The sequence below is a fragment of the Dioscorea cayenensis genome, chromosome 11 (assembly GCF_009730915.1).
Source record: "Dioscorea cayenensis subsp. rotundata cultivar TDr96_F1 chromosome 11, TDr96_F1_v2_PseudoChromosome.rev07_lg8_w22 25.fasta, whole genome shotgun sequence".
Taxonomy (NCBI): Eukaryota; Viridiplantae; Streptophyta; class Magnoliopsida; order Dioscoreales; family Dioscoreaceae; genus Dioscorea; species Dioscorea cayenensis.
In genome coordinates, this window is record NC_052481.1 from 1,198,902 (window position 1) to 1,258,462 (window position 59,561).

Here is a 59,561-nt window from a genome sequence, read left to right on the forward strand (position 1 = left end):
TTACATTTATTATTAAGTAGCGGGTCTTTTAGCAAAAACGCCACGCAAACAAAAAAAAATGTTTTACCTAGGAACTATGGGTAGCCCAATGGTAATTACTAGATCTGTCCAAGGGCTAGGCTACCTACCCAAGCCCGAAGGCCTCCCAAAAAAATAGGGAGGTTTTGGACAAATATATAAGGCCTGATGTTCATGCCTTGGACAAAAAAAGAAGCCCATTTTAAACATGGGTCGGGTTTGGTTTTCACTATTAAAAGCTCGACCCGGCCCGGCCCGAATTATAAAATATATTTATTAATTTAGTTTTGTATATACTTATATATATATATATATATAATGGTTTGAATTTCCATTAATTATTTATTAATTAGTTTTGTATATACTTATATAATATATATTTATTATTGATTGTCATTGATAATAATGGTTTGAATTTTAGTTGTTGTAATTGTATAAATATTTTCATTTGGTATTTTAATTTTTAAGTGTTTTGATAGAATAATATTTGGTTATATTCACATATTAATATTATTAAGTTTTTTTTTATAACTTATATATTATTTGATGAAAAAGCCTATATGGTCGGGCTTAGGCGGGCTTTGGGTAGAGGTCATTAAATTTGGGCGAGTTCTGGTAAAGGTTAAGGCCCAGATTTTTCAGGCCGAGCCGGGCTTGGACAAGCTTGAATTTTAGTAATTATGGATAAAGCCTGGCCCGAACCTGCCCAGCCTTGCCCACCCATGCTTTTTAATTGAGAGATCTCAAGTTCCAGCCTCTCAGATTACAATTCATTTTCTGAGTCCATTATGGGAGTTATGTGTGAAGAATGCATCTCGTTCTCCAAGCCATTATAACTAGTGCATTTTCATACTCGTTGTATCTTTTGCTTTATCGCTTGTCAACTTTGTCAAAAAAATATATATATATAAATTTTATTTTTTTACCCCGGAGATTTTTACATAAAACCCTTCAAAAATCAAAATAATAATATATTACTTGGTGTTTATTAATAAAACAACGCTAAATAAAAGTAATTTATCATCACCTATTTACAAAAACGCCGCGAAGTAAAATATATTTTCACGCCCTAATTTCTCCAAGCCAGCGAATTAACATTGCGGAGTTTATGTCAATAAAACTGCTGCTAAATAAAAAAATTTACCGCACCTTTTAAAAAAACAGCGCAAGTAAAATATATTTTCGCACTTTAATCCCTCCAAGCCCCGTGAAATAACCTAGCGGAGTTTGATGTCAATAAAAAGCCGCAAAAAAATATATTATCGTGTTTACAGAAAACACAGCTAAAATATGCCGCAAAAGCCTACTTTTGTGTAGTGAATCTAGTGATACACTTGCACCATAAAATCTCATGAGATGTAAAAACAGAGGAAGAGAAGAAATCAAAGTCACTGGGGTCAGAGTTTCTTAACCCTTTATAATGGGAGAATAAATTAAAAGATTAACAATCTAAAGAAAGAATAAATTATAATCAATAATCTAAGAAAAATTAGCATCATTAAATAAATCAAGATTAGCAATCCAAGAAAAAGAATAAATTAGTATTGTTAATCAACAAAAATAAATAAGGAGAATGATTTCACAATTATTGAAAGATTATCGCCAAAATAAAGTAGAAAAAAAATCAAGGAGATCACATGCCTAGGTTTCGGTGTATGAGATGAGCATGTTTGTCATGGGCTTGAGCACAAACGGAAATTGAATATCTAGTTATGCGGTTTCACCGGTGATATAGGATGTGAGTTGGAAATTTTGTACGTCATAATTGAGGACTCATTACCAGTGATGCGTAAAGGAGGTTTCTTAGCTGAAACGAAGCCCGTTGGCTCAATTTAGATTCCAGACATGCAAAGCAAATATCACATGCTAAAAGAAAAAAGACAAAATAATTAAATATCTGAATATTAACGAACTCGAAATCAAAATACCATTGTTATATGACTTTTACCTAACTCCATGAATCTCATGCACAAAATCTCCGGAACATATCCAAGAAAAGACACACAACTTGGAATGAAGTAAAATTAAAAAAAACAATCACTTAATTTCATAGGACACCTAATAATCTCCACTTTAACATATTGCATTATTGAATTTATTAAGATCCACAATTAAACTAATCTAATTTAATCAAATAAATATTTTATACACACATGAACTTGGTTTTATCAAGATTTGCTCTATTTTATCAAAATATATATATTTTTTTTTTTTTTTTGAGAAATGCGACAAACACCGGAACCAAGAGACGAACACGTGGGGGAGCCGCACTCACCACCGAACCGTGCCCTCATCTTACGCGTGAGATGGGGATCGAACTCGGGAGCCACGCCCGACACTCGAGAGCGAACACCCTATGTAAGGGACCGATGCCAATAGACCAAATGGTCTTTGGCTATCAAAATATTTTATCAAAATATTTTTGTGTTGATAAAAATTTTAATGATTACAATAGTTTAATTCAATTAGTTTTAGTATGAATCAGGACAGTCAAATTTCTGATCAAATTCTTATTTTCAAAATCAAAATATGATTTTTAACTATTTTAATATAATTATAAAAAAAGTTAGAAGTGACACTTCTATTAATTTTTTTATAACCAACAAAGTGATGTTGGACATATGAACATAATCACTAATGTACTTGGTTAAAATTATTTAGAAAAATTACATATATATTATCATAAAATATTATATTTACATGCATCATAACAAATAATATAAATATATATATATATCACAATTTTTTCAACTCTTTTAGGGTATAAATGAGAATAATTTGTTTTTTAAATAAGATGATTAGAAAAAGTGTTTGAATTTATAATGAAATTGGAGTTCAATATATTAATTAAATTTTGATGAGAAAATTGGTTATAAACCCCTCAAAAGTTCTATAATTGCATATTTACCCTCTGAAAAAACATAATTGTATATATACCCCGAAAAATATAGGTAATTACGGATATGCCCCTACTGTTAGATTTCTTTAATCAAACTTGATTAACTATAGTTATAACTTGGATTAAGATATACAAAAGGTCCAAAATAACCCTTGTACAACTTAAAAAAACTTTTCAAGGGTATATATGCAATGGTATAATGGTAATTTTATATATTTGTTGTTTGTTAACGGATGATTTTTCAACTAATTTGAACCCAAAGGGTATATATGCAATTATATATATTATTCAAGGGTATGTATGCAATTAACTTTTATTCAGGGGTAAATATGCAATTTCAAAATTATTTAGGGGTATGTATGCAATTAACTTTTATTCAGGGGTAAATAAACTTTGAGTAACTTGTTTACCTAATTCTAACTCCAGAAGCTTCTTTTATATGACAACCACTTTAAAATTTATACAAGTAATCTACTTCTGGTTTCAGTGATTTTAATTTTTGAAACAAAAATCCCTAATAATACAATAATATATATATATTCACACAAAAATAAAAATCAATGTATATTACAATATTTTTTTCATATACACCTTTTTAAAATTTGAGACTATTACATTCATACATATATATATATATATATATAGCATCAATTATTATAGATTAGAAATCTATAAGCATTGATGTAGACCGTTAGATTTCAATCCAAAAGTTATACACTGTATAGTGAATAGTATTATTGTGTTTATAAATAGTAGCACATTAAAAAGTTGGATGAACAGTGCTTTGATCTGAATCATTCAATTAGTTTCAGCACATCATCTGAAAAAATATGAACCGTGTCTCACTGTAGCACCATAATTGGTACTGTACTCAACTGCAGACGTAAAATCTGATTATAGAAATATATATAATCCTAGGTTTAATTAACTACCTATTCATATTCGTATATAATTATATAAATTATATATTAATTAATTTACATCTTGAGTTTTAATGGTTTATAAAAAGAATTTTATATCTTGAAATTTTATTTTTTACATGTGTAATTGTTATTACTAAAATTCATGATATTAAATGAGAGGTAAAAACCATTTAGTGAACTAATTTAACACACACACATATATATATACATGAGCGCGTCACCTATATTTATCTCTATATTTGAAATCTAGGGCATGTGCATAATGACTATTAGATGGGTCATTCCTCAAGAGATGACATCACGTTTTATATAATTTCTTACGTTTCATATTAACTGTCACATTTGAGTTTTACACAAGTATTAACACTGTCATTAAACCTCTTAAAATTTAATAAAAATTTATAATAAGACATTTTTATTCTTATTAAAGTTATCTAATCCTATTAATGAATACACATCTCTTTAAACGAGAGAAAAAGTAAAATTGGGGGAAAAAAATATTTAATACTTATATAACTTTTTAAAGATGACAAATAATTTGAAAAATATAAATTTTTTAAAATGACTATTAATATGAAACAGAAGAAATATAAAATAATTATAATATAACTCTTGCACAACTTCACAAATAGTAACTGTTAAATAATAATTTAAAGATGGTTGTAGAGATGTTTTTAGATTTTTACTTTGAAATTGAAATAACATCGCTAAATGACATAACATATACATATATGTATATAAATGAGTGATGTAATCTCATGCAGAGTGGCCTTTATATTCTCCACGTACATAAATAGATGGTGCGTACATTTCAAACCTTAAAGTACATATGAACTGACCCAATTAAATATTAAGAAAACCTCTCTCTCTCTCTCTCTACATATATTTATATAGTTATATACATTTCAAAACCTTACGTACATTTGAACTAATCCAATTAAATATAAAGAAAAGTTTTTGGTTTACCTCAGTGTACATTATTATTATTATTATTATTTTTTATAAAAAAAGTGGATAAATCACATTCATTAAAAATAAGTACTCAAACAAAAACAAACGAGAGTACAGAGAAAACCTCACCGGGAGTGAGGAACAAAATAAAAGAGAAACAACAACACAAAAAGCCAACTAGAGAGAACACCCCTAGGGGCTAACAAAACAACAACAAAACCAACAACTCTAGCCTTCACCTGAGAGCTAGCCGACTCCGCCTGAGCACCTTGCTCTCTGTCCCTAGTGGAGAGAAAAACAAGGCTCCTCTTAATCTTTCCACAGAGCTCCTCCAACTTTGTCTTCTTTGACTCAGAAGCTGCATTTATCCACATAAGCACCATATAAATAATTTTAATAATAATGCAAGTAGTCGTAGAACGTGAAGAAGAAAATATGCGTGCATTTCGCTCAATCCAAATATTCCAAGTAATGGCCCTCAGAAGAAGATCCCAGAAAGAAGACAGGGATCGCCCAATAAATCGATGCCAACTTCCCCACAAATCCTTTAAAGAGTTGGGGTTGCTGCGGAGACCAAAGAGCTGTCTAAAGAAGTTCCAAATATAAGAAGCCATTTGACATTGAGTGAACAGATGATCAGAAGTCTCCACATCTGCATGACACATCTCACAAGTGGTGGTCTGCAGGAAGTTACATCTCCTCAAGGGCAAGGTTCTGCAAAGTTAGAATCTTATCATCCCAGGCTAACCAATTAAAAAGATTAACTTTCTTTGGACAATAGCCTTTGAGAATAATAGGGGTCCATCCGCAACGGAGTTCACCATCATTCAAAAACTGATAAAAGGATTTGACAGTAAAAACGCCATTGGAAGATAAGCGCCACCGTCTAATATTACACTCAACACAAACCTGAAGGCGAAAATTAATGATCAGGTTATTCCAAAGAAGAATCACTCAATGGAAAGTTTGAAACCCGCTGATCAGGTCCCTAATAGTGCCATCCTTGTCACTTGACAATTGGAATAGATGAGGCCAAATATCAGTGGGAGCCCGACCATTAAGCCACTGATCTTGCCAGAAAAGTGTGAACACCCCACCTTTCACTGTCGAGCAAAGGTTCTTTCGGAATGCAAGTAAGGACTTGAGGATGGCACTCCAAAAGAAGGAAATCCTACCCCAATGTTTATGGTACAAATTCCAGAATGGTGTTCTACTAAAATAATTTTCACGGATAATCGCATCCCCACACCATTGACCTCCAGACACAATCTTCCACCACCATTTGCCAAGAAGAGCTTTGTTGAAGACATCTAAATTTAGGATATTCCACCCCCCTTGTTCTCTAGATCGACATAATCTCACCCAACTGACTAAGCGAATCTTAGAATGCTGAGGATTAGGGCTAGACCAGAGGAAATCTCTCTTAATTCTGTCAATGCTTTTAATCACCCAACACGATAGCTTGAATAAGGACATCCAATAGGTGGGAATAGCAATAAGGACCGAGTTTAGCATGGTTAATCTCCCTCCTAAGGATAGCAATTTAGCTTTCCACACATCTAACCGTAATATGATCTTGTTGATTAGGATATCCCAATCCTGTTTCCTAGGTCGGCCCCTAGAGATGGGAATCCCCAAATAAGTCAAAGGAAGAACCCCAGTAGAAAGCATTGAATTGTCCTAGAAAGGTAATCTTGTGGTTCTGAATTTTTTTGTGAGGTGAAAAGGCAAGTTTTATCCGAATTCACAGATAGCCCCGAAAGCCCCTCAAAGACATAAAGGATCAACTTGATGATTCTTAGGTCTTCCACCCCATCCCGAAGTCAACACTATAAGGTCATTAGTGTATTGTAAGTGGCATATCTTGATACCAGAGTCCCCCAAGCCTAACCCCATGAAGAATTCTAGAGTCAAGCGCGTGGTTAAACATGGAACTAAGGGACATCCGCCACAAGAGCAAAAAACAATGGAGAAAGAGGATCCTCTTATCTTAACCCTCTACGATATCTCATGTATCCACTTTGGACATTATTAATAAGAAATTTCGCTTTAGAAGAGCTAAGAATGGCATGAACCCAACCAATCCATCTATCACTGAAATCTTTGGCCTTTAACAGTTCTAAAAGAAAACCCAAGTCCACCATATCAAAGGCCTTAGAGAAATCTACCTTAAGGATAAGGCCGTCAAGATGGTGCTTTTGTATGTAGAAAATGAGCTCCTGGGCAGTGACAATATTATCAATAATACATCTTTCCTTAATGAAAGCCGACTGGGTTGGGTCAATCAGTTCCTCCATCTTACCACTCAGCCTATTTGCAAGAATTTTGGTGAGGATTTTGAGAGATCATTTAATCAAGCTAATTGGTCTGTAAAGTGAGGGCTCTTCTGAGCTTTGATTCTTAGCAATTAGCGCAATGTTAGACCAATTGATCTTTTCTAAATTGGCCCTTCCCCAGTAAAAGTCCTCACAAAGCGTAAAAATATCATTCTTTACAACCTCCCTAGAAATTCTAGAATAACAGCATTGGAATCCCATCTGGACCTAGTGCCTTGTCCGCACTCATACCAAAAACCGCCAACTTAATTTCCTCTTGAGTGAAGGGGAATCTAAGCTAGAAAGATTAAGATTGGCCTTGTCCATAAGGAGAGTCTGCCAATTTATTTGGGAGTCGGTACTGTTGTGCCTTACCATAGAGATTCTGATAAAATATGGTAAAAATCACCCCAATGCCCTCGGTATCATGCACTCTACAGTTGTCTCTCATCACCCAAGGAATGCAGTTTCTATTCCGACGTCCGTTCGCTACCCGAATGGAAAAAAATACTAGTATTCTCATCCCCCTCTTTGATCCATGTAACCCTTGCTCTTTGTTTCCAAAAGAAGGAGCTTGGTCTGATCCTCAGTGTACATTTTTGTTCTTGCTCTAATTCATTTTGATTTTTATAGTATCATAAATTTATTGCAACACATCACCACTAATGTACAATATTGAATATTTTGAAAATCCGAGAATAAAAAAAATAAAGTACATAAATAATTTCCAAATATTTTAAAAATATAAAAAATAATAATAAATTTAATGTGTGAAGTAAATTACATGGATAAAAAACCCACTTAATTTTTGTAAAAAGAAAGAAAAAAACACTCAAAAATGATAAATAATAAGTATAATTACTCACGGGCCACGGGGAAACAAATATGGGCCACAAATTTTAAAAAGGCCGGCCCAGTCCAGATCACGTGGATGTGTACGCCACGTCATCAGCCATACAGGGACCCACATTTGGCAGGCTGCCCATCTTTTGTGGCCAAGATTGTGCCACGTCACCATTTCTCTCTTCTGAAAAGTGCAGTAATTCCCTATCCAACCACTATCTTTGCGCCACGTCATTAGCCAATAAGGGACCCACATTTGTCGGGCTCCCATCTTTGTGGCGGAGATCGTACCACGTCACCATTCCTCACTTCTAAAAAAAGTGCAGCGTTTCTCCTATCCACCCACTATTTTGACGCCACGTGTCATCATATCCTTACCACTCTTCTCTCTCCTTCATTTCCAACCTCTAATTTTTTAAATAAAAAATTATTATAAATAAAATATTCATTTATTTATTTATTTATTTAATCGTGTCCCCAAATCCGAAGAAATTTCATGGTGGCTGAGATTTCTCTACTCCATTGATGCTTCTTGGGTGAGCTCTGGATCGTCTCTCATGGTGGTTCTTGAGCGTCGGAGGATGGGAGGAGAGTAGCGGAGAGTGGAGGTATGCGAAGTGGGATGCTCTGGTTGCGTGGTTTTCTATTTTGGATCTTTTGAAGCTCGGTTTTGGATTGGGTGAGGGTTTTTGAGTGATTTTATTGCTTTGATTTACTAGGGTTTTGTTGGTGTTTGGAGGATTCTTCTGTTGTTTGTGTTCTTATGGCTTTGGTGCAGATTGGGATGAGGTATTTTCTCCGTCAAGTTGAGCGTTTGGTTGGGGATATGGAGGGAGGATGCTTGATTTTTGTGCAGGATTTGAAGGCTCGGTGAACTTTGGATTTTAGTGTTTATATGTTGGATTTTGAGTTCTTGGGGTTTGGGCAATGGATGCATGTTCTTCTGGAGAGGAGTTTGTCGTTAAGGTTTGGGCTTTTGTTTCTCTATTTCTTGAATTTTGAGTTTCTTGGTTGGTTATTAATGCTAGAAAGATTGTTTCTTTGATGGTTATTTTTTAATGGGGTTGCAGACAAGGAAGCCGTACACCATCACGAAGCAGAGGGAGAGGTGGACGGAGGAGGAGCATAACAGGTTTCTTGAAGCTTTGAAATTGTATGGGAGGGCATGGCAGCGTATTGAAGGTTATAATCCTCTCTTCTTCCACTTGAGTGATGTTTTGTTGGAATCCTGAAAGAGGTTATGCATGTTCCTTGCCCTGTTTGCATATAAAAGCTCATGAACTTTGCCACTGTAGAACTATAATTAGAAATTGTCGTGCTACCTAGGAGCAAGTTTTGCTTATTTACAATCCTTCCTTGAGTTTTCAGTTCCAAAACCTTTGGCAGTTTCTCTATCAATATGCACAAGCCTTTCATGTTTCATGCTTAAACCAATTAGTTTTGCTTCGTGGTTTATTAACTCACTTGTTCAAATACTGAATGTTAAAATTAACCTTGCTCTTGCTATGGATGATTTCAACTTGCTTGCTACTGATACTGTGGAAAATTCTATCTGCGGCACTGAAAAATGCATCTAAAAGTGCACTGTTGGGGAAATCACCATGTAATGAGTTGACTATAACTCCAATATCTGCCTGAGAAGCATCATGATCTACTTTAGGCAGCTTGTCAGAATCATTTAAACTTGTCCTTGTGCTACGGAAATTCTACATTTGATTTGTTATATACTTCTTTCATCCTTGGCAAGTTCAACTTTGTATCTTATTCTCATGAATGATTAGAGAACAGATGGTAGCCATTTAAGTAGTTGATGAAAAAAAATTAATTTAAGGGAGGGAATGTGTGAGGTGCTAGGATTTGATAGGTGCATAGGAAGAAGGTGAATGATGTCCATGTGGGGCTTTTGATGGATACGAAAGAGAGTAGCCAATTATTTGCAAAGTTTGATGGGCTTTAATTTCCTAGATCAGACTAATCCATTTATTCCTTTTGAATAATTTTAGCAATTATGGTGTGTAGCTGGCTATTTAAGGAAGGGTATCTACTGTTTATGTGCATCTAGTGAATGTTGGGAATTTCTATTTAATATCCTTGATTAACTAGTCAATAAATTGTATCATGAGTTTGTAACACAATCAGTTTAGCCATTCTGTCTAGTTGTTTAAAAGCTCCTCAACAAAGTCTGCTCAAAGAATGCAGCCATATAATTATCTTTAGTTTTTGGGACCAGGTCCTTGCATCATATCCACAGGAGTGAAGAGAACCATGAGATGGTAATTAGGAACTGCTTTATTAGACATGTTCACATTGAAGAGAGGTGGTCAAGTATGGTACAAAACGTCTTCTTGGTGAGAAAGCCAAAGGCATTATCAAATATGGAAATTGAGATTTTTTACCTTGCTAGTAGAAAAAACCGCTTAGCATTATGTCCTGTACATCACAGCTGGCACAACATTTTTGGTGAAAGATCATAGAAGAGGGAAAAGTAGATCTACAACATGTTTAGCAAAACTTTAAGGAATGATGCCGTAGAGCTTGATTATCTAGTTTTTTGGCCCTTGATAGAGCAATGCAGAAAAGGAAGGATTCATGCAGTTGACCCCCAAATGGTTGGGACTAACAGCTTCTTCTTCTTGTTGTTGTTGTTGCATCTTGCTACCAAAAATTTAAAGATATTAGAGGAGTGTAAATTGAAAATTATTTTAATCAAGTGATGCAAAATGGAAGCTTCATTTGAAGACTTATCAAAAGAAAGAAAATTCAGAAACCAAAGCCTAAACTTTGATCTAGGTGAAGATTGACTTATTTGGGACCTTCAAAGTTCCAAATAGTTCAGCTGGCCTTGGACTTGTTTTGAATTTACATATCATATTTCTGCAGCTCATGTTTGTTCTAATCAAGTGTTTTTAAGAGTATTTACTAAATTTAGTTGTCTTAAAACTTTTAAATATTTATTAGGGCGTTTAAGTTTTTTTAGTTTCTATGTGCATCCCTTGGGTTCTTATGAGAATTTACGAGTCTTGGTTTTCTAGATCATGTACTACAAGTCCCTGTAAGTAGAGCACTAAGGAAAGAAAAGAATTAAAGAATATTTTCTAGAAATTTATCTTCTCTTTGGTTCCTGTGAGATGCAAACCAAGCCTTGGTTTGATGCCTATGAATTTTAGGAGTAATTCCTAGAACTTTTTGCTATTGTGATGCTAGTAACCTATCTTTTAACTCAAATTATAGCTACTGGCCCGACATCACCAAGTTATTAGGTCTTACATACAACATAAGCAGAATCACCTCTAATTGTGTATGTGCATTTGCTTTTTTTATGGTGCTAAACATTTGAACTAATGTGATTGAAGCAAAAGAAATCTTCATCTTCCTAGCCATTTGTATAGTTATATATGCCATATTATTGAAGCAATATAAGTTTTTTCTTTCCAAAAGTTAAAAGCAGCACAAGTTTCTCATATGTACTTGTAATTCTCTCACAAGTCTTTTATGACTTATCTATGCATTATGCAGAGCATATTGGTACCAAGACTGCTGTGCAGATCAGAAGCCATGCGCAAAAGTTCTTCTCAAAGGTCTACTTGCTTTTCTATGTTATGAATACAGCTTGCTCATGTTATCCATTTTTATTAATAAATAGGTTTCTTGCATCTATTTACCCTCATCGATAAAATTAGCTGAAGCTATGAAATACAAATTTCATGCCATGTGACATCTTTATTTGTGTGAGATGATAAATTTTAAGCAATGGGCTTGTTATGTGTCAATATATGCAAGATCCCCCCAAAGGTAAGAAACTTGTGCTGTCTATGTAAAACCAAAATTTAATCGATACTAGAACTTACAATTTGGTAGTCTGTCTTTGCTCAGAACATTTTTATTAATTCTAGTTCAATAAAATTTTCTATAATTTAGCGAAACCTCCAGCTGCTTAAGCTTCCAAACATGTAATGTAAAGCATAAATGCAGTCTTAGTTAATCACTTTAGTTTGATTCGAAAATTTTTAATGATGTCAGACTTGAAGTAAAATTAAGAACTTTATATTCTGCCAATTGGTAATTAAAACAGAATATAAAGTTCTTAATTGGCTGCACTTCAAGTCTTAATTTGAACTTTATATTCTCCACAGAATATAATGATGCCAGTTTGATTCTGCACTTTATATTCTGCCAGTGTTTAGTTAAATGCACTAAGTTTAACCAGCGGCACTATCTTTGGTCAAAGCTCTTGATTATTGAGAAGAATAAATGAGCATTCAGCTTCCTTTATTTAGCTGCTTCTTAAACGTGTAGCCCTTCTCTGCCGGCTTTTAACTTAATCCGATCATTTACATGCCTCCCATTAATTGAGTCAATACCAATCAAATGGAAGGGGAAAAACTCAAAGGCGAAGGGTTGCTGGTTTTGCATTTTATACTGCTAGCATAGTAGCATGCCATAGGCTTTGTTTACAATTTTCTTTTTCTTAACCATAGTAAAAATGAGGGTAGATGTACTTTATTATCCGATAATAAATGTTTCTTGGATCATATTGCATGGTGATCATCTCTTGCATGTGTATCACACAATCTGACTGCAGTTGGAAAAAGAAGCTTCCCTGAAGGGGATTCCTCTGGGTCAAGCTCATGACATAGATATTCCTCCACCACGACCAAAGAAGAAGCCAAGCAATCCATATCCTCGAAAAGTTGGTTCAGGTAACATCTCTTCATCTGCGGAAGTGAAAGATCGGAGAAAATCACTTTATTCCCCCAGTGCGAGTTTGCAAATTCAGGCCACGGGAAAGGTTGCACCTGTAGAGGTATGTATGCATTGTGGTGATTTTACTAAAGTCTTATGCATAAGATATTTCCTGTGTTTTCTTTTATTTGTGCTTATATAGTCTGTGTTAACCATTTGATCAGAAACCTGTAACCGAAACTCAGCAAAGAAAGAAAGAAACTTCTGAAGATGGCAGTTGCTCAGAAGTGCTTGATCTTTTCCAGGTTTTACCATCTGTTCCCATATCATATGCGGCTGAGAACTGTTCAAATCCTTATTCGTTCAGGGAATTTGTCCCTTTGTTGAAAGAAACCAGTGACAAGACTCTAGTGGATAAATCCTCTATGACCATCAATAGCAATGTGGAAACAGGATCCGATGATGCAGCTATATATCATAAGAACACAGAGAGGATGCATGGAATATGCAAAAATATGCAGGCAGAATCAATCACAGAAGAGATTGCAGTTATGCTAAAAAAGCCAGAGATGCCAGTTTCATCAATCAAGGATAATCCACAAGGTTTTAACAGCTACCAAAAGTACGTTGTTGATCAAGCTGAAGAAAACAGCAGTGCAAAATGCAGAGAAACTGCAGATCCTCAGAGCAAGATCCACTCGAAAGTTCACAATCTTGGAGTTCCATCAAACGTGAATCCATTCACAACTCCAATAATACCTGGAATACCTCAAGCCTATGCCAGCTCTGCAACCATTCATCCACTGGTTCAACCTGTTCCACCTTTTACCCAATTCTGCAGCATTCCTGGTGCTGCCTATAGATCATTCATGAATATCTCATCGACATTTTCAAGCCTCATCCTATCCACCTTGTTGCAAAACCCTGCAGTTCATGCAGCAGCTTGTTTGGCTGCATCCTTCTTCCCATCTTCTGGTGCTGATGCTGCTGCTGCCGCCGCCGCTGCTAATTCAACAACTGCAGAAGTCTTTGGCGGCGAAGTTCCAGGGCGACACATGAATGCCATTCCAAGTATGACAGCCATTGCTGCTGCCACAGTTGCTGCTGCCACAGCATGGTGGGCGACACACGGATTATTGCCTCTTTTCCCACCTCATTTGCAATCTGACCTGATGTTCACTCATCCTACAGTCACAACTACAGTCGGGAACACAGATATTGCTCAAGCTTCAGATATTATCAGAGAAAGAGATGATGAATTTAGACCTTCTGCACAAGAAGATCGGAAAGGTGAACAATCTCATCTTCCAAGATCACAGCATGACTCCTCATCAACATCAGACTCAGATGAGAGTGAGCAAGGAGAAAGATCACAATGCAATTCTGATCTGAAAGATTTAAAAGCTAACAACATGTTCAAATTGCAACCACAAACTGAATTACATGACTCTATTAACACTTGTAAAAAGAAGGCTTATCGTTCGTCATGTGGCTCTAACACACCTTCCAGCAGTGAAAAAGACTTTGCTAATGCAGCAGAGAAGGCAAAGACTGAGGAAACCAAAGAAGCAAGCCAGGACCATGTATCAAACGAGACTAACCATCGTCGCAATAGAAGCAGTGGGACAATAAATGATGCTTGGAAGGAAGTCTCTGAAGAGGTGATCATCAGTAAAATTATTTTCAACTTCACATATAATGCGGTGACTTTTGAACAACAATATCTGCTCTAATGTTTCTTAATCTTGTCAGGGTCGTCTCGCATTCCAAGCTCTATTTAGAAGGAATGTGCTACCACAAAGCTTCTCACTGCCACACTCCGATGAAAAGGGAGCAGCGACTGCATTTGCCTGTTGATCTCAACCGGATGGTCTATTTATCAAATGATCTTGATCAGACCGAAGAATCACAAACCAAAGAGACAATGATTATAAGCAATGGAAACTCGGCAAAAAGATGCATTATATCTGAACCTGAACATGCTAAGCTAAAAGCTCATCGGACCGGATTTAAGCCTTACAAGAGGTGTTCCATGGAGGCAAAGGAAAACAGGGTCAATGCCGGTGAAGATCAAGTTAATAAGAGGATTAGATTGGGAAGCAGAAGCTTCAAACTGATTTCTCAGTACAGAAATTTATTCAAGATAAACAATTTAGTACTACTAGTAAAGTGCTAAATCAGTTAAATATGGTTTTCAAGACTCAAAGAACCTGAAAAACTTGAGAAAGACTTATTTGTGGACAAGTACTCTCGTCATGCACTCTCTGTTTACTTTCCAACTGTATGTTCAAATCTATTTGTGCTCTTTTTTATCATACCAAGGACCAAACAATATGAACTTTTTCTTTAATGTCATTATATATCTGCAGTTCTTTCTCATATTTACATGTCTTCTTGTTCTTCTATTTTAACCTCTTTGTTTGGTAAATTTTTTAGTTGTTTATTCCTCAATGCATCTGATAAACAAATTAAATTCACAATTTATTCTCTAAATTCAACAAACAAACTCCTCTCATATCTCACACTTCACACCACCCATCAAAGTTCACAAATTTATTTATTTCTTTCTTACTTCCCTTCTCTCTTTATTATTATTTTTGGAAAAAAAGAAAAACCCCAATTAATCTTCACTCATCATCACTAGAGCTCTCTTTCTTCTTCTCCTTCTTCCCCTTCTTCTCTTTCTTCTTCTTCTTACTCTCTTTCTTAGCATTCTTCTCATGATCCTCATCTTCATCTTCATCATCTTCATGTTCATGTTCATGTTCCTCCAAGTAATCAGAAATGACCAAATGAATGCCAGGGTCTTCAGCAGTGTAACTCCCACCAAGAACAATGGAGTTATTAATTGACTGGTAGTTACTGTTGGTGTAGGCACTGAGTCTTTGTTCATCTCCAAAAACAACTCCATGAGTGTCTGACACTTCATGATCCATATCTGACTTCATTGTTGCTCCTCTGTTTGTTCCAGCCAATGTGATGATCCCATTGCCATGGCTTTGTTCTTGGTTGTTGCTGCTGCTGCTGCTGCTGCTCAAGTGATGAGTCAGAGTGGACACCATGTTTCTGATTTCATGACTAATTGGTGCCTGTTGTTGGGTTTGTGTTTGGGTAGTGGAATTTGGAGCCATTTTGAGGATGATAAATGCTTTTGTTTTGAGTTTATTTTTGATGTTTCTCTTGAGGTGATGAATGATGATATTGGTTTGTGTGTATTTATATATATATATATTTGAGCCTTTGTGATTGATGGGATTGTTCTTAACTTGATAAGGAATGTATTCCAAGAGTTAGTGGGAGGCAAAGGATTTCTTGAGTAGAGTTAATAGACTTCTTTTTTCTTTTTTCTCTTTGAAGCTTGATAATTGCTTTTAAAGAGAGAATCTTTATGATAAATAATGAATAACAAGTAGTAAAATAATCTGAGGGAATTTTTGTCTAGGCATATAAAAAAAAATTGGCATCTCAATAAAATTAAATACTATGTATACTTATTTGCATATATACTACTCTATCTCACAATGTTAAAAATATATTAAGAATTATATAAATGTTAACTTGTTTGGATAGTAAAAATAAAATATTATTTAAGTTTCTAAACTACCCTCTATTAGTGTTAATTTTTAAATGTAATGAATAAAATCAACTTAAATTTTGTAAGAGCATTCATGTAAAAATTTCTACATAAGTACAGTAACAATTTTTTAGGATTTAGATGTAATTAATAAGACGAGTTTGATTTTTTTGGGTTTATAGACAATTATATTAATTTAATATCATTAGAAATTTTAAGAGTATATACACAAAGGGGCAGAACTATAAGGAAAATAAAAAGGTGTTGCCTCAAAAAAATTAAAACTAGGTTTTAAAGTTGTCCTTAAATAAATTTAGATTAGTTGCATGACATATTCATTATCGTTTGGCTGATTCAATTTGCAAAAAAGAAAAAAGTCTACAGAGATATAGTCATAAATTTTTTTTAGAAATGATCAAGTGAAAAATTAAAGGACCAAACAATAGATTTTTATAAATATATTTTATAAAAAATATATTTTTTATATGTTATATCCTAGTTTATAAACATCATCAATGAGTCAAGTAATAAATTTTCACAAAATTTTTTCTAAAAATATAATTATACTATATACACTAATTTATAATAAATGAAGGAGCAAAATAATAGATTTTTGAAAAAAAAAAAACTTATATTATATAAACTAATTTTGTAAAATATTACTTGGTTGAATAATAAATTTTTATTTTTTTTTCCAAACATAATTTACCATAAATATTAGTATGTAAAAAATTAATATTTAAGAAAAATAAAAATAAAATTCCAAGTGAAAGAGTGAGCGGGTGCTACTAACTTCCCTACCATCCCTTCTCTTATATATATATATATATATATATATGTTCGTAAAAAGTACGCAATTGAGCATTTTATTAATTAAAATGCTACAGTAAGATGATGTACAACATGAGACGGTTCAGATTTTTTCAAATTTTGTGTTAAAACTAATTGGACGGTTCAAATTAAAACACTGCTTTTTGACCCTCTGATGTATGCATAACTTTTTTGGTTATTTAACATGGCCGGTCCGACGAATAAGTGACCCCGAGGGCCGGTTCAATGAAACATAATCGGCCTGTCATGTAGACGGATAGATTATGGGTTGGCCCGCCGGGTCAAGCCAGGTTTTGGTAATTAGTTTAAATTTTTTTTTCTGAATTTTCTGGATTTTTTAAGATTTTTTTCTATTTATTTAATAGGTGGGTCAAATCCGGCCCAGTGGGTTCTACACCCCCTACCGGCCTGGTTCGAGTTGGAGCGGGTGAATAGCAACCCAGAGGGTCTGGCCCTCCGGACCGATTAACAAGTATGTGCCCACCGCTATAAAGGTATATATACAAACAAACTGAATTTTAAATAGTTCATAAACAAAATTAGTTAAATTTTTGATATAAAAATAAAATAAAAAAAATCTATTCCTATCTATTTTGAGAAGCGGGAGAGTAACAAATAATATACATACTATAAATGATCATAAACGCCTTACCCACTGTGGGGGTAGTGAATGAATAATATGTTTACAGAACTAGGTCCAAATAAACAAATTAGATGTCCATTGGACTGTAATAAATAATATTTTTTTTTAGGGTAATAAACAATATGAAACAATACTTTCATGATGTACTTTACTACTTTGAAAGTAATAAATAATATCACTATTTTTGAGGGTTTAATCAGTAAAAATACCCTCAAAACTCGACCACGCTTCGCTCCAACCCCCGCCCGCCGCCATCATCGTCTTCTTCGTTCGCTTCTCTCTCAGGGATCCCCCTTCGTTGCTTCATCCTTCCGGCGAGAATCGCCGATAATGGCTGATCGGAAGAGAAAGAGAGAGCCAGCTGGTGATGGAGCTAAGCCAGAAGAGGAAAAGGGGAGCCGTGATAACAAGGAGAAGAAAAGGACTCTGCTTCCATCTCTTATCAAGAACAAGGTTAAGAGGATGGCAGTCCACGCGAAGGTCAAGCGTGAGAAGAGAATTGAGAAGAAGAAGAAGGCCAAGTCTCGTGCTGATGCTCACAAGCGCGCCCTAGAGCTCGGCGAGGAGGTTATTGTCTTTCTATCGTTTGCCAAATCTTCTTGTCTAGTTTCACCTGATATGAGTTTTTCTTTGTTTTGATTCCGGGATACAGCCTCCGCCGGTGAGCATTCCGCGCACGATTGAGAACACGAGGGAGCCTGATGAGACGGTCTGTAAGCCTGATGATGAAGAGGTTTGTGTTCTTTGCTTCTCCTTTGGCTGTATTCTTTTGGATTTTCGTGATTTCAATGCATTCAGATATAGGATATGGCCTCTTTTGAAGAATAATGAAGAGAAAGTTTGGATTTTTATTTATATCATGGTCCAATTGAGGATGCTGAAAACCTGAATAAGGTATATTAGATATAGGATATGGCCTCTTTTGACATACTTTTTGGGGTTTTAGGTAAACTATCGTACTACCCTAAACCCTAAACCCTAAACCCAAAGTCCTAAACCCCAAAGCCCACACCTTAAACCCTAGACCCCTAACTCCAAACATTATTTTTAAGGTATATTAGTTATTCATGATGAATGCTGCAATTTTGATCCTCTTGTAAGTTATTTGCAACTTTGTGATGCACCTACTCTGCGGTGCCTTGTTATTTGGTGGCATTGGTGCTCCCTTTTCCTTGTTTTTCAAGCTATTGCTGTATTTTTTTAATATTCTTTGGCTTTTTTTATTATTGGATGACTAATTTTCGCCTTGTATGTAGTGTGCATGCTGTGGAAGAATTTATACCATACCAGGTACTGGTCTAGGTTGCTGCACTAGCAGATTGGCGTTTTCATGTCTGTTGGCATGTTTGTAGCATAAGTGTTTGGGCCTCAATCGGCCAGGGAACTTCAGCATTTTTAATTTGATGTATATTCAATCAAACTGTAGATTGGAAAATTTCAAGTGTCAATTTTCATACAAAAGCTTTTGGATAACTCTTGGTTGAAGGTTTTCATGAGGTTGTTCTGCATGTATGAGGCATTAGCAGCATCTGCTTCTCTTCTGGCACTTGAGAATCTGAAGTTAACTGGATACCTCTTTCCTGATTCAGTTGTTTGTAGGAAATGATGCAGATGAATTCAGCAATATATTGAAACAAGAGCGGATCCCGAAGATACTGATCACTACATGTCGCTTCAATTCTAGTGTATGTTGTTATCAGTATAGTTTGTTCTTTTCTTATGACAGTGCTGAACTTACTGTTTGCTGAAAAAAATCAAGATCCATTTTATAATTTTTATGCTTGATGATGTTTATCTTTCTATATATACTTTTTACAGAGAGGACCTGCTTTTATTCAAGAACTGTTGTCAGTGATTCCAAATGCCCATTACTTTAAAAGGGGAACCTATGAACTCAAGAGGGTACCTATTAAAAATACGAGGCTCCATGGTTGACTCTTGTCTTTGCTTTGTTTAACTGTGATTGTATTTATGTTCACAGATTGTAGAGTATGCAAATAATAAAGAATTCACTTCAATTATTGTCATCCATACTAACCGCAGAGAACCAGGTGAGGCTCTTTTTTTTTAATGTAAAGAAGCATTGTTTCCTCTGTCTGAAACTTCTGTTTGAGAACTTGAATATCATGATGCTGACTAACCATATGTTTAATTTGAAAGGAGTTGGTGTTTGACCTCTTGTTCCTTGCGTGTGTTATGGCGTGCATTATGTGCCTATTCCTCAATTGTCCTTTAGTGACTTTATGACCCTTAACTTGGAATTATTTCCATTTTGTAGATGCTCTGTTGATTATCAATTTACCTGATGGGCCTACTGCACATTTTAAGCTCTCCAAACTTGTCCTAAGGAAGGATATTAAGGTATCATGCTGGCAGCTTTGCTGAGTGTATTATCATTCAGCTAGTTAAACTAGAAATTTATGTTATATTAGTCATGGTATTTTCTTGTCTTCGAAGTTATAAAGCAAGCGGGCTTATAGTTTGGAGGCATTTACCGTATACATTACAATCTTAGATCTTCCTGAAATGGAGCAATTATGTATTTCATGTGGATTAAGGTTTACAGATCTCATGAAATTTGACACCTGAATTTTGATATCCATTCATAATTCAGCAATTCTTTTGTCTATGTGTAACGTTATGCATAAGTATTATATTTTGTTTGAGATACAAAATACTTATTGTTGTAAACATCATGGGTTTGTAAAAGCCAAAAAAGCCAATAAAGCCAATGAAATAAAAATATGGAAGCTTTTAAGGGTTTAAGGGTAAAAGTTTCTCCAAAGGAGCACCAATAGTTGAAACAGACTTTTGTTATGAACTTAGTTCATATCTGGCTTGGTAGCAGATAATGGTGATGTTCTTGCATTGGCCTTAAAAAAGCTAATGGGCATTGGTTATGAACAATCCATCTGTGTCTATTTTGAGGATGCTATTTATTGCTGTAATACATTGACCATTCCTTGATGTTTTAATATGAATAGATATATTTCTGTTTGCCATTTAACTTATTGATTACTCCCACCTGCAAGGAACAGTTTATAATATCCCTTAATATTTGGTTATTTGCAAATAAACAGAATCATGGAAATCCTACCAGTCACAAACCTGAGTTAGTATTAAACAATTTCACAACACGCCTTGGTCATCGCGTTGGGAGGTAGGTTCTTTCGATGGATTTCTAATTATGGAAAAATTGCTAATATAGAAGTGTACTACTTAGTTCATTCTTATTTACAGTTTTCTGTTTTGGTACATATATATAGATATATATATACATACTATATTACTAGGAACTAAATTAACAAGCAAATGCTGTCTGTTTTGTTAGATTGATACAATCACTTTTTCCTCAAGATCCTTTCTTCCGCGGTCGCCGGGTGGTAACCTTCCACAACCAGCGTGATTTCATATTCTTTCGTCATCATAGGTATTTAAAGCTTCTTTATTAGCTTGTTGTTTCAGTTTATTTGATATGTATTCAACTGAAGGTCCCTTTCTAGCTTGAAGTTCAGGATATAGTTTCTTGGTATGAACTTAAATTTCAGTATCAGCATGAATAATGAGACTTTTGTACAATTTCCTCTCCTTTATGCCATTAAAGAAATAATTAGCATGACGTATTGAAATGTACATTTTCTATTAATTCTTTTTATGCAATGCAATACAATTGTAAATTCACTGTGAATTGGTTAGGCTTACGTTTTGTTGTCATATCTTTTTTCCTAATTCCTATCCATGCTTTTCTACTGTACTCTAAACTACTAATGTCACTTTTAATGGGTTGTTGTTGATGATGTTGATAAAATTAATAGCTGCAGCAACAATATAATTCGCACAAACATTTTGGCATTTTGCTGTCATTAACTTCTATTGTTGCCCTTTCCTAAATTTATCCAATAGTATGTCTCTTCATGTTTCATTATTGTTATTTTACATAATTCTTCTTATATATGAATTTCGGATTTGGTTAATTATATTCTCCCTCTCCTAGAAACTGCTATCAACTACTTGTTAATTTTGTTTTTATTCAGGTATGTCTTTGAAAGCAAGGAGACGAAGGTTGACTCAAATGATGCAAAAACTAAAAGTGCCAAAGGCAAAAACTTGACTCAGACCAAAATGATTGCACGTCTTCAGGTACCTTAATCATTTGTTGGGTTCAGATAAACTTGTTTGATTAGTTGAATTCTGAAGGAATTATATGGTTAACTATTTTTCTTTCCATTGCTTCATAACCTTCATCAATTTCTGCAATGCTATTGTGTAAAAACTATAGACATTTTTCTCTATTACGGTGGAACCAGAAAGTTGTGAAACCAATGACCGTAATCGTTGGCAGTTTTGAAGTTTTTAAAATGTGAGCTACATTTGAATCAGTTGATTATTGGTTTACCGGGGATGTACCTTATATTGTGATGGGAAATGTACTGAGCCCGTTGTGTGTTCACTAGATAATTTGACCACTGGTGGTTGGTGTTCTTTTGCTCAATTACATAATACATGGAAGTTCCAAATACCATTTGTCTGTCCATAATTTTAAAATTTGACATTCTTGTACACTCACAGACCCCTGGTCCTCAGTCCCTGATCAATCATAGTGCAATAAGTAGGTTGATCCTTTTCATTTATCATTAATAAGGTCTCCATAATGGGTTCAGTTATATCATATTGTTGTACCTTTGTTCATGAACCTCCATATTCTTGCCTGCTCACCCGACAACCATTGCAACATAATAGTACAATGCTACTGATTTAATAACCCAAGAGTAACTAACTAGTTGTGTTACATATATCATTTATATCATTTTACCATTTCCTGTATAACAATGCAGGAGTGTGGTCCTCGTTTTACACTGAAGCTAATCAGTCTCCAGCATGGAACATTTGATTCGAAAGGTGGAGAGTTTGAATGGGTGCACAAGGTAATTTTCTCGTTTAGCTACCTTAGACGTTCCGCCTTTCAATTCCTTTCAGCTTATTTTGTAATCTGTTCCAATTTTAGCCGGAGATGGATACGAGCCGCAGAAGATTCTTCTTATGATCTGGGAAAGTTATTTTTTCAATGGAGTTTCTCAGAGACGTTAAGCTGCATAAGATCTCTAGTATTGTCTTTTGTGATTGCAATTTCTAGAACAGAGAAAACCAGTGCTGTGTTTGTTAATTGATCAACTTGTCTTCCACCTTTGTGATTTATGTTTTGAATTTTTATTTTTATTTTTATTTTTGTATTCAAGTTATATTCTAGTGCTGATTTTGCCTAGAAAATTTTGTTTCTTAGATGTAAGGCTGAGAAACATATAGTCCATGAATTTACAATCAACTTGTTTTCCTATTGAGGTTGTTTAATATGAGTTGTGTTCCACGGACTCGATTTCGTGCGAATTGTGGGAATTACGGTGGAATCGAGATGTGGGTTTTACAACAATTAAGTTTTATTTTTTAAAATTTATTTTATTTTTATGGTGCTAATTACGTTAGTATTCAAAAAACTAAGTTGTTGTAACTTGTAAGGTTATGTTTTGGCTCCACTGTAATTTTTACGGAACTGAATCTGTGGGATCATAACTTGTTTTCAACTCAACTCTACTGGGTTTTGAGGATCATATGAAACCTCTTTTAACCATGTTTTTGTTTATATCATTATGATGTATTATTAAATACCTTCTTGTTTGTGTATAAAAATGGTGAGAAAATTTGGTGTAAAATTTCAAATGCATGTGTTTTAGGTTTTATATAAAATTATTATATATATATATAAATAGACAATAAATATTTTATTTAAATTTAAAAGAAGTTAAAAACATTAACAAAAAATGACAATTTGTGCTCTCTGAATGTTAAAATTTTGATATCATGTTCCTGTAAAAAACACTAAAATGTTCATAAAATTTTGTTTTTTTTAAAAAATCAATAATTAGAGAGAATTCATGAAAATAAATACTAAACATATCATCACGGTTATTAAAAAAAAAATAAAAAATAAAAATTAAACTGCTTGTATTTCTAAAAAGATCATACACGTAGAAGGTAGAACACACTCAACACAGCACATGATCTTCCAAAGAAAATAAAAACAAATGCAACCACACACCAAGCCACGTCAGCAATCCGCAAAACAACTATTAGTCCAATCCAAACCATTAATTTAAAATCCAACGGCCACAAACCCTCCATCTCGTTCCCACGAAGCTCAAACCAAAAAAGAAACACAAATCCCACTCTACCAACCACGTCATCAATCCAAGTCCCTCCCAACAAAACCAAATCCCCACCGTCCATTCCTAATCCAACGACTATAAACACTCCTTAACATTTCAAAAGCTCTAAAACTCCAGCCCTTAACCTTCCTATATAAACCCCTAAATCAAAAGAAACCCTTCAAAATCAAACTCCAAAAGCGAGAGCTTTTTCGTCCTCTTTCTTCTCCGATTCATCGCCGGGCGATGTCAGGGACGTGGCAAAGGTGGCAAGGGTCTCGGCAAAGGCGGAGCCAAGCGCCATCGCAAGGTCCTCCGGGATAACATCCAAGGCATCACCAAGCCGGCAATTCGTCGTCTTGCTCGCCGAGGAGGTGTTAAACGAATCAGTGGTTTGATCTATGAGGAAACGCGAGGAGTTCTGAAGATTTTTCTTGAAAACGTTATACGTGATGCCGTGACCTACACGGAACACGCGAGGAGGAAGACGGTGACCGCGATGGATGTCGTCTACGCGCTCAAGCGTCAGGGAAGGACCCTTTATGGTTTTGGCGGCTAAGCGTCGCCGCCACCGCCGTTGATGATGTGCTTGAGGTTAGGGTTAGGGTTAGGGTTTCGGTGGTGCCTTTTTGTGGTTTTCAATGTAAATCTTTGGAATCGTGTGCTGGAATCGAAATGGAAATGAAATTCATTTTCCGCTCTTCTTTACTTGAATATATATATATAATGGTTAAATAAATCACATTTGATATAAAAATAAATAATTTAGAAATATTATTTTAATTGTGGCGGTCTTTAGTATTCAATTGTTTGCGCTTAATTGGTCGTGGATTTGACGGAAGATGGAATGTTATTAGGTAAATTATTTAATAGGTCAGTAAATTTTGGATTATTTTTTTAGAATGTTAATTTGTATTAATTTGATTTCATTGAATAGTAAGTTAAATTTTTTAATAAATCATCATGGTTTTTTTTTAAATGAAATTGTCACTTCCAAAATAGTTTTAATAATGTAAGAGAATTAATTAGGATTTTTAGATAATTATGTAATTAATTAAAAATTATAATTTTTTTGATTTACAGACAATTATCTAGTGAAATTAAAATTAAATAATTAAATTAATATAAATTGAAAGTTAAAGAAAAATTGAGTTTAAAGTTTAGTGATATAATAAAAAGTTTATTTAATATGGTTAATTTTTATTTTTATTAAATAATTATAATATTTTTATGTTGAAAGTTTAAAAATAATACAAGATTAATAATTTGTAATAATAATAATAGTAATTTCTTTTAAAAAAATGGAAGTAGCTTTATATTGATGTTCCATTTGGGTGTTCACACATTAATCGAGAAAATTAGTTGCTAAATTTATTAATTTTTTTTTGTAATTTAGTGAATTATGTATTGATTTAAAGTTTATGGTCTATCAATGATTTATTTTGTTTCCATTTAACGTGTGGACAAATCATTTTAAACAGAGACTTTTACCAAACTATGCAGCCGAGAGAGTTGAATGCTTGAATCTTCGACTACTTTGTAGTGGTCATGTTGGTTTTTTTTTTTTAATTATTTTTAATTTTGACAAAAGTCATAAGTGCTATTAATGGGATAGAATACAATTATTTAATGATATTTTACTCTTTGTTTTTTTAAATATTTTTTTAAGTTGTCAATTTTATTTAGTCTACAATGATAAAAAAATTAATTAGAAGTAATTGGTTATTTATATTTTTATAAAAAAATCTTATTATTTTTAAAAATTATTCATATTTGAAAACTCCAATATATGATTTAATACTTGTTGAATATGATTTATTAAAAAATATATAAATATATTAAATAAAAAATTAAATTTTAAAAAAATATTTAATGTGAAAAAAATAAAAAAATAAAAAATAGTTTCAACAGATTATAAGGAAAAAACACAGAGAAAGTATATGTGTTATATACTCCTTTATTTTCTAAATATATGTCATTAAAGATGTTGCACATAGATCATTAAATTATCTAAATTTTAACATAAAAAATAACTAATTACTTAATTATTTTTTTGAAATCATGTATTTTTTTAGGACTATAAATATTATTTTTTTATTTATATAATTTAAAAAATTAAAGATGCGTAAAATTGAGAAAAAATAAATATTATATTTAATATTATAAAATGATAATTATTTTAAAATAATATATTTTCTAAGACATATATTTTGGAATGGAAGTAATAGTTTTATCCTTTGCATATCTTTTTTATATACAACTTTTTAAATTTTAATACTATTTATTTACATATTCTTTTTGTCCGTATGCTTTGTTATACAACGCTGAAAAGATTTAATACTATTTCATTTTACATATTATGCTTAACAAACAAGATAAATAAAATTAAACCATAGTGTATAATATTTTGAAAAGCAGGATAAACACTTGAGACATGTTTGTTTGTTATTTATTTTTATTTTTTTGCAATCTGTGATGAATTAACATTGTACTATCAGTAATTTTTTTAATGAATAATTTACTGCAGTTATAAACGTTTTAACAGCTGCACTATTATCATGGTGTGATTGTATCAATGTAGTTTTTCTATTTAGCAAATTTTAATAGAAAAAAATAATTATCAAAATAAAATAATATATTTCACTTGTGTATATAGTAGAAAATTTTTAAATATATATATTTTTTTAAAAAGATGAATAAAGCATAAATTTATTAAAATAAAAAATAATACTGAGAAAAAATAGAAATAAAATAAATCAACAAGAGTGAAAAAATAGGATTAACCATATTAAAAGATGAATAAAAAAACACACTGAGATCATACTGAAGGACTAGCGAAAACAAAACAAATTAGAATCACATTGAAAGATCAGCGGAGATAGCGGGGTGGTGGGAATATTGGGATAAATTAAATTATTAATGTCCAATTATTTTACATAATTGTAAAAATTCACATTTTTAAGTCCATTTAATTTTTTTATGCTGCAAAAATATGTAGAAGTCTTTTAGTAATTAAATAATAATTAAAAAAAGGGAAACAAAGAAAAGTGTGATTATGGAGAGTGACGGAAACATCTTCTCGGATGCAGAATTCTGGATCCAATGATTCAGATACCATATCGGATCTAAAAAAATCGAATCCGATACCCCTATCATTTGCATCCGCATCCGTTATATCTCCATCTATAAAAGCCCAAACCCGAAACACGCGCTTTTCTCACCACTTTCCCCCTTCCTTCTCGTTTCCTTCCTTTCCCGTTCCAAGCTCCCATTTCTAGGGTTTTAGAATTCCATTCCAATCTCCATTTCGATCTCATCTCTGAGCTCGATTTTCTAGTTGGAGATGACGGTGCCTTTGGGATCCCTTCCTCTTGGTTTCCGCTTCCATCCCACCGATGAGGAGCTCATCAATCACTACCTCAAGCGTAAGATCAATGGACGTATCCGCTCCGACGTTGAGGTTATCCCTGAGATCGATGTCTGCAAGTGCGAGCCCTGGGATCTCCCTGGTATGTTGATCTTGTAGTTGTTTTTCGATTTCCCTCTTTTAGCTTTCGTTTGATTTCTTTTGGTTTTGTGTGTTTGAATCTGTGATTAGATAAGTCGCTGATACGATCTGATGATCCGGAGTGGTTTTTCTTCTCGCCGAGAGATCGGAAGTACCCTAATGGCCATAGGTCGAACCGTGCGACGGAGGCGGGGTACTGGAAGGCTACTGGCAAGGATCGCACCATTCGGTCTCGTTCCTTGGTTGTTGGCATGAAAAAAACTCTTGTCTTTCACCGTGGCCGTGCTCCCAAGGGCGTTCGAACCAACTGGATCATGCACGAGTACAGGACTACTGAGCCTGACTTCGAATGCGGCGAGCAGGTATCTTTGTTTTCCCGTTTCTTTTGTGGTTCTTTTGCTTACTAATTTTGTCTGTTGGACTAAAGTGTGTGTTTTTCACTTCGTGATGTTTATGATTTGAACATATTGTATGTCCTAAATTGAGTGCGCCAATCTTGTGTGATTTCTGAGTTCCTAGGATTTCATTTCGTTAATTGCCATCAATTACCTCTCTTGTGTAAATCTTCGGATCACACACACACACACACACACAGAAAGAAGAAGAAGGGAGTTTGACATTATTTGGGTTGTGGATGAGGGAAAGGCTTAGAATAAAGATTGCAACTTCTGGAATTAATGAAGTGCAACCTCATTTGAGGATCTGTGCAGTTATTTCTCCTATATTATATCTCATGACTTGTTTATTCACCAAAGATGAAACAGGTTTGCAGGTCCTACAGTGTGATTTGTTTGAGCATACAGTTATTAATTAATTGATTTATTCTTTTACATTTTCTGCACTGAGTTGACTGCCATTTTTAAGGTGCTTCCTTTTTCCAAACGAAACTTGGCAAGTGCTATCTTTAGTACAGACGCATTTTCTTGTTTCAATTATTATGGAACTTGCTAGTTATGTTATGCTGGAGATGGTTAATGTATTCTACATCTTGTACAGGGTGGTTTTGTTCTTTGCCGCTTGTTTAGAAAGCCTGAAGAAAGGAGTCCAAGTCCTAATATTGATGAGATGGAGATAAATGAGGTGTCTCCTTCACCTCCCAGATCTTCTCCTGATGAAATCCCACAGGAACCCGATGCATCAGTAGAACTTGCCTCGCCCGTGAACCAAAAGCTTCCTGTGTCAATTGGACAAGGTGTTCCACAATCTTTGCCTGATTCTACTGAAAAGCAATCATCAGGTATTGAGAGGTGGCTAGCAGATAAAGCGGAATACCCAGCGGTCTACACTGTAAAACCAGAGAGTGACAACTTCAATAGCAATGTTTCTCGGGATTCAGGTTTTCCTCAGGCTGAAGAAGAAACAGAGGTAAGAAGATTACATCTGATAGTTTGCTTCTTTGATGAGGTTAGCCTATTGTTTTGCTTCTTACATTTTCTTGAAAGCGCTTATCCTCTTCATTATCTTCATGTTTTCTTTGCAGTTTACCTGCATTCTTGTGATTCTTGTAAGACTTTTCCTTGATAATGACATTCAAACTAATCATGCATGTTATTCGTAAATGCAGGATCATCTCTTGATGCATGAGATAGCGCAAATTTGTGATGCCCAATATGATCAGATTTATTTTGATGGGTTTCCCAATGTTTCTTCGCCAGCGCTCCCATACACAAACTATCCTTTCACTGACAATCCTGCCATTGGCTCAGATATGGGATTGCTTGAGGGTGTTAGTGATGATCCAAGCATTGCTGCATTCTTGGATGCAATTCTCAGCCATCAAGATGAAGATTCCTCTGGGGACTTCTGTTTACAGAGCTGCATTCCTGAGATATCCGTAGAAGGACAAAGTTTTACAGGTGCACCCTTGGGGGAGTCACCTTCAGTGAAGGATAATGGATCTATCAGTGATGCTGATACTGAAGTAGGATTAGCAGAGGTGAGGATGAACTTTCTTGAAAATTCTAGGTCGTCTGTTGTTTCCATGAATTTATTTGCTTGATATAAGGAATTACATCTGTATTGCAGTGTGGTCTGCCTCCGGGTGCTTCTGACTGGTCATTCCAGCCTCCATTGTTAATTAGAGATTCTCTGCATGTTAGTTCTAACATACAACAAGAGATTGCACCTGTATCCTTATTGTCCACTGAAAGTTCTGCACCTGAGGTTTCTCTTGTGGATTCTGCGGCAGATTCAGCCTATGATTTGCTCCATAGTTTTGCAGATTCAACCTATCAGAATAATTTTAACCAAGAAGGTCATTCAGAGGAGACTGAAGTAGTTATCCGCAGACATCAGCCTCAGTACCGTAATAGCATGACCAACATGTTAGCCAACCAAGGCACTGCATTCAGAAGGATTCGGTTGCAACTTCCGTTTGATGAGGAACAATTGTCATTTGGCAACGAAGAATCAAGTGATACTAAAAATGATGATGAATTTAGTGTGGCAACTGTTGCATCAAGCAATAATAAAGATGGTCAGGAGGTTAATCAACTTGACACTGGAGTGAACAGTTATCAAAAAGATGATTATGTTCCTGAGATGGGGGATTGCAACTCTAGCAATACTGAGGTATCTAATTGTTTGCTTGATGATAACAATGGCAATTTGGAGGTCAATAATGTGGTCAGGGAAAGCAAGGCTGAGGTAATACATGTTACTTAATTGATTTGATTTGATTTTTTTTTTTTTTTGGCTCCACTGGAACTCATACTCGTCCTTCTAAAATTGTGATTGTGCATATGCTATTACAAAATTTGAATAGTTACAAGAAGATCCACAATTTGACAAAATTTACATGGTTATACACACAGAGAAACTAATATTCTATTTAGTTGGAAAAGTGTGTTTATGGTATTGCATGCGGTACATAATAATCAATTTACTGACATCTGCAGGATGAAGATGAAGTTTTACACACTGCACACCCAGATAAGCACAACAACTTAGCTAGCTATGGTAATGAACTGATTTTTCCTTGCTTTATTACCTTTGATTTGGAGATGGATGGTCCTTCAGCGTTTTAAATTTTTATTGTTTTTCTTGTGGGCTGACTTTCTGCTTGTCTCCTGCAGAGATTAACACCATCACTCAGAAGAGCATTTCTGTTCAGCTGGAGACTCTTCAGGACTCTGGACCTACTCTGAGGTTGAGATCAAAATTAACAAATTACTCCAATGGGAGCAATAGGAGGAATACATCAATGGACTCAAAGATTAACCACAATACTCCTCTGACATCCATCACTACTAACAAGAAGTTCACTGGTTCTGCTACTATTTATCTAATGTGTTTGATCATGTTAGTCCTATGTTTTTTTATGTGCTTCGGATTGCGAAGGGGTGTATTTCCTCAAGTGTTGTAGATTATCGGCGTATTTATATTTGTATAATTTAGTGTTATATGTGTTTGTGTATCTCTGTAAATATCGCATCTTTTGAGCTTGTAACAAGATTCTCCAATCAGTATGAATTGGATTGCACTCTCTTTCAGCCTATGGTATTAACGGCTGCTTGTTTTGTCTTAGTAGTTAGGTATGTACCTTGTTTGATTATTTACTGGCCACCTATTTTCCTTTGCATATTTACCCCTTTAAATGCCTATAATTGCCTATGTGCATACACATATATATATATGTATGTATGTTACTATTCTGTTAGGCAGGCTGTTGTTGGAGCTATTTTAACCTCTATTTTTTGTGCACTTTTATTGATTAACTAATTTTTGAGCTGAGCTTGATTATTTATATGCAGCAATCGTTGTTTTTATTGCAGTAAGAATAAATTTATACAGTTATATATACATTTTGAAGAAAATGTAATTTAAAATGTATATGTACATTTAGTATTGATTTTTCAGATATAGGTAATCATCCATTTCTAAATTCTACTTTATTTGATTTCTGAATTTTAACTCGGATAAACATGAAATTTTACTCTTTAAGACTTGTATAAATTTTTTTTAATCTATTTTTAAATAAAAGATCCAGAGATTTGTATATAAACAAAACTGAGAGAAGAAGTAACTGGCATCTAATAATAAAAAAACTCAAGAGGAATTAATAAAAGTAGTTTCACTATTTTTTAGGGGTTGCCCAATAAAAGCTTAATTAAAAAAATATGGAGGGTTGTTATCGTAAAAAGGGAATAAAATATACTAATTTTCAAGTTCCAGTTAAAAAGTTAGACCAAAACCAGAAGGCCAAGCAAAACAGCAACCTTTCTCCTTCGTCATCGTCTTCGCTTCTCGACCTTCTCCGGCCATCCTCCGCCTCACCGGAGCCGACGAAGATGAACTTTCTCGGCGCTACCTTCGATGCTTCCAATCGCGGCCATCCCTCACCGTCTTCATCGCCCATCTCTTGGTCTTCATTCGTTCTTTCACCCAACGCCCCACCATTCAAGCTCGACCGCCCAAAGACCCAACCACCACCACCGCCTCCAGCTCCTTCCCCGTCTAGCTTCTCTTCCGTGGCGGGCTGTAGGACTTCCATCCAGTCTTCATCGTCTAATCAACCGTGTTACGAATCAGCTGTCGATGATGGGCTTGATCTTGAGCGAGCTGAGGGATTGAGCGGTGTTGTTGCGGCTTCTTCTCTGTTCGGCAAGAGCTCCAACTACGATGCGTTTTCCTTTCAGAACGGTATCCCCACTTCAATTTAGGGTTATACTTGTTTGATCATGCGATTCTATTACCTATTATTGTGATTTCATTTTGCTATTTGTGTTTCATTTCTATAATCTCTGATTCTAAATCACTAATCCATGATGTGTGTGGTCGTTGCTCATCCATTTCCTTCTTGATTTTGGCATTTGTTGTAGAATTCATGGAAAGGAATGATCATTCATTTTGTGAACGAAATTAACTCTTGAAAAATGATAACATTTTGAACTTTACCTACTTTTAGGTTGTGTGACTTACTTATTTATCAATTATTGTATTGAAGATATGCTTAGTTTTTGACTCATGCTTGTGTTGTATTTCTTCACTTCCCCATATGTTATGGACCATCTTTATCCCTTTGCTTGAAGAATTCAACATTGAATCAATGTAGGTTGTCTTTCTCTAGTCTAGCTTGGATTCCCTTGTAGCTCTTTAAGGACCACTTTTTTTCTTCCTGATGCATTGGCGTAAGATATGATAAGTGATTTATGATTGTTTTTTATAATAGGTAGATGGTTTATATTTTTGTCATCATATTTTAGGCTCAAGTATTTTACATAGCAAGATGTCCCACAATTTGTAGTTTGCAGTGTTTCTAAAAGTGAGAAAGGCGCTTTAGTAAGGCGAGGCGAGGTCTTAGCGCCTCAACACCCTCAAGGCGAGGTTAATGAGGCGAGTGCTTTTTTGCCTTGCCAGGCTAGGCCAGACCAGGATAATAAAGGAGCACCTCTCTTTTTTTTGCTATCAGTTCTTATGTTTAATGCTTTCAATTAGTGTTAATTGGAATTTTAAAAAGGCACACTTACTACTAAGGAAGAAAATAAATTTAGGAGAGAATAACTAGACTTTAAAAAGGCACACCTACTAATAAAAAAGAAAATAAATTTAGGGGAGAAAAACTAGGCAATTTTAGAAGGGCACACTTACTAATAAGGAGTGAAATAAGTTTAGGGGAAAAACCTAGGTGATTTTAAAAAGACACTTATGAATAAGGAATGAAATAAATTTAGGTGAAAAAAATTAGGTGATTTAAGTGTACAACTGCTATTTTTTAAAAAAATAATGAGTAAATTACGGGATTAACTGATTAATTAGAGAAACTAAAAAAGACAGCAAAAATTGCACTCTAAATCTAGTGATGAACTTGAAGTTAGTTTAGATGATGAGGATGATTATATTGTAGAATTAGATGACTTATGAACACAGAATTTGCACTTGAGTAGTTCTAGATTTCTAGGAAGTGTTTTGCTTGACTTTGTGTTATACTTTATTTGATTTTATGCTTTGCTTGACTTTAAATATTCCTATATACATATATAAAAGTTATTTATTAACTAGTGCTCTACTTCGCTCGGGCATGCGTCTTTCGTGGCGCCTCTCGCCTTAGGCAATAAAAAATCTTAGTGTCTTAAGGGCGCCTAGCGTTTTTAATTATATTAGTATTTTGGTATCTTTGTGCCATCTTATGAAATAATGAAATAGGGTAATGTAAGAATATACATTTTAGAGACCATATACATTGTGTAAATCTTTTATTGTTTATTTTACAGAAGGTACTTATGGAGGCCTTGCAGCTTATGAGGATATTTCCAGTGTTTGGCTTGGGAAGCATGTGAATCCATTTTCAGAAAGGGCTCCCTCTGAATTGGGTTGTTCAGGATGGCCTTATAATGGACGTCAGCCGGCTTATGAAGAAAATGTTGCACCACAGTATGACAATTTTGGGTCTTCGTGTTTGCTCACAAATGCATCTAGTTCTGAAATACCATATACATATTTCCCAGAATCAATTTCTGTAGGGATTCCTGTCTGGTCAAGCAATTCAAAGTCTTTAGACAATGAATTTGTTGTGCAGCATGATTCATGCTTAGTGACTCCTATAGGTTTCTATTCATCTACAACTAACTCCACACAGACACTAAATACCCAGTTATCCCCAAGAACAAATTCACCTGCTGATAAAAGCACATCAACATATGAATCTTCTTGGTTTCATCATGAGGACATGGACACTGCCAGCAAAAATTTACCTGCCAAGGCAAGAGACCCTAGCATGCGGATAACTATTGAAAGTAAAGAAGGCTACTGGAATAGGGGAAGAGTGAATAGCCATGCAGACAAATATAAGAGTTCTTATTCATTGAAGAATGGCTCACCTTCAGCTGGTGAGCTGGGTACTGGAAACTTAAATGGACCCTTTTAGAATCAATGAGCTGAGTCCCTCTAAATCTTCGAACTCTGAAAGTAACCCTTGTACCTCCAATATATTCATGCAAGTTCCTTCAGAAACAGTGGATCAAGATAACCTTGCTGAAGACTCACCATGTTGGAAAGGAGTTGCAGCTCCTAAACATACACCACCTAGCATGAAGTCGATTAGTTTTCCAAATGTGGTGATGGAATCAAAAAGTTGCTGCAATTTGGATCAAGTGCAAACACATTTACCTTTTGCCTGTAGTTGTCCAGCAACACTTGATGAAGATGGAAGAAGGGTATATGACGCAAATGGTCAAGATTCTTCTTTTCTGAGGGAGCCCATTGCTATTGGTCTACCAAAAGCCCAGGAAAAATTTGTTCTTATGAATAGAAGGTCAGATGATGCAGAGAATCAGAACAGAACAAGGATTCCGAATTCGGAGAGCTTTAAAGAACAGATCAGGGAAACAAGCAAGGCTTGTGAAAGAGATTCTCAATTCAAGGATGATGGACAACTTTGTCTAGAAGCAGGTGTTCTTGCCATTAATCGTGCTCCAATTGAGGATGAAACCATCAAGTTAGAGGGTTGTGTTAATACTGCAGTTCAAGATCACTTATCTGATCCGCATTTTTATGCTAAAGAGACATTCATGAATTTGCCTGGTGAGGTCAAGCCGCTGGGTTCATGTTCTGTTTCTGAGAAATGTTCACAAGCAGGAGGTGTGCAACTAGTCATCAAGGCGATGCATAATTTATCACAAGTGCTTTTATCTACTAATTTTCCCGGCGGCAATGACTTGAGGGAAAATGACTTTGAGGTCCTCCAGGGATTAATCAACAATCTTGAAGCATTCTCCAGGAACAAAGGAAAGGTAAACAATCTGAAGTTTGCAAATTATTTTAGATGCAATAGAGTGGCATTGACTTAGTACTGTACGATATGTGATCTTTTGTTGATTTGGTTAATCCCACGTGCAAATTCCCAATTTTTTCTGAGTTCTTTTATGCGACTTTTTTTCTGCTCTGGCGGTAAGTTGATGCATATGAATTTCAGAATCAGGGCGAGTATAGGTTCTCCATATATAATTTAGGAGTTATTACCAGAATCACCATTATTTTGTTTTCACTTATGCATACAGCGTATGGTATTCCTTTTTGAATGATTTTAGGCCAGTCATTTTACTCGGTCATTCTCCCTGTTGTTGAATCTTGCAAGCTTGTCAGGCTCCTTTCTTTACTAGAATAAATCTTGTAGATAACCATTACCTGACTCTTGTTAATGTTTCTTCAAGTAGAGGGTCAAGTGTTACTAGAGAAGATCAGTTAAAGAATGAAATTTATCTAAAATAGATTAGGAGTGGTACTTATTGGTGACAAGTCTGACCAGTCAAGAGAGAATCATTTAATATAGTATGGACATGTCTTGAGACGATTAGTAGATGCCTTCATAAGAATGGTGGAAACTCTTGAGGTAGAGGGTCATAATAGAGGTAGAGGTAGATTTAAAAAGTGTTTAGTAAAAACTTTATATAATGATATGTTTGTTTTTGGTTTATCTAATCCTTTGGCTTTTGATAAAACAACATGGGAGGGAAAGATTCATGTAGTCCAAATAGTTGGGATTAACAGCGGTTATTGTTGTTGTTGTTAATGCTCCTTCAATACTTGTTTGATTTTCCCTCTTACTTGAACTCCTTCTTGTCTTTGATCCAAAGTCTGACATGGTTTGGGCCAAGTGTCAGTTTATTATGTTATAGACTTATAGTATTAATTGGAATTACTCCTTGGCCATTTCTTATTTTAATAGGCCTGTATTTTTCAAACATATGGTTTATTAATGAGTTTTTCAGGTGTTTAAGAGTTGATCTTGCTACCCATAACATAGTTTCTTGTGGTTGCTTGTGGTGGTATAGGTCCTTTACGTATGAACTTTGCGAAGGTTTTGGCTTAAAGAGAATCCTAAATTTTGTATTTCCTTTTACTTACTTTTCGATGGATGTATTGCAATACCCTCTCTCTCCTTTTGTTTGGTGCACTGAACTTTTCTCTTTCTTGGGCTCAAGGCTGCTGGACTTCCGATTGCAATGGTTGATGCTGGGATCCCTTCTGATGGAAGTAGCATGCATGCCCTAAAAATGGAGATGCAGTCTGTCAATCCTATTCTAAACAATGATAAGTCTGTTGATTGTGCTGCTCGTAGAAGTGGCAAGAATTTAATGAACCAAGACAAAGTCATCAGCCAGGTATGAATCACTAGTCATTACTTGTTTCAGAAAAAAAAAAATTCCAGTTTGAGATACCAATTTACAATCTTAATCTATTTGTAGGCCTTTGAAACGGGTATTGGACAAACCTCCATCTCACCTTAAAAGTAGTCCTCCCTGGTTACTGTACAAGAATCTCTGGATTGAAGCAGAAGCCGCATTATGCTCAATGAAAAGTGACCTTCAAGCAGCACGAATGGAGATCGAGCTGAACAATCGAAAGCATCAGACACAAGGTGAGGTTTTGTTTTACTGAAGTTAGTTTCTTTCTGAAGCCTTAATGCGGGTATGCATTGCAGCAAACACTCATGATCAATTGGAGTCTCTGTTGGTTCCATCACAAATAATGAAACCAGTGATGCTTATGTCTATGAATGACACGGCGCCACCCACAGGAGATGATCATGATGATGCAGTAAAAAGCAAATGTGGCGAATCTCATCAGTCTGTTATTCGCAACACGAACAAAGGAGATAATGTTGATGCCTCTGTAATGGCTAGATTAAGCATTCTGAAAAGTCGGATGGAGAAAACCAATTCTTCTTGCTCCGAACAGCAAGGAACTAAAGAAACCATGAGTTGTCCACATTCGAGCAACACCGGCCATAATGCCGGTTTGGAGAGCCTACAAGCCAAGCTCAATGCTTTCAATGTCTTTGCCGACGGACCAAGAAATGAGATGATGAAGGAAATCTCGGGGCCAACACCGCTCGCTATGAATACAACCATTGCATCTCTAACAACTTCTGATCGTCCCGTTGTTCGAATTTCCATGCTGAAGGCAAAGGAAAAACAGCAAATCTCTGGCTCGAATCATTATTCGCAGCCCGGTTCATGGAACAATAACCAAACTGAGTTACTGAATTTAAAGGGACCGGAAGGAATTACTGAGAGAAGGCCTATTGTTTAACTTTGCACACTGAACTTCAGATTGGTGCTTTCAGGATACAAGAGTTAGATATTTTGGCTGTTGTAATTTATTATGTAAATAAGAAGAGAAATTTAACATTCATGAAACTTATATATATATATTGATTTCTATCACAAACATGGTATTAGGACGTTCATTTTTTTTTATTTTAAATTAACTATATATTGAATTAAATAAATTTCAGTAGGATCAATAAACACCTTGTGACCTTAATGCATCTCACCTATTTTTGTTTGTTATATGAGATTGTCTTGTTATTTTAATTCCTTGTTTTTCAACTATATTTTTAATGAAGGAAAAGCTTGATGATAATAGATTAAGTTAGCACTTGTATTATGTACTTAAATAGGTCATCATGTAACCAACTTAAACTCTCATTTTCTATATATATATATATATATATATATATTAGTGGTCATGTTTTTGAAATATAAGATAGATCAATATGGCAAGCATGAGTCATGACATAATATTTTCATTAAAAAATTTCATCTATTTGTGAAGAGATAGCAACTTATAACCTACACTCTGGACATTTTTAAAACCATCTTCTCATTAGAGAAAATCATTCTTATCAAGATATATAGCTCAATCACCATCAAAACTGTGAACCAATAAATAAAAGAAGAAAAAAATATCTTTATAAAACAAATTAATTGGTAATAATTTGTCGCTTTAGAAAGTCTCTCTCCGAAAAATGAACACACAAAAGGTTACGTGTAAAATTAGGAATTGGAGTACTCTTTTCTTTAAAAATAAATAAATAAATATATATATATATATATGTATGTATATATATACCAAGAAACACTTGATTGAAATTATTAGTCTAGCATGATTTTTTTTTTCAAGTATATATATATACACGTAAGTATGATTTATATAGTGCACAATCATAAACTTTTTTATGGGTGCACAATAATGGGGAGTAGCATCTTGTGAAGCAAAGGCCTCCAAATGTCATAATCTTAAGTTGAGAATATTTGAATCTTTATTAAGTCATTGAGACAAAGATTAGATGCAGCAATACTAAACTAACTCAAGTCTCAACCCTTTCCCTGCCGCTCTCTTCCTCCAACCTATACAAACCCGAAACACTTAAAAACAAAACATAAAACATACTTTTATATATATATATATATATATATATATATATAAGGTCACATAATCTATGATAATTACAACAAATTTTCATTTCAATATTACTTTTTATAAATAATAGTACAGTGAAAAATGAGATGCATAGATTTTACTGTTTCCTCCATCTCTCCACACATATTTCTTCCTATTTCATCTCTATCTCTATTTTTTTTTTAAAACTTGAAAATATTCCATAAACGTCCCTCATTTACATATCCTTTATAATAAATATCTTTCATTATATATATATGTATATATTATATATAAACGTCCCTCATTTACATATCCTTTATAATAAATATCTTCCATTATATATATATGTATATATATTATAATATGGACAAACCATTTCACAATCTCACAACCTTGCACAAGTTAATCTTATAAAAATAATATCTTATCATGATAAATATATATTTTAAATTATTTTTATTAAATAATAAACTATATAATAAAAAAAATATTATCATAATAAATAAGATAAATTTCAGAGTTTAAAAATCAAATTTTTAGAGTATATATATAGTTCTAAAAAAAGAAAAATCAAATTAAAACTTAAATCAATCCACACAAACAAACAAACAAACAAAAACAAATATTCAAACTTAAACCTCTAAAAACCCCTAGGCCGGCAAACTCTATCTCCACACGCTTTGTTATCTCCGTTCCTTTCTCCATCCCCTCCATAAAACCCTAAACCCTCTTCCTAACCTTAACCCTAACCCTAATTCTAAACTCACCCCTAATGACCCACTCTCCTCCTTTTTCTCATCCTTCTCCCATCTCTTCCCATCATCTCCTCAACAGCAACAGAAACAGCAATAGCAACAACTTTATCACATCCTCCAAAAAACATCTCGTCTTGTCTCCTCACCGCCGGCGTTCTCAACTTCACAACCCCATCATTATCTCCAACAACCTTCTCTCATCTCCTCCACTTCTCAATCCAAAACCTTCGCTTTTTTTCTACCCTTCTTCCCAAACCTTCCATCATCATCCTTCCTTCCTCTCTCGCTGACCTCATCTCCTCCATCCTCTGCTCCACCCATTCTCACCTCTCCATCCGTCTCCGCAGTGGTGGTCACAGCTATGAAGGTCTCTCCTACCTCTCCTCCCTCCCTTTCTCCCTCATTGACCTTATCAATCTCAACCATTTCCACTTCCACCCTTCCTCCCTCTCCCTCTGGGTCCAAACCGGATCCACTCTCGGTCAAACCTATCACTTCATCTCCACCCTTAATCTCTCCCTCGCCTTCTCCGCCGGCTCTTGCCCTACCGTTGGCATCGGCGGCCACATCTCCGGCGGTGGCTTCGGTCTCTTATCTCGCAAGTTTGGTCTAGCCGCTGACAACGTCATTGACGCTATCCTCGTTGACTTTTCTGGTCGTGTTCTTGACCGGAAGTCAATGGGTGAAGACGTATTTTGGGCTATTCGTGGCGGCGGTGGCGGCACGTGGGGTGCTGTCTTTGCATGGCGTCTTCAACTTCTCCCTTGTTCCTACTACTGTTACTGGGTTTATTGTGAACCGACCCGGTTCGGTTCGGTTTGTTTCCGGTTTGGTTTATAAGTGGCAACGGGTTGGTCCGAGTTTGCCTGATGAGTTTTATCTTTCGGTTTTTATTGGGGCTGGTTTGCCGCAAATGGTGAACCGAACCGTTGGTTTGTCTGTTACTTTTAACGGGTTTTTTTCTCGGGCCGAGGTCTGAAGCTTTGGAGATTTTGAACCGGTGGTTTCCGGAACTGGGTTTGACTGAACCGGATTGTAAGGAGATGAGTTGGATCGAGTCGGTGGTTTTTTTCTCCGGTTTAGGACCGAACCGGACGGTCGAGGATCTCAAGGACCGGGTCCTGCACGACCGGAAATTCTTCAAAGCGAAATCGGATTACGTGAGGGAACCGATCTCGAGACAGGATTGGATGGCGGTGATTGAATGGCTGGTGGTGGAGCCCAAAGCTCATTTGATACTGGACCCGTACGGTGGGGCGATGAGTAGGATTAACGGCGGGGATTTACCGTTCCCGCATCGGGATGGGAACTTGTATGGGATTCAGTATCTGATTGAATGGACGGCTGAGGATGAAGGAAAGGGTCAAGAGTACATCGAATGGTTAAGAGAATTTTACGAGTTTACAAGGGGGTTAGTGTCAAAAGGGCCAAGAGCTGCATATGTGAATTATTTAGATTTAGATTTAGGTGTTAATTATTGGGATTTGAATGGGGATAATGCAAGGGTTTATGGAGAGAAATATTATTTAGGGAATTATGATAGGTTGGTTAAGGCTAAGACAGCTATTGATCCTAATAATGTGTTTAATAATCCACAGAGTGTGCCACCTCTGCGTTTGAGTTCTAGTGTAAGTTCAGAGAATGGGCAGAGTGCTGGATGATTGGGGTACAATTTTTTTGTTGTATTTCTTAAAGGTATTATTAAATCAAAATCTTTGGATATTTATCATGTCATGTTCATCCAGAAAGAGAAATTTTGATGTGAGAGTTTAATTAATTAATTAGCTTTTTAAATTCAACACACCTTAAAAATTTCACATTTGATGATTGTGTTCATGGATGGTGGATTTTAATAATATGAACTTACACAATTACATATTTCTGATGATGCAATATATACTAAGCAACAAAAGTAAAGACTAAATAAAGATTACAACTCTTTTCAAAACCACACACCAAATACAAAATACAAACTTGAGATGAGGGATTCATTCAGATTGTCACACAATTGTCTGTGCCTCACCAAGTTCTTGTGTTTGTTTCACAGGAGGACATTGAGCTTCATTGCTCTTGCCCCAGAGTAAGAAGTAGAGTCCTACAATCACAAGGCCAGACCCCAAAACACTGCACCAAAAAAAACAAGAGAAAATCACAATACATTCATGACCAAACTTGGTAGCAACACTGCAAGTGTTCTTTCATGTCCTATGAAAAACTATTAGAGGGTTGGTTACCACCTTCCAAGGTAGAGGGGTCCATGTAGGACACAGAAGTCGACACCGGCAACAATGATTTGTATCAATGGACTGAATGCGGTTGTGAAAAACAGGTCCTCTTTTCTGCACACACCATGACATTGCCAAGAACCCGAATCCTGATCCTATAAGCCCCTGCATGAAGTTAAAACATAAATATAGATGAGGAAATTTCCCGAAGAATATATAAATTGAATGAAGGTTGCTTACCGCAAACAAAACGACAAAGATCTCGTATTTATTTGTTAGAGCCCAAATAGAAAAGTGGCGTTCAGTGACTATGCTTAGTGTGGCAGCTTGAAGGAAGCTGATGAAGAAGATGATGGCGGTGCATGAATAGAGGGCCGGATACTTGTGGCCAAGCCTTGTTTGTACTACAAACCAGGAGGACCAGCTGATGCTGCCAGCTATCAAGGCCATTGAGCCAAGCATCCATTTCTCAGAACTGTGCTCATGAATGGTGGTGGGTTGATGGTGGTGAACTGGGACCGGGATATGAGATGTTTTGTTCAATGTTGTGCCTTTGTAGAATGTCATCAGCATTGCACCAGTGACGCACATGAAAGTGCCAAGCATCTTGGCTATCCCTGTCTTGCTCTTCAAATTCAGAGTCTCCAACCTGATTAAGAAATTAAAATAAAGGGTAGGTACATATATATAGTGTTGTCCCTGTCATGGATATCCTACACTAGCTCAATAGACCTTCCATATTTGGGTAGTCCAATGTAAGGTGAATGTTCAATAGGGGAAGATGGGGAGAAAGGAAATGGAGACAACAAAGATTAGTGGGTGTGTTGTGAACATATTCCATGAAAGCAAGTGTGGGGCAAGCGGGTCTGATATATTTTTTTTTTCTATATAGATTCCATTCCCTCTCATCCTAATCATGCTTTATAAATGCCTACATTCTCCACTCTCAATGAAGATCCTCCATTTCACAAGGCAAACTAAGTTGAGCACTACTAGTCAAAATGCAAACATTGAAACCTCTGTTTGCCTTTTCACTTCATCAGTTCCATTGTCACCAATCTCTTCATTTTCCTATAAATATTCGAGAGAGAGAAAGAGAGACCGACCTGAAACCTACGGCAATCAGAAATGTGAGAGCAGGAGTTGTGTTGAGGAAGGCACAAGCAAAGGTTGCAGATGTATATTCCATTCCAAGAAAAAACAAATACTGAGTTAAGGAGGCCCTGCACAGAAGAATTGTTTTTTAGAGCAGACTAAAATTGATGAATGAAGTTGCAACAGAGAGAAGGTTCACAGTCATACATATTACATACCCAAACAAGGCACTAAAGAATAGATAAACAAAAATCTGAGTCGTCATCTTAGGTCTTGATTTCCTGGACCATAGTGCAAAATCATCAGCAGTTGATATGCATAACTAAGGAAAGAAAAAAAACCAAACACATAAAAACATCATACCTCTCACTGAAATAGGCTATGGGAGTAAGCACCAAAGTGGCAATCAACTGCCTGAAAGTGATAAGAACCAACTTGTTCATGCCTTCATCTATCACCTTCTTGATCATGGTGTTCATAGCTGCAAAAGCAACAACTACAAGTGACATTAGGATAGCAGGTTTCCACTCTCCCCATGACCCCATCTCCGTTCTCACTTTCTCTGGTTATACTGCACTTCACCTCAACCTCTGGTAGCAAGGAGGGGTATATAGAGGCTTTGGAAAAGCAAGGACCACATTCCCTGGGGTCAAATCAGTGCTTTCCTGAAAACTTTGGCAATTTCTAATCACCTGGGTATTGTTCTTCAATATCCCTCTTTAAGAATTATATGATAGAACAAAAATATTACCGGCCATCAAAGGGGTTACTTGGCATCATATCTTGCTTAGAGGAATCCCACGTTTTCATTACCCGGGGACCTGCTTCGATTGAAGCTTTGCATCTTCCTAATGGGAAGGAAGGTGAGATAAGGATTGCCTATTCTTTCTGTTCTTAGTATCTTCAGAAGTATCTTATACTCTCCACAGACACAGACATGCTGCTATGCAATATCTGATAGACTACTGATAATGTGAGTTGTTATGTGTTCTCTATGCCTACAGAAATACAAGCTAGAAACCTACTCATGTGTCCAGTGGGATTTAGTATTTAGTGTGTGCACATCCATGGTGCCATAGTGCTAGACACAGGTCAACCCCACCCCACTCGAGGGTCCCAGTTGGGTGGGCTCAGCTGAAAATTCACGAACCCAAGACAGAAAAATATAAATTCAGCCCAGCTCAGCCCGGACAAGCCCCTGCGCTCCGTTGGAGACTGTTCATCTAAAACAGGGAAAGCCAATTTAGACTTTTGACTGCAAATCAGAGGTGAATGAATAGTATCATAAGATCTGTCATTAGATTATGCTACCTGTACTTAGTCCAAAGAATGAAATAATCAGGAATTGTGTAAAGGTGCACCACTTATGATAGAAAAACATCAGCAGCAATATGAAAGACCAAACCTATCACTTCCAATAAAGTAATCTGATAAAGCAAGCAGCAAAGTTCTATTAGGCATAAAGCACACAGCAGTAATCCACTGTTCACAAAAGGAATGCTTGCTTTCATCCTTAGATAAAGCCATATAAACACATGGTTAAATCCTATGGCCTCTTATCTCCTAAGCAAAAAGACATTGACACTTGCACAGAATAGAATGAGCAAACAACGCACTGAAAAATAAGGTAACAGGAGAGAAAGCAACATCCACTAAAAAGACGTCGGATGATAATTAACCTGCAATAGCTAACCTGAAATTATACAACAGTTATCTAATACATGATTGCATTAAAACCGCGTTTGAATGGTTGGAATCACCCTGAAAGTAAGAGACACGGCCACAATTGTATGGTTGGTTTCAACTAATCCTTAAGGTAGGGCATCCTTTTGCCTGCTCAAAATGCAAAAGGCAAGAGGCAATTCAATAGCCATTCTTCATATGAAGTGCATGTTAGCACCAGGAGAGAATTAGATTCTCAAAGGCATCAATGGAGCCATATCTAAATAACATAACATAAAGACAGCAAAAAGATAGAATTTCCAAGTGGAGAAGATGCCAAGATTTTCCAAGCAAACTGTAGGTTTGACAGGACTATCAGAGCATCCAAAAGCATAGAGTATAAATGGTTTCAATATAATAAAAGAAAGGTAATAATGCATGCATGCAAATAAACTAATGATCTTTCTCCATAAAGCTCTAAAAGACAATGCTCCTTGTCCGCAATTTTGTCAACAAAGTTAAGTTAGAAAGGCCTAACACCATTAAATTTATCATATTCACTTGACTAGAACTATTAAAGAAATTTTAACAGTAATGCTCTATGTCATGTTATTCTGAATGTAGTTTTGCATATTGCACTTTGAAGCTTTAGCATATAAAGAAAGGACATGTACTCACGTAATGGAAGAGAATATAAAATAATCTATAATAATATTTCTCAGAAGATACTTTTACAGGCACAAAAATGTTCAACACCAGTGACAAAACTGATCAAGAAACTACCAGCAACAATATATAAATTATAACAACACATCTACCTGAAATGAGGCAGATCATAGATGCTATCGGTTGGCCAGGAACATATGAAACTCATGCAGCAAAATGTGAAAAGTGTGAGGCTGCAAGCGTGGCTAAGATCATATAGTTATTCAATCAAAACCAGGAGACATGAAAAGAGACCATGAAAGAGCATACACAATAAATCATCACCTCAGATGATATGGCTCCATGACTCCATCATAGCTGGCAATTCACATTGCATTGGGATAGTTGAGTTCTGCATTCACTTTCATTCAGGATCACAACCAGTAGGAAAAACTGTAACAAAATAAACTCCAATACTGCATAAACAACTTTCTTCCTACTTACGATATTATCACTGAGAACTTTAAAAACCATAAATAAACAATAATGATGGTATGATGAAAGTACAGAAAGCAAAAGAATAAATGCTAAACACAAGTTTTCTAGTTAAACTACTAGCTGTGTAAGGTCGATTGATATACAGATGATAATTCTTGTACTAACGTTTCTTCCTGCTTACGATATTATGCTAAATTTGGCCTTTTCCAAGGTTTCCTATTTGTTGTACCTGTGAAAAAATTTAAAAAATAGAGCATTCAGAGATGAACAAAATTAATTCTCTAAAAAGTTCCCACCTTAACAATTAATCACAGTCCCATCACAGCCTAAAATAGATCCTCAAGAAATAGACCTCTATATCTTGTTTGACCAAATAAATAGAAGCACGATTGAAATTCTGACTCCGCTATTCTAAAATCTCTTACGGACCCACAGATTCCCACCAAATATATCAATAAACCACTTTACAATTACAAGCTTCTCCTATCTTCCACTATATTCTCTAAAGTCCAACCATAAACTACTCTAATGTTGCTCATACATCCATTCCAATTCCTTATTCCTTCCAAACAGGTACATTTCCCCCTTTTAAAGTAGATTATTTGCCATAGTCCTCTTACTATTTTAGTTGGCCAATTAAAAGAATTCCTTTTTAGCTTAATTGGCTTAATTTAGCCTAAGCCTTTTAACTCTCCCCTATCTGTCATTCTTATTAAAAATTAGGCCTCTGAGTACCTTCTAATGGCACTTTTACTAGATATCCACAAATGGTGAAAACCTTTTAGCAAATATATATTTCCCACAGCTCTCCACCAATATATGTGTTCATTTTGATAATTATATCATTTTAGTAAATGAACTTGGATCACTTTATTCTAGATTCTAGAAGCATATGTCCTTTACACAATAAACGGCATTTTATAGATATTACACCTTTAACTTGATGGTTGTAGTCTTCGGAATAACAACTGACATCATTATTTCATTTTGATATTAAAGAGATTTGGAGAGTTAAAGACATATCCCTTAATTAAATAATAATAATGCCCGGGCTCTTTTTTTAACACCCATATCCTTATAAATGCATCTAATGCCAGCAATTTGAAGATTACTCACCTAATATTGCCTAACAAGTCTTATAATTTATCCAGCCACTTCTAGCTGCCATGCAAGGTTCCATTTTTCTAAACAATGTGAGAATTACATTATTTGCCAGCATAGAATTTAAACTAGCAAGTCCTATGCATTAATAAATGTATCTGTACATAAAAAAATAAAAAATAAAATCTCTGTTAAATATCTTTGCATTATTTCATCCAAGTTATAAGAAATAAATAAATTTAAATCATATATGTTGATCATGTTAAGCCATCTCTTTCCTAAATGCAGGTTTAGCCACAAGAAAGAAAAAGACAGTATGTAAGACAATTCCCTTCCTCACATCAATGATCAATAAAAATTTTCTGTTCAATGAAATTCTCATGTGCTCTTCTAGCAACTTGCAAAATGCAAAAGTCTACTCTCATGTTCATCACATCTGTACTTACCCGCATGATAACAGCATAGTCCTCCAAACTATTTGTTTATTAACCATATATGCCCATCAAAATGACAAAGCATGACAAGTTTACATACGACAAATAAGAATGAACAAAAAGTCTACAATATGCTATTCCACAACACAGCCCTCCATAGCATCAATATAAGCGACTAAAACAATCAATTATCAAATAGCACTTGTTGCCAATTAGAATAGGAACTTAGCAGGGCTAGAATATATCCATGTGACACATCACACCAAAGGAACATGCATTTATACCCCAACAGTAATTGCCAAACCTTGAAGGATTTCACAATTTTGTCAAAATGACAAAAGAAAGCTTTTCATTAAGAATATCTAAAACCATAAAGTTCAGAGTTAAAGAACCAATATGAATGTATGCCAGACTCAATAGTTCAACAAAACATGCATCAACTATATAATGTAAAAGGCAACATCTCCACAGCAACTTATCTTGAACATTAAAGGGAGTTCAATTAACAAAAACTAAAAGATACAACTGAAGACAGTTGCATATCTGAAAAGAAAATCTCAACCAAACACCTACTACTAATCTCTAGCAGCATGCTAATGGAAGAGGGCACACATAGTTTACTGTTCCTCAGCAATTGTACCCTTCTCACTGACATAAATACCATCCAAAAACTTCCGGATATCCTTGTTCTTCACATGGCATTTCTGTTAGCACACGATAGGAACAGCATTAGAACCATGACATCTCAAACTGACTTATGCATAATTAAGGAAAAATGTTATGACAAACCAAGTTTGAAATAAACAAAAATATTGACCTGATTGATTAGTGCAGCAGACCGTGAGACAAGCTCCACATCATTTCCGTCAAGGACGAGCTCATCCTTGACTTTCTCGGAACGAGAGATAGACACACCTTCTAGCATATCCACTTTGCGGACCTATACACAAAAGGTAGAACTAAGAACTACAAATCTGCCATAAAAATATTGGAAGCACAGACTTTCAATGAATTTTAACATAAAATTAATAATTCAGAGAGAAAGCTATCGCACGTAAATGCACAGGATAAACTAATGAAGGGCTGTTTTAATTTTTTAAATAGTAAATAGAGATGACAACAAGAAGCATCAAGGGTTCCATGTGTTATACAGCTGTACAATGTGCATGATGCGTTTTGGGAGGCAACAATCAGGAGATGGGCAACTTAGGCACATCAAGTACAAGATCGCATCGACAGGGTTAAAAAAAAACACTCTTTTGAAATGATTTAGTTACCAAACTACACAAACAGCTTTGTTTCTGCATGAATTTAACATCCACATATATTTACAACGATTTCACCAACAAACTTAGCAGATAATAACATACAGGACACATCAAATGAAAGCAGAAAATTGGGATCAAAATTTACAAGAAAATAAAGCTAAAAAAATCGATTAACAAAGGAAAGGGCACTGTAACAGGAATATTTTAAAATTTTAAGACTTGAGAATGAAATTATCATAGTTACATATCTTATCTTAGAGAATCTAAGTGAGAAATCCGCAATGCATCTACAGAAAAACGCACAAAAATTTTAAAAATATATATAATTTTATGTTGCAGAGTGAAATCAAGTCACTAGATCACAGCAAAGCTTGGCAATCAGATACACCAATCAGGAGATAAATCGGTATACAAGCATCACGGGCAAGAACATGGTAAAAGGAAGTACCCTCTTCTCTCCGAGGAAGTTGCGGATCTCAATGGAAGAGCTGTTGTTGGTGATGCTGGAGTTAATGGGAAAGTGGGCATAAACGAAGCGCATCTTGTATCGATATCCCTTGGTAACGCCAGTGATGAGGTTCTGGACATGGCTGAGGGCGGTGCGGATGGCGGCCATGGTCTTGCGGGATCCAAACCAGGCATCAACCTTGAGCTTGCGGCCACCATCGATGAGCTCGAAGTCGAGGTTGAGGTGCTTGAAATTGCGTGTCAGCTTGCCTCTGGGGCCTTCAACAACTATCATCTTGGCCTTCACCAGTACCTTCACCCCCTCCGGGATGTCCATCGTCTGCGAAGAGAGTATCGTCTTCATCTCTCCCTCTCGCGAATGAAGATCGAGGTCGGAGAAGAAGAAGAAGAAGAGAAACCCTCGCCACCACCATGGCTTCTCTGTATATCAAGCTTCAGATGAATTAGGGTTTTGTGATTTGCTTTGAGATCTGAACTCTGATGTGATCTTAGCCGTCAACACTTTGTTAGGTATTGAAAGTAATTATAAATTCCTATAAGGGTGTTTATGTACACAAATTAAAATAAATATTAAGGAAAATCAAACCACCAAAAAGCTTAAAAAAATCTTTGATTTTAAGATCCGAGTGTTGATGTGATCTAGACCGTCCACGTGTTCTGGATATAAACGTAATTTTAAAGTTCTTACAGGGGTATCAAGGTCCAAAATCCTTTTTTATTTTAACAGCGGGTGGCTTGGCGGTGAAGAATACAGAGAAGCTTTATAAGCGAGGTTTTGCGAGCTAGTGGTTATCTTTGTTCTCAAGCTCGAGCATTCCCGGAGAACAATGGCGATGCTTCGCGCTGCTTCGAGATCGATCCAGCTCTCTCTCCGCTCCTCCCTCGCCCTCAATGAATCTCTTGCCTCTTCGCCCGCACCCCTTCCGCTTCTCTTCGCCCGCCACTTTAGTGGCAGCCGCTCCCGCAGCGGCCGCTCCCGTGATGACTTCCCTCCTTATCAGGTGAGAAATCCTTGAAACCCTAGATTTATTATCGTTTTTTTTCATTGTTTTTGGTGCTGATTTGGTTTCCGAGAGACGTTGTTGCTAGGTTTGAGCCGGCGACATTGCCGATGAACTGGGGGAGTCCGAATCGTGCCGGAGAAGAAGGCGTTTGTGGTGGAGAGGTTTGGAAAGTACCTCAAGACCCTTGACTCTGGCATCCACCTTCTCGTTCCGTTGGTTGACCGGATTGCGTATGTCCACTCTCTCAAGGAAGAGGCCATCCCGATTCCTGACCAGTCTGCGATCACCAAGGACAATGTCAGCATCCACATCGATGGAGTCCTCTATGTGAAGGTCTTATGCTTCTGTGTTTGTTTTCATCTTCTTTAGTGTTTTTGTTGTTATTTGTTTTGTCAATCAATGCGATAATTTTCTTGAATTTGGTGGTGGTTGTAGATTGTTGATCCTATCCTCGCATCATATGGGGTTGAGAACCCTATATATGCAGTGATCCAATTGGCACAGACCACAATGAGGAGTGAACTGGGGAAAATCACGCTGGACAAGACTTTTGAGGAAAGGGACACGCTCAACGAGAACATTGTGGTGAGACTTTTAACTATAATATCATTTGAAGTTTTTTCTAGTATTGTTTTATTTGATGGTATGTGTATTTGACTTAGTAATTGCAGGTCAGGGGTTTTCTTATAAGTTTATTTCTATATGATGGTTCTCCATTTGATGAACTGAGAATTTCTGTAACTTGTGTTTCTGGTCTATTTTCTGAATTGAGAATGCTAATTAGATGCAGCAAAACCATTTGCAATGATAGAAAAGGTTAAGTGTTAGGAGCCTGTGTTGTTGTATTGTGTGCAGATAATGACAATAGGGTATGATCTACCAATCTGGTCTAGTTCACTTTTCAATAACCTAATGATTTGGTTTTTGGTTGGATCCTTGGTAAACATAAATTAGAGCTGAGGGAATCCTCATGGGGGAGGTTTAGAATTAGTTGTCAGATAATGATTCTTATCACATTGATTTATATTGATCAGTGTTGTTAAGGCGCGCCTAGGCCCCTAGAAGCAGCGCTAAACCTCCTTAGTGCCTCCAAGGGTCTAAGGCAAGGCGCTTTTTAGTCAGGTGAGGCTTTTTTGCGTTTTTTTGGCGTCTTTTTTTGAAGCCCAAGGCACAAAAAGACGTGCCTGATTGAAAAAATGTTAGTTTTCTATTGTTTAAAAGAGCCACAATTTACTAGACATTAGTATTTGAAAAGTCTATAAGTCTATTAAAAGAATAGAATCTAATAACTAAGCAATAAATATTTCACTATTTTATACAAATCCTCATGGATGGCTATGATTCTGAACAAGGAAAAGAAGATAAAAACATGAATTTAGAGTTTGACATTAATGATGATGATTATTAGCTCCTTATGATTTTAGGAATAGAATTTTAACTTTAAGATAAGACAAGTTTGTTAATATTAAAGTTTAAGGCTTTGAGATTTCTATTTGTCTATGACTCTATCATATACCGTATATATATATATATATATATATATTCTTTATGTGTGTGCCTTACTTCGATCAGGCGCTCGATTTTTTTATGCCTTGCGCCTCGGGTGATAGAAGGGTCCTAGCGCCTCGAGTGTGCCTTGTGCCTTTAACAACATTGATATTGATGTGACTCAATCAATCGACAGTTATTGATAATTATCTTTTTTTATCTTGGTTTTTGTTAATAGGAAATATGCTCTTATAGCAACATATATTATGTGATTTTTAATCATTGAGAATGGTTTGGGAATGGCTATCTGCATTATAACATATTTACGCCAACTTATTCAGTTGGATAAGCATAACAAAAACTGGTAGCTAGGTTATGTGTGTGTGTTTGCTAGTAAGATGAGTTTTATGAGCTTGAGTTCAAGTGTGTTCATTTGGAGGTAGGATGACTTTTGGAAACAGAGTTCATATGCTTTGTTGGTTGTATTGGTGTAGATTTTGGGAATGACTGCATGTCTGGTTTTTTTTTATTATTTGTTTAGGGCTTCTTACATGTATATTTTCTAAAAACCTGAAATTTCATGTGGACTATCAGAAACTTTCTTTCAATTTGTACACCTAAATATTGAAATTCTTAGATATTTATACCCTGAAGTCCAATTAACTGCCTATTATAATTTAATAATGATAGATTAAAATAGGTGAAATATCTCTTAGAGCCTTTATATATACATCTATAAACATTTAACTGTTTTATATAACTATATAGGTTATATATTTACCTTTTGCATGAGGTTCTATTGATATTTTGAGTTATAATCATGTATAAAAGCAAATTTTTACATAAACAGATACTATATTTATCAATATGATTACTATATTTAATTATTTATGCACCTAAACAGATACTTGAGAGAATCTAAATTTCAATTATTAAGTAGGGTAAAAATAACTTGGTAATCTAGCGCAATAATCCATCCTTACCTCCCAAAGGGGTATGTATGTATAATCTTGAATTTCAGGGCCATATATATACAAGGAGTCATTTTTTGTTGGTATGTTTATAATTTTGGGTGTTTACATGGATATATGTTTTAAACCCTTTTTATCTAAAACCCTAAAACAAGTTTAAAAGAAAATAAAAAAATCTTGATCCAAGCTAGATTGAGTAAATGTTTGTCTGATCCTTGCATATACATCCCTAGAGCAAATGGATATACACTATTGATGTAACTTCACTTGTCCCTGTGGACTTGTGTGATCAACTCTAGATGTGTGATCTTGACTTACTCCAACATTTGGCGTAAACCAAGCTGCATGAGCTTTGGGTTCAGATGCAATTCGAGTTGCGAGTAAGAATGATTTAATTGCAACCAAAATTGCGCAAGCGGTGAGTGTAAGTTGAGTTGCAACTAAACTGCCACATCCTCCTTACCTCCCAAAGGGGTATGTATGTATAATCTTGAATTTCAGGGCCATATATATACAAGGAGTCATTTTTTGTTGGTATGTTTATAATTTTGGGTGTTTACATGGATATATGTTTTAAACCCTTTTTATCTAAAACCCTAAAACAAGTTTAAAAGAAAATAAAAAATCTTGATCCAAGCTAGATTGAGTAAATGTTTGTCTGATCCTTGCATATACATCCCTAGAGCAAATGGATATACACTATTGATGTAACTTCACTTGTCCCTGTGGACTTGTGTGATCAACTCTAGATGTGTGATCTTGACTTACTCCAACATTTGGCGTAAACCAAGCTGCATGAGCTTTGGGTTCAGATGCAATTCGAGTTGCAAGTAAGAATGATTTAATTGCAACCAAATTGCACAAGCGGTGAGTGTAAGTTGAGTTGCAACTAAACTGGCACATCCTCGTTGAGGAAGATGTTTCTTAGCCTGCAAATGTTTGCGGCATCATTGGATCTAAGAGATCTCCACCAAATCACTTGGGGGATTTTGTTATTTAGTTCTTTTATATGGGGGCATGTAGATATGGAAAATTTATTATGTAATCCTTTTGCTAAAGGAGCACATTGAGTGTTCACTTGTAGTGAACTTCAAATTTAAAGGGCAATGATGCTGTGATCATGGCTAGGAGAGAATTATACAAGGAGAGGTGGGAGCACAGGGTAGTGTTCCTGTAGGAATGTATTTGCTGAAAGGCGTCAACTGACCACCATGCACTCTCAGAAACATGTTTGGTTGAATGTTTTTTGACTTGTCTTGTGTGAGTAAAATATATAATTTCATGTGGTCTGAACTTTGTTGCTAAGAAACAGTGTTGGCATGTGGTGCAACTCACATAAATTCTATGCCTGTGGCTTATTAACATTATGATTACCAGTAACCCCTTTTACCTTGTGGGCAATAGCTTGGTTGGATATCCTGGATATGTCTGTCTAGCCAACTGCTTAATGTGTATGGATAGACAGTATATGGTATCGAGGTAAATGGAAATGTGAGTTGAAACATTGACTCCCTCTTGCCTGCTTTAAATGTCACTTTTACTTTGGAGGAATGGTATGCTCTTTCTGTGTTCTCTCACTCACTGGAAATATAATGTGACATACTTTATGTGACCACATTCAGCTTGCTTTCCCAATCTCTTCTTAATTGTTTTGCTTCTTTAGTTCTCTTATTGACTTCATGATGGGGCAATTTTTTTTCAAATAGATGCTCTCCTTTATTTGCTGTGTGCTTTACCTGCGATTGTTGTGGAAGGTCATTAGGATAATGATGATGAGGTTCTTATTCCTTCCTATCTCCTCTGAGGTTATACAAGAAATCTTGTTCTGGGATTTGTGGTTGCTGTTTATATTTCTCATGCTACTTACAACCACTTACCCAAAAGAGTAAATTAGGTTTCTGTGTGCCCTTTTTTTTTTTTATTTTAACATGCGTCTTTTTGAATAATTACGTTTTTGGTCTCAGTCATGGGAGGGGTTGGTTCATGCTAGCTGCTATTTTGCTGTAGCATAATTTTTAGGTCATGTTTGGTTCCAGGATGGACCTGACTTAGTGTTTGTTTCCTAATATAAGTTGCCAAACAACTAAGTGGGATATAAACAAATCCTTCAGAATATGATACAGAAGGCAATGCATTCAAGTAGGGCCATGGTTATCCACATTCCGCTTATCCTTTCAGCACCATTTAATCTAAGTAGGATCCAAACAAGGCCATACCGAATAACCAACAACATGACTGACCAACTTTGTCATGTCTACCACTCCTATGCTATCGTGCCCCATCCTACCCTTAGTTATTTATGATTTTCATATGTGAATGAAGATATTCAAGTTTTAATGGTTTGTGCAGTTATGAATGTTTTAGAGGAATAACCATGTTATTACACTGTGGTCATTCATTGTGGTGATTTCATTTTCCAAACAGAAAGCAATCAATGAGGCTGCTTCGGATTGGGGTTTGCAATGTCTGCGATATGAAATAAGTATGCTCATTTACCAGTGGTGTTTTCTCCTTGAGATATGCTAGCTTCTCCAAAAGATGAATAAATCTCATCTTTCATGGTGTATCCTACAGGGGATATATCTCCTCCACCTGGAGTTAAAGCAGCTATGGAGATGCAAGCTGAGGCTGAAAGAAGGAGACGTGCACAAGTGCTTGAATCTGAAGGTGATTTTTGTCAATTGATTAGACTGGTTATTCTGATTCCTCCCTATACTCTTATGTGTTAGTGTTCTTTTATCCTCAGATGATATTTTAATGTGACATCAAAATTATTAGGACATGCATGTTTACTTTTATGCGGAAGATTATTTTGTATATCAGTATGGTAGGTGATTTAACTCTTGATCTCTAAATCTCAACAGGAGAAAGACAATCAAATATTAACATAGCTGATGGGAAGAAGAACTCTGTGATATTGGCATCAGAAGCTGCAATGATGGATCAAATGAACAGGGCCAAAGGTACTGTCCTTTTTTTTTCTTTTCCTTAATTGGCCTCCCTCCCTTTTAGAGTTTGCTGGTGTTCTGTTCTGTTCATTGTTATCTGATTGCTGTAGATTAATTTTCTAATATTCTAATGTAGGTGAAATGCAACCTTCGCTATGTTTTGCGATTCTTAGAGTTGCTTTTTATTTTCTTCCATGCTAGAATATAGTCATGAGCTTGTGATGATACTTTTGATTTATTGAGATTACAAGGTTGGCCCACAATAAAGCAACCTACCTGTAAGAGGGCTATTCATCAGTGCATTTTGTTTTGCAATGAGAGAGACCAGTGGTGCTTTTAAAAGGCTAGTCTTATTTAAAAGAAATTCTTGAGCGGAGGGATCATTTAATATCAGGGTTTGGAATCGATACAAGTTTCAATGCCAGACTATCCTTGGCCCATCTAGATATTAGTCAGGATTTTGGAAGCTATCAGCCTTGTTTATCTGTACTGGTCTTTCCTAGATGATAATTTATCTGCTTCATAAACTTCCAATATTTGACTTTTTCTTCCTGGTAAAGTATTGAGAAATCCCAAGTATTTCTAATTAAGACTAATGTTCTATATGGTGGTAAACATAATTTGACTTGCAGCTGCACTAATTGGACATATCAAACTATTCCATGCCTCTATGGTTTTTATTAACTCTTGAGGTATGCATTGATTGTCACTGTTACACATCTCTAGGACTAAAGTAGAGAACCAGAGGCTTATTTTTGGAAACTAACGGTGCATCATACAGTTGCTCATAAGGCACCCTCCCCTCATCAGGGGCATGACAATGTACCTCATAGAGTTCTGTACTCATTTAAAATATCTGGCCAACACTTTTGTTATTCACTTATGGCATTTTGCATTCAAAGATTTAGATATGGTTGTATATTCTTGGTTACGATGAGCATGTTTCCTTACAACAGAATTTAAGGTAAGTTTCTCTGCTATGAAGGTTGGTTCAGCAAATTTGTGCAAGTGCAATTTTGGGTGAGACATGGTCCTTCAACAAATTGTTATTTTGCATCTGGAAACAGCATGGCATTCTATTTGTTGCAGTTTCATAACCAGAGCTCTTGTGTGTTAGTTGTGTGAGTTGCTTATCATGTCTTTGTGTCGAAAAGTTTAATCTTCTTATGGTTGGCTTATCAGAAATTTCACCTTGTTGTTTTTTTTTTTTTCTGTGGCATCAAGGATGTGAGGGTTATGATTGTGATCATCACTGATATCTGAAAATATTACTTTCATGAGTTATGAATACAGGTGCTCATTTGTGTGGTCATTAAAACATAGGACTAGTTGTGACTTTAATATTATGTAAAATTAGTGTGTGTTTCCCCCTTCTGCAGAAGATTTTGTTTGCCCTGGCACATAGTTCTGTACAGGAAATATGTGAATTCCTTCCAAAAAAACTAAACTCATCCAATATGAAAAGTCATATGAATCCAACTATTCTTGTAGATTTGTTTATATTTTCTAAAACACTATTTGTGTTTGTGCCTACCAGGAGAAGCTGAGGCAATCCTTGCTAGATCAAGAGCGACTGCAGACGGACTTAGGCTATTATCTGCGGCCATGCAAGAGAGCAGAGGTGCTGAGGTTTGTAACGACTCCCTTGTCATTTCTTTTGATAGCAATCACATAACCATTTCATGCAGTCTTGTCTTTGTTAGCTTCATAAGTTTGAACAATGAGGATTACATATGTTATTATGTCAACCTATAATTAGATTCAATTAATATGCAATTTTTTCCCCTCAATTTGGCAGGCAGCTAGTTTAAGAGTGGCCGAACAGTATATTCAAGCGTTTGGTAACATTGCCAAAGAGGTAAACTACTACGCACTGATCAGATTAGTTTAGTACTTAAGTCCTCACATTTTAGTTAAAAGCCCCCTTTTAATTCCTTTCACAGGGAACGACGCTGCTTCTCCCTAGTGCACCCTCAGATCCGTCGTCCATGATCGCTCAGGCTCTGGCCATCTACCAAAAGCTCAACCTCAGCCGCCCCCACCCTTCAGGCAACTCTTCTAAAGCCCCCGGAGACGACAGCTCTAATCACCTCTTGCATTCTGGTGAAGTAACCGATACTACTGCATCCGTATCGACCAGCCCTACTCAAACAACAGTGTTCTCTCTTCAGAGCCCTCCCAAGAAGCAGTGAGAGTGATATCATTTATGAGTAGGGTTTAGAGTTCTAAAACAAGGTAGTGCATTCACCACCCTCCAGAAAAAGAAGGGTTGGAAAAGGAAAGAAATTTTGTTGGTTTTCCATCATTCATATGGGTAGGTCAAAACACTCATAAACCATGACTTCATTTCATTTACTTGATACAGTAACATTCTCAAAACTGTTAATCTATCCATAATAACAATCCATGTATGTGCATGAACCTGCTTGAGTGGTGTCCCACCATTCACTCCAGGCCTTCAAAAACTGTTCTAAAATAACTGTTTACCAGAACAGGTCCAGGTCTATAGCTCCAAAACTTCAAAACGTCCACCACTCACTCATTTTGCCTAAAATTAGGTACCAGAACCCTTATTTAAGGTCAGAGGAGACAAGCCATGGAGTTGTCTTTTTCATCACCATCATCAACCTTTGTTTCTAATCTAAAGAGATTCATCCCACCCTCATCCTCCTCGCCACCCAGTCAGGTTAACCATGGGAGGCTGTGTCAGCAGACCCAAGGACCTGAATGCTGAAAACCCTGACTTGGTGCCTGCTGAGATGCCTACCACCTCTGAGCCCACTGTGAACCCGGTTGAACCTGAGCCTAAGTCCGAGCCCGAAACCACCGAGGTATTTATATATGAGTAATGATATTCTTATAAATTAACTCGTCTGGTTATTGTGAAGTTGGTATCATTGATTCATCGCAGCTTCAAAAAATTCATATATATATATATATATTAATTATTATTTTTTTATACACATTAAGAATGGCAAGGTCACAAATAAAATAATAGATGAATGCCAAAAGGAACATAAATATATTTGTACCATTGAATTGAAACAGAGTCCGGTGGAAGCCAAGGAAGAGGCTGAGGTGGAGAATGAGAAGGAAAAGGAGGTGGAGGAGGAGGAGGTTAATGGAGAAGAGTTGGTAGTTGAATCTAATAACAAAGTTGAGGGTGAAGAAGATCTTGTTAATCTTCAAGAAACTGAGACGCAAACTGACAATGTTCAAGAGCCAACAAATACAACAACAACAACAACAACAGATGTTGTGGCCTCAGAAGAAGAAGAAGAAGTGAAGCCTGAATCCAAATCAACTGAAGAGAATAAACCAGAAGAACAAAATTAACATAGTTTTCTATACATATCTGCATGTAATTGTGTGTGTGTGTGTGTGTTTGCTCTGCATGAATGTTGTTGTACTATTGAGACAGTGAAGAAGGGGAATGAAATTATGTCCTGCATGTGCACTTGAAGTTCTATCATTTTATAATTAATGATTTTCAACTTTTATTATCAGTATTATTTTATATATTAGATCAAACGCATTTAAACTATAACACTACTTTCCAAAACAAGTCTTATAAGTAAACAGCTGGGTTTTTTTCTCTTTTTTTTTTAACATACAAACAAATAAAAATACAATAAAATATTTATCCACAGGAACACTTGTTAAAAAGACAAGAGCCAGACAGAAAGAAAGATCTTAAATGAAAAAGAAATTAAAAAAAAAAAGAAAAGAAAGAAAGATGTGGCAAAGAGTGCTGTCCATGTGGTTGTGTCCCCCAATGCTCACAATCTATCCCTGCAAATTATTAAGCTGTTCACATGCTCTTCAGTCCTCTCTTTAACCCCTGCTTTTTATTTATTTATTTATTCATTTATTTATTTGATAAAAAAAGAAATAAATTTGTAACTTTCTAGTTTCTATAATAAAAACAATTGGTATAGTTTAGTTTTAAAAAATCTAATGAATATTTATTATACAAATAAATAAATATAATTAATTTTTTCAATTATTAATAATATATTTATTTTTAAAAAAAGATTTAAATTTTGTAAAACACTCTAATAATAATAGATTATATATCTATTTTTAATATTATGTAAATCATTTTAAATTTATTGAAAACATAATTTGAATTAAAAACACTTTTTTTCAACTAATTAATATTCTTATAATATTGAGTATGGGTGAGTAAAGTTGGTCCATGCTTAATAATGATAATATTTTGTAATCTATAATTCTATTTATATGGCTCTTTCTTCAAGAGAAAAATAATTGCCTTACTTTTTAATCTATTTCAATTCACTCATCACATCAAATTAATACCTACCTTTCCCTTGTTTTATTTTAATTCTTTACCCCAACAAGCATAATGAATCATGATGATATATATTGATATTATTTTTTTCTGCTTACAATTTTTTTAGCTTTTTAATTTAATAATATTATTT

At 35.5% G+C, this 59,561-nt stretch overlaps 11 protein-coding genes across 11 annotated transcripts; 8 read left to right on the forward strand and 3 right to left on the reverse strand.

The window, feature by feature from the left end:
• Window positions 1-8,420: 8,420 nt before the first annotated feature.
• Window positions 8,421-15,011, forward strand: LOC120271857 (protein LATE ELONGATED HYPOCOTYL-like). The gene is given in 7 exon segments (XM_039278534.1): window positions 8,421-8,915; window positions 9,020-9,131; window positions 11,466-11,527; window positions 12,532-12,753; window positions 12,857-14,293; window positions 14,385-14,453; window positions 14,455-15,011. Coding segments are annotated over 7 exon segments (2,295 nt in total). The 5' UTR covers window positions 8,421-8,876; the 3' UTR covers window positions 14,809-15,011.
• A 205-nt stretch (window positions 15,012-15,216) lies between these two features.
• Window positions 15,217-15,829, reverse strand: LOC120271858 (nucleolar protein 56-like). The gene has a single exon (XM_039278535.1). The coding sequence runs from the start codon at window positions 15,761-15,763 to the stop codon at window positions 15,260-15,262; it is 504 nt and encodes a 167-aa protein (XP_039134469.1). The 5' UTR covers window positions 15,764-15,829; the 3' UTR covers window positions 15,217-15,259.
• Window positions 15,830-17,888: 2,059 nt separating this feature from the next.
• Window positions 17,889-23,049, forward strand: LOC120272689 (ribosome production factor 1). Its single transcript, XM_039279563.1, has 11 exons — window positions 17,889-18,247; window positions 18,333-18,413; window positions 19,270-19,365; window positions 19,499-19,582; window positions 19,662-19,731; window positions 19,959-20,041; window positions 20,761-20,840; window positions 21,012-21,110; window positions 21,715-21,820; window positions 22,516-22,605; window positions 22,686-23,049. The coding sequence occupies exons 1-11, from the start codon at window positions 18,011-18,013 to the stop codon at window positions 22,722-22,724; spliced, it is 1,065 nt and encodes a 354-aa protein (XP_039135497.1). The 5' UTR covers window positions 17,889-18,010; the 3' UTR covers window positions 22,725-23,049.
• A 997-nt stretch (window positions 23,050-24,046) lies between these two features.
• LOC120272193 (histone H4-like) lies at window positions 24,047-24,588 on the forward strand (the record flags this gene model as incomplete). Its single annotated transcript, XM_039278956.1, has 1 exon — window positions 24,047-24,588. A coding segment is annotated over one exon (393 nt), but the record flags the coding sequence as incomplete, so codon positions are not given.
• Window positions 24,589-27,156: 2,568 nt separating this feature from the next.
• LOC120272148 (protein NTM1-like 9) lies at window positions 27,157-30,913 on the forward strand. The gene is made up of 7 exons (XM_039278905.1): window positions 27,157-27,389; window positions 27,479-27,750; window positions 28,385-28,753; window positions 28,953-29,324; window positions 29,414-30,034; window positions 30,286-30,346; window positions 30,463-30,913. Exons 1-7 carry the CDS (start codon window positions 27,224-27,226, stop codon window positions 30,750-30,752), a joined length of 2,151 nt encoding a protein of 716 aa, XP_039134839.1. The 5' UTR covers window positions 27,157-27,223; the 3' UTR covers window positions 30,753-30,913.
• Window positions 30,914-34,104: 3,191 nt separating this feature from the next.
• Window positions 34,105-37,522, forward strand: LOC120272157. The gene is made up of 4 exons (XM_039278918.1): window positions 34,105-35,118; window positions 36,310-36,489; window positions 36,574-36,746; window positions 36,810-37,522. Exons 1-3 carry the CDS (start codon window positions 34,240-34,242, stop codon window positions 36,613-36,615), a joined length of 1,101 nt encoding a protein of 366 aa, XP_039134852.1. The 5' UTR covers window positions 34,105-34,239; the 3' UTR covers window positions 36,616-36,746; window positions 36,810-37,522.
• A 1,814-nt stretch (window positions 37,523-39,336) lies between these two features.
• LOC120272196 (reticuline oxidase-like) lies at window positions 39,337-41,031 on the forward strand (the record flags this gene model as incomplete). Its single annotated transcript, XM_039278959.1, is given in 3 exon segments — window positions 39,337-40,068; window positions 40,070-40,261; window positions 40,263-41,031. Coding segments are annotated over 3 exon segments (1,632 nt in total), but the record flags the coding sequence as incomplete, so codon positions are not given.
• A 90-nt stretch (window positions 41,032-41,121) lies between these two features.
• On the reverse strand, window positions 41,122-47,193 carry LOC120272075 (WAT1-related protein At3g30340-like). The gene is given in 9 exon segments (XM_039278815.1): window positions 41,122-41,433; window positions 41,547-41,632; window positions 41,634-41,699; window positions 41,775-42,183; window positions 42,641-42,757; window positions 42,848-42,910; window positions 42,993-43,110; window positions 45,110-45,190; window positions 45,282-47,193. Coding segments are annotated over 8 exon segments (1,002 nt in total). The 5' UTR covers window positions 45,129-45,190; window positions 45,282-47,193; the 3' UTR covers window positions 41,122-41,309.
• Window positions 47,194-47,389: 196 nt separating this feature from the next.
• Window positions 47,390-49,116, reverse strand: LOC120272076 (60S ribosomal protein L9-like). The gene is made up of 3 exons (XM_039278816.1): window positions 48,686-49,116; window positions 47,787-47,909; window positions 47,390-47,673 (listed from the first exon to the last, which is right to left on the reverse strand). The coding sequence occupies exons 1-3, from the start codon at window positions 49,046-49,048 to the stop codon at window positions 47,587-47,589; spliced, it is 573 nt and encodes a 190-aa protein (XP_039134750.1). The 5' UTR covers window positions 49,049-49,116; the 3' UTR covers window positions 47,390-47,586.
• A 416-nt stretch (window positions 49,117-49,532) lies between these two features.
• On the forward strand, window positions 49,533-57,470 carry LOC120272197 (stomatin-like protein 2, mitochondrial). Its single transcript, XM_039278960.1, is given in 10 exon segments — window positions 49,533-49,706; window positions 49,802-49,825; window positions 49,827-50,042; window positions 50,145-50,294; window positions 54,593-54,650; window positions 54,743-54,835; window positions 55,033-55,131; window positions 56,654-56,745; window positions 56,915-56,974; window positions 57,060-57,470. Coding segments are annotated over 10 exon segments (1,215 nt in total). The 3' UTR covers window positions 57,309-57,470.
• Window positions 57,471-57,596: 126 nt separating this feature from the next.
• Window positions 57,597-58,578, forward strand: LOC120272618 (RNA polymerase II degradation factor 1-like). Its single transcript, XM_039279485.1, has 2 exons — window positions 57,597-57,947; window positions 58,165-58,578. The coding sequence occupies exons 1-2, from the start codon at window positions 57,810-57,812 to the stop codon at window positions 58,450-58,452; spliced, it is 426 nt and encodes a 141-aa protein (XP_039135419.1). The 5' UTR covers window positions 57,597-57,809; the 3' UTR covers window positions 58,453-58,578.
• Window positions 58,579-59,561: the final 983 nt, after the last annotated feature.

Bases quoted from the DNA above. Each gene is read 5' to 3' on its own strand.
- LOC120271858 (XM_039278535.1), bottom strand. From the start codon at position 15,763: ATGGCTCCAAATTCCACTACCCAAACACAAACCCAACAACAGGCACCA.
- LOC120272689 (XM_039279563.1), top strand. From the start codon at position 18,011: ATGGCTGATCGGAAGAGAAAGAGAGAGCCAGCTGGTGATGGAGCTAAG. The intron at 19,366-19,498 runs GTATGTTGTTAT...TACTTTTTACAG, and splicing joins CATGTCGCTTCAATTCTAGT to AGAGGACCTGCTTTTATTCA. The intron at 21,821-22,515 runs GTACCTTAATCA...ATAACAATGCAG, and splicing joins AAATGATTGCACGTCTTCAG to GAGTGTGGTCCTCGTTTTAC.
- LOC120272148 (XM_039278905.1), top strand. From the start codon at position 27,224: ATGACGGTGCCTTTGGGATCCCTTCCTCTTGGTTTCCGCTTCCATCCC. The intron at 27,751-28,384 runs GTATCTTTGTTT...CATCTTGTACAG, and splicing joins ACTTCGAATGCGGCGAGCAG to GGTGGTTTTGTTCTTTGCCG. The intron at 29,325-29,413 runs GTGAGGATGAAC...TCTGTATTGCAG, and splicing joins CTGAAGTAGGATTAGCAGAG to TGTGGTCTGCCTCCGGGTGC.
- LOC120272157 (XM_039278918.1), top strand. From the start codon at position 34,240: ATGGACCCTTTTAGAATCAATGAGCTGAGTCCCTCTAAATCTTCGAAC. The intron at 35,119-36,309 runs GTAAACAATCTG...CTTGGGCTCAAG, and splicing joins TCTCCAGGAACAAAGGAAAG to GCTGCTGGACTTCCGATTGC. The intron at 36,490-36,573 runs GTATGAATCACT...ATCTATTTGTAG, and splicing joins AAGACAAAGTCATCAGCCAG to GCCTTTGAAACGGGTATTGG.
- LOC120272076 (XM_039278816.1), bottom strand. From the start codon at position 49,048: ATGAAGACGATACTCTCTTCGCAGACGATGGACATCCCGGAGGGGGTG. The intron at 47,910-48,685 runs GTACTTCCTTTT...TTTTGTGTATAG, and splicing joins ACTTCCTCGGAGAGAAGAGG to GTCCGCAAAGTGGATATGCT. The intron at 47,674-47,786 runs GTCAATATTTTT...GTGTGCTAACAG, and splicing joins CTGCTGCACTAATCAATCAG to AAATGCCATGTGAAGAACAA.
- LOC120272618 (XM_039279485.1), top strand. From the start codon at position 57,810: ATGGGAGGCTGTGTCAGCAGACCCAAGGACCTGAATGCTGAAAACCCT. The intron at 57,948-58,164 runs GTATTTATATAT...GAATTGAAACAG, and splicing joins CCGAGCCCGAAACCACCGAG to AGTCCGGTGGAAGCCAAGGA.